This window comes from Ptychodera flava, chromosome 13 (genome assembly GCF_041260155.1).
Source record: "Ptychodera flava strain L36383 chromosome 13, AS_Pfla_20210202, whole genome shotgun sequence".
Lineage (NCBI taxonomy): Eukaryota > Metazoa > Hemichordata > Enteropneusta > Ptychoderidae > Ptychodera > Ptychodera flava.
In genome coordinates this window covers 23,871,540-23,943,628 of record NC_091940.1, presented here as the reverse complement: position 1 = coordinate 23,943,628, position 72,089 = coordinate 23,871,540, and the positions used below count along the sequence as shown (strand labels likewise).

General features: G+C 38.8%; 4 protein-coding genes across 7 annotated transcripts; 3 read left to right on the top strand and 1 right to left on the bottom strand.

Annotated features, from left to right (window-relative positions):
- Positions 1-16,620: 16,620 nt before the first annotated feature.
- LOC139148517 (solute carrier family 28 member 3-like) lies at positions 16,621-29,240 on the top strand. The gene is made up of 8 exons (XM_070720007.1): positions 16,621-16,824; positions 18,010-18,201; positions 19,420-19,581; positions 20,552-20,808; positions 21,261-21,429; positions 22,362-22,538; positions 27,858-28,038; positions 28,507-29,240. The coding sequence occupies exons 1-8, from the start codon at positions 16,621-16,623 to the stop codon at positions 28,662-28,664; spliced, it is 1,500 nt and encodes a 499-aa protein (XP_070576108.1). The 3' UTR covers positions 28,665-29,240.
- A 690-nt stretch (positions 29,241-29,930) lies between these two features.
- On the bottom strand, positions 29,931-36,079 carry LOC139147922 (dermatan-sulfate epimerase-like protein). The gene is made up of 2 exons (XM_070719146.1): positions 31,057-36,079; positions 29,931-30,652 (listed from the first exon to the last, which is right to left on the bottom strand). The coding sequence occupies exons 1-2, from the start codon at positions 34,433-34,435 to the stop codon at positions 30,438-30,440; spliced, it is 3,594 nt and encodes a 1,197-aa protein (XP_070575247.1). The 5' UTR covers positions 34,436-36,079; the 3' UTR covers positions 29,931-30,437.
- Positions 36,080-38,629: 2,550 nt separating this feature from the next.
- On the top strand, positions 38,630-51,374 carry LOC139147929 (allene oxide synthase-lipoxygenase protein-like). 4 transcript variants are annotated; one of them, XM_070719160.1, is made up of 10 exons: positions 38,630-39,184; positions 40,856-40,900; positions 41,532-41,669; positions 42,501-42,598; positions 43,748-43,880; positions 44,000-44,098; positions 45,846-46,060; positions 46,284-46,786; positions 47,481-47,574; positions 49,853-51,374. In XM_070719160.1, the coding sequence occupies exons 1-8, from the start codon at positions 38,711-38,713 to the stop codon at positions 46,387-46,389; spliced, it is 1,308 nt and encodes a 435-aa protein (XP_070575261.1). In that variant the 5' UTR covers positions 38,630-38,710; the 3' UTR covers positions 46,390-46,786; positions 47,481-47,574; positions 49,853-51,374. The 4 variants fall into 4 exon arrangements, with proteins under 4 accessions (XP_070575261.1, XP_070575260.1, XP_070575258.1 ...); XM_070719159.1 differs by having other exon boundaries at positions 47,459-47,574; XM_070719157.1 differs by having other exon boundaries at positions 47,459-48,123.
- Positions 46,905-57,280, top strand: LOC139148516 (allene oxide synthase-lipoxygenase protein-like). Its single transcript, XM_070720006.1, has 8 exons — positions 46,905-47,005; positions 47,560-47,574; positions 49,853-49,954; positions 51,422-51,585; positions 52,492-52,580; positions 53,243-53,416; positions 53,920-54,083; positions 55,856-57,280. Exons 1-8 carry the CDS (start codon positions 46,905-46,907, stop codon positions 55,968-55,970), a joined length of 924 nt encoding a protein of 307 aa, XP_070576107.1. The 3' UTR covers positions 55,971-57,280.
- Positions 57,281-72,089: the final 14,809 nt, after the last annotated feature.

Here is a 72,089-nt window from a genome sequence, read left to right as displayed (position 1 = left end):
CTATTAATTCATAAAGTTCTCTGATTGTTTCGCTCGGTTTCGAGATTACTTTCTCCCACATAATAGTCCGTACTTTTGTCGAAGAGTGATCCCTTATAACGTCAAGAGCATCAATGTCCTTGCGTATGTTTAACAGCCAAAGTCGGGCAAGTGTCTGATGAACGGGGTACCCTGTATGATCTGAGAAATCGTCAGTTCTGCTCGACGAAGTCCGACCTTCTCGGTGACCGAGATGTTTCAGAAGAATGTCTAGAGTACAGTTCTCGATTTTGTTGAACGTCATAACATTAGCGACCCAATTTCTTGGATCGCACACCAAGTAGACGACAATGTTCGATTTTGAAATTGAATTTAACATCGGTAACAGGCTGGCAGGTTCGCTGTCAGAGAGGTGCATAACGCGAATTGCGTTTGGAAATCAGTGCTGTAGAATTTGTAATTATGGTCATTCTGCTTCAACATCGAAATATTCAGCATCCTCTCGATATTTACAACGTATGCATTTTCAGATGCTGAATTGTAGTCTTTGGGTTTCGGCTCACCGCGAGAGTTTACAGTCGAAGCGTTTTCTTTTGGTCTGAGATAAGGCAGGGATGTTCCATCAGTTGAACTTTGACACAAGAGAGACGACTGCATCCACATGGCAAAATTTGGCTTCAATACATGTACTCTCCTCGCGTCCACTGAACTGCCGCGCTGCGAGAGAGATGTCGCGTTTTGAAAAAATTATGAAGTCTGGATTGTGGTAGAACATCTGGCTGACGAGTTCAACGCCCGACCACGGTGCGGCCACGAACCCGAAACAAACTCCGAAAATTGTCAAAATTGAAGAAAATTTCCCATGCAAACGACAACGGGGCCTTGAACTTGTCAGTGAGTAGTGCGCGCTGTAAATATTTTGCAAATCCCGAGATTTTTTTCAAAAAATTGTCCAAACTTGGCCCACAAGTGCTCCATTTTATTTTGTGATTGATTATTGTACAAATTACAATTTACGTTTTGAGCTTAAAAGTTATTATTCATATTCATGGACACATAAATAAACCATTATTGCGTATTTGTTGTCGGTCACATGATTCAGCTCTGCCAATTAATTGCGACGGACAGGGCACGGTAATTGTATAACATAGCTTCGTCAATACCAGTGAATTTTGTGTGGTCCTACCCTCGGGTGATCACCTGATTATCCAGCATTGTGGCCCCAGATATTTTCTACATCTACAAATTCACTGGCATCGCCAGAATTTTAAGATAATAGCGATAATACATCCTCCCAGCACATAATGGATTCAAGCGAAATTTTCACGATATAATGTTCTTGGCTCTTCTTCGTACATATTCGTGCTTGAAAATATTGCTTTAGCCAGCTATGGGCCGGGAAATACGCTATAAATTAAATAACATCACCAAGCAAATTGAATTATAGACATCGAGTACACGATCACGTATGGTGCAGGGGAATGTTCAATAAAAAAATCGTTTTTGCCCCCATGTTACTGTAATTTGATTTTCATAACGTCTGTCATCACGTGTAGAAGGCACAAACTGCCATGAATTGATACTATTCAGTAATAATGCTTCTATGTAGAAAGGTAATATTGGTAAAAGATGTTGTTAAACTATCTTTTAATTGTGAATATCACTAAATGTGACTAAGTTCAGTAGGGAGGGGCAAGTGTGTAAAATTAGAAAATTGAATACATTCATTTGCATTATTTTAGTGCAACATCTGTGTTTATCCGTATAACATTACAGTAAGGCAAAGCTATATCTCGCTTTTACCTGTATGGTCGCGATAATTCTATGAAATCACATTAAAAACCATAGTTATATTCATAGACTTCATACTTAACACTTAATCAATGATATTTATTCAGTACTACAGGCCATTGGCCTTCATGTACAATGTATCTTCACAGTTTATAAAAGAACATGCAGTCACTTGAGATGATATCTCACTTAAACAAAAGTCATTTTTTTATCAAAACCATTAACTATGTTCATCAAGAAGATTCTGGCGCTTTTTGAAAGAATGAAAGACATACTTTCCTAGGTTTTCTAAAGTATTTGGATTTTCTGGCTGTAATAGTAAGAGGAATTTCCATTTACTTGCAGGTAAGTAGAAAAGTTGACAAATAAATCCAGATCTAATATTCTAATATTTTGAACACACAAGAGTAAAGTGATATTCATCCTCGATACAATTGCAACCAAATATTCATGGACTTGTAAATGGTCTAGTTTGATATGATACAAACACATGCGTCACCTCATTTCCTGTACTACAACAAACTACTATGTACTTTAGTAATCTTACGTCAAATATCGACCGTTGGCATTAAAAAAATGTGCTTTAAAAATGTTACCAAGTGGAAGTGCCACTTTAATGAAAGGTTAATATTATTATTCAATCAAAGTTGGTCACTTCAGTTTCTCAGAGCTATTATGTATAGTTTCTTATTATTTATCAGCGGACACATTTATGTCTGGAAAATATTCCCGTTTATTTGTTCATAAAGTTGTAATATTACACAGCATATTAATATATTGGTAGTCGCTTTTATATCTACAGTAAATTTCCTTTGGTTTTATGAATAATGTTGACAGCCACAAAAGTTCCGCATGTAAACAAACTAGTAAAAGATTTGAATCATTGCTGTCATTTTCTGATTATTGTGCGGTCAGGAACTGCAATTTGATGATACTTTCTTTACGTCATGGAATTATTGCTAAATGATTAAAAGAATGTGTTTTTTCGGGTATTTTTCGCTGTATGAAAATTATGGCACAATAAAGATTTATATTTAAATGCTTACCGACGGCTTGCTTATGGTCCTGGGCATACTTAGCATTTTTACAAGTTTACTGAATTCAATAATTATCACCTTCTTCAGTTTCATCTAAAGTTTTGAAGTATTTTGGCTTCAGAGGGACGTGTTTATGGTTTTTAGGCATTTTTTGTCTTATGTTGCTTAGTATTATATCCAAAGTTTAGTTTTATTACAAATTGGGTTAAGTGTTATTACATATTGGGTTGGTATTACATATTCGGTTAAGTGTTATTACACATTAGGTTAGTATTACATATTGGGGTGATACAGCTGTAACTTTTTCACTATTTCATTAAATTTCAACCATAGTTCCTTGTTCTACTCCACAATGTATGTTAACACATTTGCATTTTAGTTTGTCGACACCACGTTTTTGTGTATAAAATACACTGTTATTGCGTTTGAATTTTAAATCGGACCTGAATTCACATGTTCAGACAGGCTAATAAGGTGTATCTCGACGTTTTGCAGTGTATGGATAGTTCATGACAAATTTAGGGCATAGCTTGTTCTACGTTTATTCGAGAGTTCCACTTCAAGCTGTCTCCTGCATAAACGTACCTCAAAAAAATTCATAAAAAATAAAATATTATCTGTTGTATGTCTTTTGTAGGTATTCTCTATGAAGGCGATGCCGTGCAACTTTGGGAAACTTTGCCTTGAATAACGTTACAGAAACATTTAGCCTCACGTAGGACGACCACTGCACTACCGATATAAGTTATTCCTCTTTGTAATTCATGCCTAATCGAACTCATGATGGGCCTTGTAAATACGAGATGCGGTCAACTTGAAAGTCGACGATCATGAATGCGTTAAAAAGCCCGCACTTAATTATCAGATTTATCTAATATAAATATTATTGACTTGATAAAATATTCAATGGAAAACAAAAGAATGACACACTGTTAATGATCAGTTGACACATTCGCTAATGCGAGAACCTGGGATTGAGAAGGGTGCGGCCCCTTTAAGCATATCCGTGGCTGCCGTGAACGTTACTAGAAACACTCGCGTCTTGACAGATAAACAGTGTCTTCAAAAGTACTACTTTGCAGCAAGCATGTCGAAACTTTGTTGCTGCAACTTTTCTATTACAGAAAATGTGCACCACCTTTCCTTGGTATTTTTCTATACCATAATATGTCGATCTCTGTCTATCAGATGTACCTAGAATTGCATACCTGCGCTCGTTCCATGGAACCAAATGTGTTTTAAAGACACTGTTCGCGATCCCTGGGATCACCTTTGTTCTAGTCTGTGAGAGGATTATGGAGGTGTGATACCCTTTTGTTTTCCATTGAAATGGTAATCTGGTGGCTAAATTTTCTGATAGGACAATCCGGTGCTAACACAGGCCTTTAAGAAAGACAAAGATTATGGCAGATAAAGCCTACATGAGGGAAAATGCCAAGAGGATTTGACCGGTTAAGAAGGGCTTGACTACGCAGTTTCTGCGTAGTGAAGCGTCATTACGTATTCATGGTGACCCCTGGCCAGCTGTCAATATCTTTGGGGGCTTTTGTCTTTTTGCCTGCTTTGCATATGCGTCGTTAAACACGACCTGCCAATCACCCAGGTAGTCAATTAAAACTATTAATTGACTGTTTACCTACCCAATTAACACTATCCAGCAGTATCAGTCATATTTTAATCGAGTGGCCCGGGTGGGCACAACGTAGGAAAGCGTGTATTTCTATGTGTACGTTTCACTTGTGGTGTTGTTTTTACAATCGTGCGTTTGAAGTCCTTGTTTCACCTACAGCATTACCTTCAAGGTGACAGGCTTACTATTAATGTTCAGTATCATTGCACCGAGTTCTGCCCACGGTAAAAACCACCTGTTTTGCCTACTAATTACTGCCCGTCGCTACCCGTCCTGAATGTAGCCTATCTATAGCTACAGTAATCACATAAATCATTTATCAGTTTTGATATATACTCCTAAATTATAAGTTTGATCATAATCGAGACCACATTCAAGGGCTATGCAGACTGTCCATGTACGCACACACAGTGACAAGAAGGCGGCAAACACCTACTCACCAAGCACATCGAATCGGCGAAAAGAAACATAAAAAAGCTACGCTCATCGCCAAAACAAACGCGCCAGTCGAAAGTCGGGCGATTTCATGGTTCTTTGGGGCACTTAAGTGTAAGGAATGTGGTTACATTCGCGATGTTTTATTCGAAATTATTTATTTCTTCAAGGGCAAATGCACATAATTTATGCTGTTGGAAATACTGGCCGCTCATAAACAAGACAATAAACTCAATATATGTGCATCTTTACTTTTATTGTCAAAGTACCACCGACACCCACAAAAAACCAAATGGTTCAGTCCAGGTATTTGCAACTCTGCCATCCGACTCACGCGTGCATCCGACTGGTCAACAGGAAATCAACCATAGGTGTCTTTTGGCACGCGTATACGCCAGTCATTTAGGCTACGGTAATCTGCACCACTTATCACCATCGGGAAGGTACTCCTCCCCCTATACCACTGGCGATCCCACCCTCAAGGCACTGCGTCATTCGACCAAGCATTGTTATTGTAATTTCCTGCATAAAATTAACAGCGAGGTCAACCGGTCAAACCGTCTTGGGATTTCCTGGCATGTAGTAGTCCGAATCATGTATACAAAGTTTCTGTAGTTCAAATTTCCATCCATAGACCATGGGACGAGACTCCAGGGTCTATGTTTCATCACATGATTTATCTTCTTAATAGAACCCACAACATTAATTAACTAAATCAGCAAAATATTCGATTGAGTCATCCCACATGTAAGTTATTCATCAACTTTAGGCTGCATTCACAAATACTGAGGGGGGGGGGCCTCGAGGAAATCAGGGGATTCGAAATTTCTGAGAATAATAGCAGGAGGGACTCGAAAGTGTTGCTGTGCATAAGGGGGGGGGGGGGCTGATAATATTTTGATTCACTTTTTTTTCAGTTTCCGATTCCAAGTTTTAAAGGCAGTTCAATGAAAAACGAATAACGATGATTTCATGTTATTCGATGGTTCTAATGTTGGTAATAATTAAACAAAATCTAGAACCATTTTGTCGCATTTCATGACTTTTATCTCGAAAAAAATCTAAATATGTATGAATGCCATTGAATTTTCGTAAAAAGCAAGTAGGCCTCGTAATGGGGCAGAAGCCGCAACTGTTGAAAAATTGTTGCAATATCTCCATGCAATGTATCAAGTACAGATTTTTGCCGTCTCCTTACAGCATGCTGAAACACACAATATTCAGTTTGTCAACGAAGCCTGTATTTATAGATATTGGAGTCCAGACTGAAAGTCATTTGTCAATGATACAAATGCATGGTACTCATACACAGGATATGTTGGCAAGCTGAATACTGGATAGTTCAACATGCTACGGGGAGAAAAACAAGACCGTATCAAAGTTAATACAGCTGCTGCTCTGCTAACTGCCTACGGGCAGTCAATATTTACAGTGGGAGGGGAAGAAATTTAATTTTTTTCAGTGAGCGAGGAAAAAGGGGAGTGGGTATTTTACAAAGTGTGTGGGACAGCTGTGGTGTTGACTTATTGAATCCTCTGATACGGATATAGCCGATTTGCAAGTTGGCAATGTTTGCGGAGCGATTAAAATGGTATTTACACAGGTTGGAGAGGAGATACGGACTCGTAGGTAATAAAAGAAAGCTGTCAGGCGGTTTGAAATTGAAATCTATATTTGAAATCACAGTCAATATTAATAATTTAATAAAATAAACCCTTGCACATGGAACCCATCCCTCCCCACCAAGGGGACTGACTGCTGTCTCCTGTGGTATATTAGTCCCAGTATGGACGTAGGTCCATGGTCCCAGGTGGTGAGAACACGACAGGTAAGTCTCAGCACGAGGGACCACAGGCGGACCAGACGTTATTAATATTATTTAGTTTTTCTCACTGTTTTCTCTATCAGTTCCTCTCTCTTTTCTTCATGCTCTGACTGATCTGACTAAATAAAAAATGATTATATAACCTATCCTAGCCTCTTGACTCTTTATTTATTTTACACCCCATTACAAGGACGTTTATCTCTCATATACACATATTGTAATTAATTAGTCAACACAACTGATTATGCTAACCCGTGTACTTATCAGGGATTTTATGGGTTGGTCAACATTGCGAAAGATAGAGATGTTTAGTTACTTTTCCTATATTTCGCAATGTTGACCAACCCATAAAATCTCTGATAAGTCCACGCATTAGCATAATTGTGTTGACTAACGTGTATATGAGAGATAAACGTCCTTGTAATGGAGTGTAAACTAAATAAAGAGTCTGGAGGCTAGGTAAGGTTATATAATTATTCATTTTATTTACTCCGATCAGTCAGAGCATGAAGAAAAGGAGAGGAACTGATAGAGAAAACAGTGAGAAAAACTCAATAATATTAATTACGTCTGGTCCGCCTGTGGAGGGACCGTCGTTTCAGCGATAACGCCGCTATATCACGCTTTTATCTCCACGGTCGGGATAACTCCATAAAATCACATAAAAAACAATAGTTTTATTCACAGACTTGCAAAAAAGTCCTGTTTGACACACGTAACCCTATTTCCTGACAATAAACCACTTCTATATGTACACTTATGCAAATGTACCCTTTACTGCAGGCACCTTATGACTGTCACATGAGTGTAACATTTATATAAAAAGTACAAATACATTCATGCGAATGCACCCATTCTCAGATAAATCTATATCTTCGGCATTTAGGAGTTACACAGACTAAGAACACCTTGGCAGTGGTTATAAAACTTGACAAAGAAAAAGTCAAACGTGCAACACGGCTCTGACAGCTTGACCTCCAGTAACCTCCCCTGTCTTTCCCTTACCTTAATAGCTATTCAAATAAACTTCGACAATAACTTATTTCGATTAATCATTAAAATGTGTGTTTTACTTCTAGCTTGTTATCAAATGAGGAGATTTACAGGTTTTCTTATTTAGGTGCGCAAAAGCGTCCATATCTTTGACTGCTGACTCTGAGAACAATAATTTTCCGGTGCCACCGTCACCATAGACCCTCCAAATGTCTATGCTGTCACTTGCACCTGGAGTTTGAGAGATCTCATGCACGTGACTCTTGATCAGGTGTGTCTTTTCAGGACTTTGCACACCCATTTTGTGAGTTCAGAAAAGTTTTTGGCTGGGTTACGATCGTCTTTGACTGAGTTTTTTCTCACACGACGCAACATGGATCGCGAGAAACCGCATAATCCAAGGGACTTTGAACTGCATGACGAAAGAAAGATGAACGTCACGGTGAATATTCAGGAGGATGTAAGTAACAAAAACCTTTTTTCGCATCATGTCCGAAGCTATGGTCTGCTCATGGACTAGCCATAGATGTAGTAGAAGATTAGCCTTACGAAATGTCTATATCACCACCTCTATTTTTATAGACAGTATTTGTCGGGGTGGCGAACACCAGTAGAACACCATATCACGGTCCCTCCCCAATAATTTGTGCGGGGGATTCGATGTCCTCGATCTCAACATGGAGGTAATAGACGGGCCTTTTTTCACCTCCATGGTCACGAATAGGAACTTTCCATAGTAATTTTAGGGCAAGAGTGGCATCTTTGGACGTTGGGCGCCAGCACTTCTGTACTCAAGCAACCGGTACTATGCCTTTTTGGCTTGAAAAAGGGTCACCTGAACAGGAAGACGCTGCTCAGTGGTAATGATTCCATGTGTCGGTTGAATAGCATAGGTCGACACATCGACTGAGCCATGTTCAGAACATAAAATATATGGTAGTTTAAATGTTTGATCGTAAGCCCACCGATCTGGGCAGATATGGAGCCCATATATATATATATATATATATATATGTATATATATATATATATATATATATATATATATATATATATATATATATATATATATATATATGTATGTATGTATGTATGTATGTATGTATGTATGTATGTATACATACATACATACATACATACATACATACATACATACATACATACATACATACATACACACATACATATATACATACATACATACATACATACATACATACATACATACATACATACATACATACATACATACATACATACATACATACATACATACATACATACATACATACATACATACATACATACATACATACATACATACATACATACATTACTTCAAATACTGTAACACAGTAATGATGTCTGTTTTTAAGTTTTCATGCATCCTGCAATCTTCAGACAGATAGACAAAACTAAATTATCGCTAGCTCTTCATTCTCATTATTATTGTTTGGACTTACCATTATACTATATATAATATATATATATATATATATATATATTATATATATATATATATATATTATATATACATACATACATACATACATACATACATACATACATACATACACACATACACACACACTCACACACATACATACATACATACATACATACATACATACATACATACATACATACATACATACATACATACATACATTACTTCAAATACTGTAACACAGTAATGATGTCTGTTTTTAAGTTTTCATGCATCCTGCAATCTTAAGACAGATAGACAAAGCTAAATTATCGCTAGCTCTTCATTCTCATTAACATTGTTTGGACTTACCATTATACTAAGTTTTTAGGTGGTGTTGAAATTTGATTAAAATTATGTTTTTTGGTGGTGACATTTTAAAACCAACGCAGAGCGTTTGTTTCATACACAACGTAGATTTATCAGCATTGATTGTGTGTAACTTTTCTGGTATACAAAAATTACATCACCTGCTTATGTTAGAGTAATTCGATGCTCTGTCAATATCGAATAATATATATATATATATATATATATATATATATATATATATATATATATATATAATACATACATATATATGTATATATATACATATATGTATATATACATATATGTACTATATATATATATATATATATATATATATATATATATATATATATATATATATATATATATATATACATGTCGAAATCAAGAATCGAAATCAGGGGTCATTGTACAAATTTAGAGACTGAAAGAAACAAATTACTTAAATTACTTACCGAAATTTAAATGAAAAATGGCGTCTACGCCTATTTGAACTCTATTTCTGAATTAATAAATTTTCGATTTTCAAAAAAAGACGTTGCTTCAAATTAAGTACAAAATGGGACATAACAGCAAAGTGTGGTAAAAATAAGAGAGACCAATTATCTGTCCACGAGACGCATCCTTCTTTTATATAATATGCATTACCGGGAACTTGGGTCGATGACAACAGGTGTTGATAATAATAAGGTTATTCACAAAATACTTGAATTAATGTCCTCGTCCATCGTGTAGCGGAAATATAGTCATGCGTCGTGGACAATAACGAAGCATACGATGTACGAGGACATAAATCCTCGTATTTTGTGAACAACCTCATTATTCTACGTCCTTTTAGACAAATTGTACCAGAAAAAGTAGAAATTAAGGCGTTTTATACTGTGTCCGTCGCGCACTGCACTGAGCGATCGCGAGCAGACTGGCGTTCAGCGCGTCTGCTAAACGCACAGAATTAATGAAATTTCAACCCGCGAAGCGCAGTGCACCTGGTAGAAATTGTAGTACATTAATTTCACTCAAATTGAGGTTTTGGAATGGCCATTATTATTAACTGCGTGAAGTAATGAATGTTTTGAAGTCTATTTTTTGTAAGAAATATAAGATATTCAATTGTTTTCCCCTTGTTGATGTAAAGGTGTTATGGGGTCAAAGATCAAACATTTCGCGTCAAAGTTATTCAAGTTGCACTCCGCAGACGGCAGAAGAGGCAACTGAAAAATGACCTGAGGGCAGCACTGCCCTCAGGGCAGCTTACAGCGGAGTAAATATGTGCACAGCATTCAATGACGTCACAAATTATTTGAAAATAGTCCCAGTCAGCATTAACGCGGGCAAGTACCCTATGTCTGTTTACTATGTCTGCCCTGAGGGCAGCTCTGATACTATGCAATACTGTAAAGATTAGGAATGTACGTCTGTCCTGAGGGCAGCTCATATATATATATATATATATATATATATATATATATATATATATATATATATATATATATATATATATATATATATATATATATATATAGCTGCCCTCGGGGCAGATTTGTAGATAGGATAAGAATGTATGGCTGCTCTAGGGCAGCTCTGATATACACTGTGCAATGCTGTAAGGGTAGGAAATGTATGTCTGCTCTGGCTCTGAGGGCAGCTCATATATATTGCTGCCCTTAGGGCAGATTGATAGATAGGATAGGTAAAGTATGTCTGCCGTAAGTACAGCTCTGATATACACTACACAATGCTTTAAGGATGGGAAATGTATGTCTGCCCAGAGAGCAGCTCTGATTATATTGTTGCTCTCGGGGCAGATTGGTGGATATAAACACTATGCAATGCTGTAAGGATAGGAAACGACTCTGTGTGCCCTGAGGGTAGCTCATATATTATATCGCTGCCCTCAGGGCAGATTGGTATACGGACTGAGACTATAATCAAATAATTTGTGACGTCATTGAATCTTGTGCACATGCATGTTTACTCCGCTATGAGCTGCCCTGAGGGCAGGGCTGCCCTCAGGTCATTTTTCAGTTGCAACTTCTGCCGTCTGCGACTCCGCATCCTCTGATACCTAAACTTACTGTACGACGACACTCTATAGGTTACAGACGCAGGTGTATAATATTTATAATAACTTGGATTGTTGACTTTGTCTTTGACAGAATATCAAAGAGACTGCCCTTATACATGACGATGGTATTGCAGATGGTGTCCATTACAGCGGAATAGTAGAACCGCTTCCAAAGAGGCGACAGAGCTGCGAGAAAATCGAAATTGCTGACGACGATGGCGATGACATTGAAGATGACACTGACAACTGCTTTACAAGGGTATGTGCTATACTGTATGCCGTTTGATCAGAAACACCAAAGTATGTATGTATGTATGTATGTATGTATGTATGTATGTATGTATGTATGTATGTATGTATGTATGTATGTATGTATGTATGTATGTGTGTATGTGTGTATGTGTGTATGTATGTATGTGTGTATGTATGTATGTATGTATGTATGTATGTATGTATGTATGTATGTGTGTATCTACGCGTGTGTCTACGTGTCTATGTATGTATCTCTGAATCTATATATTTATCTATTCTTACTAAGCCTTTCTGCACTGTAATATCATTGTAGGGTGTTGAAAGAGTACAGGCGGCCATCTATGGTTTCTTCAACAAGTACAAGAGACAGTTGAAGATAGGAATAGCAGTGATTGTGTTAATCCTGTACGCTATTTATTTCTGCTATGCACTTTACTACAACTTTGAGGAAGCTGTAGCACTGCTGGTCATCACGGTGTTTGTGGTTTTCTGCTTTGTCTACGCCTACATGAGGGACAACTTCGGGAGCAGAATACACAGCGCCATATGCATGCAACTGACAGCATTCGCCGATAAACACTGGAATGTGATACGATGGTACGTTATCGAAGACCGACATCCCGACGATACTAACTCACCTTTGAAAGGAAAAGTAGCTGTAATTGTTGAAAAATTTTTAATTGTTATTGGTAATTTGTCATAATATTAGCATTATTTTTGGGATACACAGCTTTTACATTTCCGATTCTTTTCCCTAAAGCGTGTCGAAATACAAAATTTTCGCAAATATAGTGCACAATATCTGCTATGGTTTGGATATGACTTGAAGTTTGTCCTGAAATTCAGTACTCAATAATCTGGTGGAGGGACTGTGATTGGACAGCACACACATGCAGGCCATGTTGAAAATTTGAACACTACATGCCGAAAATGCGAGAGAGTTTGACCGGTTAAGAAGGGCTTGACTACGCAGTTTCTGCGTAGTGAAGCTTCATTACGTATTCATGGTGACCCCTGGCCAGCTGTCAATAACTTTGGGGCTTTTGTCTTTTGGCCTGCTTTGCATATGCGTCGTTGGACACGACCTGCCAATCACCCAGGTAGTCAATTAAACTATTAGTTGACTGTTTACCGACCCAATTAACACTATCCAGCAGTATCAGTCATATTTTAATCGCGTGGCCCGGGTGGGCACAACGTAGGAACGCGTGTATTTCTATGTGTACGTTTCACTTGTGGTGTTGTTTGTACCATGGAGGTAGTAAGTACCTCCATGTTTGTACCATGGAGGTAGGAATGTTTGTACCATCGTGCGTTTGAAGTAAGCTTACTTGTTTCACCTACAGCATTACCTTCAAGGTGACAGGCTAACTATTAATGTTCAGTATCATTGCACCGAGTTCTGCCCACGGTGAAAACCACCTGTTTTGCCACGGTCCCTCTGTGGAGGGACCGTGGTTTTGCCTACTAATTACTGCCCGTCGCTGCCCGTCCTGAATGTAGCCTATCTATAGCTACAGTAATCAGTCAATATATAATACCCCGCGCCTTATAATTTTTATATAAACCACAGTCTCTCTATCCACGAGGGACTGTGTATAAACTTATAAAATCATAGTCCGTGCCGTAAATTGTTGACTTTCGATGCGATATACAGGTTGATCGTTGAATCGCACCGGCGCATCCATATTTACTTGCCCCATAAGCTTACTACTCTGTAAAGGGTGGGTAGATGGAATTCCTGGGCCAAAAATTAACACCGGGGCGAAACTTTTTGTGAACCCATGTGAAAACATAAATCATTTATCAGTTTTGATATATACTCCTAAATTGTAAGTTTGATCATGGAGGTACCTCCATGGTTTGATCATGGATGTAAAAAATAGACATCCATGGTTTGATCAAAATCGAGACCACATTCAAGGGCTATGCAGACTGTCCATGTGCGCACACACAGTGACAAGAAGGCGGCAAACACCTACTTACCAAGCACATCGAATCGGCGAAAAGAAGCATAAAAAAGCTATAGGCTCATCGCCAAAACAAACGCGCCAAGCGCTAACAAAAACCCATACCGAGCGGCCCTTTTCAGGGCCACCAAACACTCCAAAAAGAGAACTACCCAAAAAAACCCATAAAATGACATAGAACACACAAACACTTAAAAGAAATAACAAAAATCGTACACATAAAAATAACGTGACAGAAAAAATGGCCGTGGAAATAAATCAGCTATTTCCAAAGAAAAGCCGACAACAACATGAAATTCAACACAACCTATCATCGCTCAAACTATGAAACTCCGAAAAATAGTACTAGGCAAAGCCTTAAAATTAATTCGGACGCCAACAAAACCAAACAGAATAAAACCACCTCAGAATTTCAACAAATAAAGTCGTAAAATGTGACTACGCTACATCGTGAGACACAAACAATCGCAACAACACAAATTCAAAGAAAAGTCAAATTGGGCTCCACAAACAACAAACACCAAAAACTTGAAAGCTATCTGAAGCTGCTAAACTCGCACTTCTAGAGATACCCTTTCAAACAAGGAAACAAACATGTCGCGTGCTAAAAGAATCGCGATAAACCAGCTTGCAAACAATAGACAAATTTCGGGAAAAAAAACCCTCGACAAGGGTCGGGTTTTCGTCATTGTCAACACAAACGATTACGTACTCGAATGCGAAAGGCAATTACGCAACACTCTATTTTTTACATCCATGGTATTATACACAACAAGCCAGAACAAACAGTAAACAAAGTAAACGAACTATGAATCAAAATGTACGAGAACAAGCACATCAACCAGGATACTTGTGAGTATCTTGATCCAATAAACATAAAATCCGTACCCCCAGTGGTACTTATTGCCTAAAAATTCACAAACCTCCGCAAAAATCTAAAAGACACACCAGTCAAAACAAAATTTACCGAAGTAAAGAAACATAGAACAAACAAACCGAACCACCAAACGGACTCACAACGTGACAAAAATTGATATACTTGCCTCGCTAATCGAAAGCAAGACCACTAAAATGCATTAAAATAAATTTTCACAAACACAAACTAAGGAATGAATCTACACTGCGACTGATGAGAAACCACACTCGGGTTTCGAAACGCGAGCGTCAAAGGGCGACTCTATCAACTTTTGTAACAACATAGGTCCGGCTGCGTCTCGCCATAAGCTTTCCCCACACAAACAAAACATTACCGTACACACTAATCCAAACTTCTCTACAAATATCCAAAGCGAAACAAACATTTTTATTAAACACACACAATCGGATAAGAATGTAGGAACACATTTTCGAAACGAATCAAACACAAACTCGACACAAAAACATTTAGGATAGTTAGGTGGGGAGCCTCTTTCACATTTTTTACATCTCGCTATACTGTCTATGATTCTAAAAATAAAGTCATCTGCCACTTTTTCTGTATACGCGGTTTGGCAAAACTCATCTCTTCAATCGAAAGTCGGGCGATTTCATGGTTCTTGGGGTACGTCGAGCTTAAGGAATGTGGTTATATTCGCGATGTTTTATTCGAAATTATTTATTTCTTCTAGGGCAAATGCACGTAATTCATGCTGTTGGAAATACTGGCCGCTCATAAACAAGACAATAAACTCGATATCTGTGCATCTTTACTTTTATTGTCAAAGTACCATCGACACCCAAAAAAAACCAAATGGTTCAGTCCACGCGTGGGTTCAGTCCAGGTATTTGCAACGCAAGTCACCTAGTCGACGGTAATCCGCACCACTTATCACCATCGGGAAGGTACTCCTCCCCCTATACCACTGGCGATCCCACCCTCAAGGCACTGCGTCATTCGACCAAGCATTGTTATTGTAATTTCCTGCATAAAATTAACAGCGAGGTCAACCGGTCAAACTCTCTCGGCATTTTCTCTCATGTAGGCATTTCCACATGATATTTGGAGAGCAACGAAAGCATACATTAGAAACAATTAAAAAAATGATGTAAAATATATAAGTTCGTGTTGGTGATGTAGGTGCAAATGACATGAAGGAACTTTGTTGCAAAACATCGTCTCGGCAAACAGTGTTTCACTTTCTATCACTTTTTATATCCGGGAATGTTGTCGGCCAAACAACCCGTTAATTTTGGGTTGATGTTACGATCCACTACCACGCACTGGTTTCAGATATTTGCATCAAATCTGATTTACTTCGATATTTCCAAGATCAAACACACCATGTCTTAATTGTAGTGACCAGTCAATTGTTCAGTTCGTTGTACTTAATTATATTACCATGCACTGTCCATTGCCATTTTAATTGGTCGAGCTAAACTACGTGACTGCCCACAAATACACAGTAATGGTTTGTTTTCATGCCATGAATATGAATAATATCGTAAACATAGTAACTTAACGACTAAAACGAAAATTGTGATTTGTATAAAGATCATTGATAATCCACCACAAAATAAAATGGAGCATTTGTGGGCCCTGTTAGGCACTTTTTTCAAAAAAATACCGGATTTGCAAAATTTTTGCAACGCGCGCACTACTCACTGACAGGTTCTAGCGCCCCCTTGTTGTTCGCACGGAAATGTCTTGTAAATTTTGACGTTTTTTCGGGGTTCGTTGATAATACAATTGAAATAACAGACTCCGCGCTGACCATTAACGTTTATTTATGGGCGCGGGCGAGAGGAAAACCAAATTATTGGGCTCGGCAAGCCTCGCCCGTTAATTTTTGGCTTTCCTCTGGCTTTTGCCCATAAATAAACGTTAGTGGTCAGCGCGTCGTCAGTTATTTCTATAGTAGCAGGGAGCATGGCAGTACTCTTTCGAACAACTTTACTAGGCCACTATATCTTGGTGGGTTTCATCAACAGGTTGTCAGGATTGGTCGTAGTGATTTTGGCGACTGTCTGGATCATCCTGGAAACCTCAAAGAATCCATCAAACATGATGTCGTTCGTTGGTCTCATAACAATCTTTGTCTTCTGTTTTGTGTTTTCTAAACACCCGTCCAAGGTAAGTTACAGTCACGCGAGATGAAACTACTGTAACAGCATCTTTGACCATGACAGCCGATAACAGCGTGTGATCTTGATATTGTGGCAATGTGTAATTTGTATTATATCATACCAGTATATTGATGGCGCAAATACAGCGATCTGATTGGTTGAGATGCGAAAAGAACCGTCACGGTGGTATATTGGCGATATACCACGGCTGGCATACGCGTGAGCTCTCAGCTTGAGCAAAAATCTGTTGTTATCGTTCCTTGCCAGAATTTCAATATACTGTTATGATATATTATATTACCATGCCCTGCCCGTCGCATTTTGATAGGTCGAGCTGAACCACGTGACTGACCACAAATACACAGTAATGGTTTGTTTACATGGCCATGAATATGAATAATAAGATTAACAACTCAAAATATCGTAACTTTACAGCTCAAACGTAAATCATAATCAATCACAAAATAAAATGGAGCACTTGTAGGTCAAGTTGAGATATTTTTTCTGAAAACATCTCCGGATTTGCCAATTTTTTCAGCGCGCGTGACAGTGCGTCGCGTAATGCTTAGTTTCTGGGCCCAGTTGTCGTTCGCTCCTGAAATTTTCGGAAATTTTGACGGTTTGCTCGGGTTCGCTGATAATATAATGGAAATAACAGACTCTGCTCTGACCATTAACGTTTATTTGTGGGCGCGGGCTCCAGGAAAGCCAAATTAACGGGCTCGGCAAGCCTCGCCCGTTAATATTTGGCTTTCCTCTCGCCCTTGCCCACAAATAAACGTTAATGGTCAGCGCGTCGTCCGTTATTTCTATAATAGCAATAAATCAAACCCAGCGACGGCATACCACTCGCTTTTGACCAATTTGTACTCCATTTATGCACTCGCTGTCGCTCGTGCATTTATGTCATGAACTGGTAAAAATCTCCTGGTATACCGTCGCTGGGTGTGCTTTATTGCTCAAAATACATAACACGTTTCTCTAGGTGGAAAGATCCCGAGTGTACTCGAATGCGAATGTTTATACGACGGCGAAAACAGTTTCAATGCGAAGCCATATGTGTCATCAGACTATCCAATGATTGCAACGACTCCATCACTTGAATGATGGGAAAACTTAATTAATGTAGCATATCTATCTGGAGCAAGAATACAGGGCGCCCTCTACTAACAACTTACATTTCTTCATCAAGGTTCGTTGGAGGCCTGTGATATGGGGCCTTATTCTTCAAATCATTCTTGCGTTGCTGATTCTAAGAACGAACTGGGGCTTCGAAGCATTTCGCTCGCTCGGAAACGAAGTCAACACGTTCATCAATTACGTTGAAGCGGGATCAGAATTTGTGTTCGGAGAGCTCTGGTACAACCACCATTTCGCATTCAAGGTGAGAGAGCTGGAAGATAAATGTATCAGATACACACTTTGATAACACCACATGCATGGTGTACGTGCACACGAACGCATTGACGCACTGACACACTGACTCGAATATACTCATAAGTTTGTGTTATAGGTCATTTATGAAACTTTCCTGTTCTATTAATTTCATTTGAAACAGTGTAGTTTGGCAGTAAACGTGATACAGGACAGCTGTATCGGAAATAATATTACCTGCAACACGATTGGAACCGAATTCGGATAATTAGATAGCGGTGATTATAAGGAAAGTGTGATGAATTCGAAATAATTACAGCTTAAATTTCACAAAACGATAGAATAGCGTGAATATGAAAATATAGATTTCATCGAACAAAATAACAAACACACATCGATTAACTATGACACTTCAATAGGATTCATTTCTATGAAAACATATCGCTTTTGTGTAAACTTTATCATGGAACGATATATAGAAACTTCGAAAAAATCTGACGACTTTTGATTTAGGGCATTTTTGTCCCAACGTTTACGTCACTTTGAGGCATAATAAATCATTCATGTCGTTAGCGCGTATTTGAAATAACCCTGACAGACTACACTGTAAACACGTGAAAAACTCCATTTTGGTTTAGGCAAAACAACAAATTGAGATTAGAACAAGTATTTCAGTGACCAAGGAAAACGAAACAAGTTCACATATTCTTGGAAATGTTTAATGTTTGTCACATGTTTTGAACGATATTGAATCATACACCGTAATTTACGCGTAAATTTAAACAATATCACAAAGTTTGAATATAACATTTAAGATGGAAAGCAAAACATGGGTAAAATCGTTACATTTATATAATTGTTACAAACCTAATTATCCCAAATCATAAAAAACGTTTTTCTCGAGAGTCTATGCCCAAACCATAGACCCTCGAGAGTCTATGCCCAATAGTGTTCTGCTCTGACTCAACGATAAAGCGTCGTCCTTAGATGAAGTTTCGTCTCATCAAACTGATCCATATATTACATTGAAATAAAATCCCACAATGAAAATATATGGCAAACGAGCTATTTCTCAATTCACCAACTTTGACGGAGCCTACATCACAAAGCTATACCAAATTAATAACTTTCCAATATGTTACTATTGCTTTCAATTTGCCGTACAACGGTTCTGGTGTTTCCTTCATACTTTGCTTGCTTTAATCATATATGGCGTTCTCCTTCCCAGGTGCTTCCAACAATGATTTTCCTAAGCTCAGTCATCTCATGTCTGTATTACGTGGGTCTTATTCAACTCATCATCGGCAAGTTGGCCTGGTTTTTACAGTTCACCATGCACACCTCGGCCAGCGAATCCTTGAACGCGGCTGGAAATATCTTCCTTGGTATGGTGAGTGTATCAATTAGTGGTGTTTGGTGTGTTTCATGATATACTGCGTTTTGACTCAGAAAAGGAAGGGCCCGGGGTTTACTCTTGAAATTTTCATATGGGGGTGTGCCGCCCGAGTTGAAAACATCTACCGATGTATATTCTAAAAAAATGACCCATTGTTAAGTAGTCTTTGACAAATTTTGGAATTTTCATCTTTATTCTGTTAGAATTGAAGGCTTTCCTGAAGCATGGTACGTTTGCTTTGTTATCGACCACTGTTTAAGGGTTTTACGGATGAAAAATCGACCCATGAAAAAGTGACCCATTCGAGTAGCACATACCCGTATACCTTTTCTATGGGAGTACTCCCCCGGGTGCGAGGGTCATCATTTGTGATCTTATATGCTCAACTCTCCCTCTCATGTCAGTTTTTTAAAAGTACTTTTAACACAGATGATAGCATAGACGTCACCGCCGTCAAAGTTGAACTGATATCGTTTCCCCAAAACAACTATTGGAAAACATAAAACAAATCACACGTACGAGATAATGGAACTCTTTCTTGATCTTTTTTGAAATACATCACTTAGATTTAATTCTCAAAAGTGCTTACAATTATGAATCAAATACAAATTCTTGGTGTGAAAAAATTATTGAAAAGCTCGTGCCTATCGAAGATATCGTGAACATTCCTTCATCCTCGTTCACAAAAGTTTTAAACTGTCATGTGCCTATCGAAGATATCGTGAACATTCCTTCATCCTCGTTCACAAAAGTTTTAAACTGTCATGGCAGTTCTTACTTTCTTGAATCTACTTCCTCAAACATTGTCGTATTAATCTATATATTTCCACAATTATTTATTTATTTGCTTACTTATATTATATTATATTATATATATATATATAAATATATATAAATATATATATATATATATATATATATATATATTTGTTTTGTTTGTTCGCATTTTTCGCAATCTTATCAGAGCGAGTCGGCCTTGCTTGTGGCTCCCTACATGAAGACGATGACGAAATCTGAACTTCACGCCGTGGCAACGGGTGGTTACGCCACAATTGCCGGTAGTATCATGGGGGCGGCAATTGCCTTCGGTGTGAGTCCTTCTTACCTGATTACTGCTTCGGCGATGTCAGCGCCGGCTGCACTGGCCATAGCCAAGTTATTTTACCCAGAAACTGAAAATTCGCGGGCTGATGATGTGAAAAATGTAAAAAGTAGCATTGCGTAAGTAACTGTCCCGCAGGGGAGTACAAATGAGGGACATGTATATGATAGACAGACAGACAGACAAACAGACAGATAATGACAATTGCTGTTCTCAGTATGCTAATTGATTAAAGAAATTAGTCGGTTTCAAATTTTCAAGAGAATACAGTTACCTGTTGATATAACCTCCGTGCTCTAATATTTTCATTTATCGTATGGAGACACCATTTCAGGAAAGGTAGGCGGCAGCAGCAAATTACCACGCGTCTTGCAGAGGATATGCCGCAGATAAGCTATAGGAATGAACGTTACAATACTGTGCAAGTCATACTGATGACTTTGACAACCTTCGCGGCTTCGATAACCCTCTCGGCTTTCCAACGTTTGATACATATGCACTCCAAAGTTTTGTAAAATTTTGTAATAAACTTACATATGGCCATGGGGGATACCTCCCTCTTCTATTGCAGGAAGTATAGAAACATTATAGATGCTTTGTCCGGTGGGGCAAGGTCGGCTATTCCATTGGCTGTCAACATCGCTGCCAATTTCATTGTGTTTCTCGCTGTCCTGGAATTTCTGAACGCTCTGCTATCTTGGGCAGGTGGTTTGGTTGGCTATCCACAGTTGAGTTTTGAGGTAAGTTCGGGCAATAGTTTCTCAACTTGATCCTTCGAGCGTTGCGTTAGCTGTTCACAGTCGCTATTCGTATTATAATAATATTTTCATGAAAGATGAGCGGCCTCGTTCAACGAACTATAGATGGCCCGTAGGTCAGGCCATGTTACGCTTTCATTTTGGCTTGAGGTATAGAATGTGTCCCGGTGTAGATATTCGGACTATCAAAACATTTACAATATTCTTTTGGCCCACCACTTTTCGGGCTCATTTTTAAGCGTATGTAGTAAATAAAGTTTTCACCGGCTTGCTTCTGTGAAAATCAGCAATTTTGTTTTCCCCCACATAAATATTTTTGGATGGCGGCCAGTTTGAATATAAAATGCCGGTAATATTGGGTAATTTTCTTCAATAGTATCCAAATTTGCAGTGTGACGCCCAATTTTTATCTTCGATTTTGAAGAGAATGGTTTAAAGTTCCCTTTAAGCAAGTTTGCACAACAGTTTATGTCTTTCAATTTCTAGGCGCGAACTGCCTGAATATCCCAAACGTTTTCGAATCATGAATCTCTTGTTATTGGTAGTTGTGCCTTACAAACCCTAAGTGAATGAATTAACGTCCGAATAGACCACGATCTTTAACCATTTAAAAACACATTGTCGCCACATTTTTTACCGTATATGATTTATTCATATCATTACCGTTCCACCCTGACCAAATTTTTTCATATAATCCATATTTCACTGGCTATGTAAATAACCCACATTTATGGCAGCATGTTGCCAATTCAAAAAGCTAACTAATACAAAACAAGAAAGCTTCTGGAACTGCGGCGTATCGTTTGGCTTGGGTCAGATCACACTCTAGTAAGCAGCTTCCCTGTGTAAGAAATTCCGCTGAAAAATTCAAGAATTTGTTTGTTTGTGACGAATATCTACAAATATACTTACAGCTAATCTGCGCATGGGTGTTCATGCCGCTGGCATATTTGATGGGAGTCGATTGGGAAGACTGTTTTGTGGTTGGTGAACTTCTCGGTATGAAGATTGTGACAAGCGTTACTGTCTCGTTCAAGAAACTGGCAATCATCTTGGAAAATCGCGAACTGGGATTGGAGCCAACGATATCTGTGAGTATAATTGGGCTGGTGGGGTTAAATGTGGTCGAATGTGCGCTGTGAGGACGAGGACAAGGAGAGAGGAAAATATACCCCAGCAAATGCAATTCGTAGGCATTCCGCGGGTTAAATATTTTCAATATCGCATTAATAAAAGGAAAGTATTGCAATAAAAATTTGAACTACTGTCGGTGCTAATTTAAGGTATAAGGCAATTATTATATATATATATATATATATATATATATATATATATATATATATATATAATATAATATATATATATATATATATATATATATATATATATATATATATATATATTTATATATAATCTCCCAGTATTCCGAACGAGTGTGACGTCATCGAAGACGAGGGTTCCCCCCACATAGCGGCAGTATCCCTCCGAGCCGGTAGGCGAGGAGGGATACAGCTATGTGGGGGGAACCCGAGTCTTCGATGACGTCACACGAGTGAGGAATACTGGGAGATTATATATTTATCACATTCATAGACCCAATTATTTTCAATTTTGAATAAAATTGGCTTTACGGTACAATATTATGTGGAACTTTATTGTGTCAATGAGGCGGATGAAGTTATGCGGTCCCAGCTGATTCAGGACATTGCACCGGCCCACGCCGGCCAGTTTCTACTGAGTAAAACCACAATGCTCACGAAGTTTGAATGGATATAGCTTTCTTTGAATGGATATAGCAGCTGATCATAGAGAACTGATGAAAGGAAAATGACACAGTGTCGTCATATTCAACATTTTTATTTTAAGGTAAAGTGCGAACGTCAAAAATACTATTTCATAGTGTCAATATTGAAATGACCACGCGGTTCAAAATCGTGCGTTAGCCTAATGTATTGTTATTATGTGCGATCAAACTCAGAAACTGCCGCTTGCCTTACTCATTCAAAATTACAGGAAAATGTGAAACCTTTACTTCGGCATCGAAATAACAATAAAGCCATAATTTAACTGTATATTTCAGAGTTTTTGTCGATTATTATACAACTACGCTGTCAAAATGGAAATTACATGAACAAATGGCCGCTTCTGTCAAAATCGAACGCTCCAATATGTAAACACAGAACGATGCGACAATTCAAGGTTATCTTTAGAAACAGAGAAACATGAAACTGCTTTACAATCATGAATGAAAAAACACGTCTTTCAACAAGCTGGATTGTGAAATGTTTAAACTTGGTCATTCAACGTTCATTCCTGTGAGCTATCGCTAGTGTCATATATGACTGCCCTTCGTCTTCGTTGTGGCTGCGGAAACCCTGACGACCCAGCGACATTTATTGTAACGTTCACGGTACAGCCCGTCATCGTAGCACCTGTAAACATTCCCGCTGCTGCAGCTGCCAGAGCACATTGCCCAGAACTTGAATTCAAACCGGATTGAGCTGGGTAGACGTGACTTGTCGGGAGCGTTGACGTATTTTCTGACACAGGACCATGGGGCAGAGCGTTACGAGGAATCGACGAAGCGTTCGGCTGTGCGGTTGGTATCGCCAACTGCCGGTCGTTATCAAAGCCCACCAAAATGTCGGACATGAGCTCTTGCTGGGGAAGGGAGTTGACGGCATAGGAATTGATTGACTGAACATTTCGATGACCAGAAAGCTGCATTATTTGGGTTGGTGGGATGCCACTATCGTGGAGCTTTTGGATGGCTGTTTTCCGTGCGCTGTGGTTGGTTTTACGCCCCGGTATACCTGCTCTCTCGGCCATAGTCTGCACGATGTTTTCTAATTTGTTCTTCCCCATTGGCTGTCGCTTATACCAAATATTGCCAATTGGCTTGTAATTGATGGCGAGATAAAAACGTGAGTCGTCCGTACACATTTCAACAGGTCGATGGTCACGATACAGCTTGTAGGTTTCGATCGGACATATGGCTTTGTTGTCAACGGCGAACATCTTGGGTGAATACGGACGATTGATGGCATATTGTCCGGAGCGGGTTTTGTTGTCGCGTTCATTAAATTCAACGTACTCTCTGCCCGAAGCTGTAACTTTTAATTTGATATCTCCCCACAGCAATTTCTTGTTTTCATCTGATGCTCGAAATCCCAATAGTTTGGTATTATTCCACCACACTGTAAACAGTAACGATTCTGGTGAATGGTTTCCGAGCACCCCTTTTTCGCGCATCATCAGGATTTCATTGTCCGTCAGGGGTTCGCTGGCACGGGATTTGTTTCCTTTACCTTTTGCCTTCAGATCAGATCGTTTGGCTCGAATCGCCTCCTGAGATTTCGCAAATACTGCATCCCGGCATATGGAAAATTTGTACCCGTTCTCCGATAAATACCTGTCGATGCCCCGTTGATAAGTTGTCAAAGTGTCCGGTTCATATTCTGTCCCATCGCTTTGTCTCTCTCCAATGAAGAATTTCGACAGGTACAAATCCGACGTTTCAGGTGAAAAATTGAAAATTTCGGCATCAAAACCATCCTCCGTTGCTGCTAGAAACTTAATCAGTTGCCTAACTGCATTATTTGTTGTTTTGATGGTGTTCGATTTGCGCTGGTTGGTTATGAATGCATCAATTTCGCCCTGGGACACGGCAACGTAACGCTCGGTTGACGACATTGCTCACTTTGTCTAAAATTTTAGGGGCAGACGATCGTGTCCTCATTTTCGCGCCATTGAAATATGAGAGATTCGAACAAAAATCGGTGCAAATATTTTATCATTTTATTTCCTTCTCGATGCTCTTGACCATTGCATTTCCAAATGCTCCACAACCCCCGTCATTTTCCTGTGAGAATTTTTCTGATAAAACAGGTGTTCATTGACAGGTTTAATTAAAGTAGTTCCGACCGTATACCCCTACTTCTGACGTCAGAAGTAGGGGTATACGGAAATTCTGTAAACCGTATTACCATAGTGTGATGTCATACTATAGGAATAACTGGGTCTATGTATGTGATAAATATATATATATATATATATATATATATATATATATATATATATATATATATATATCTTTATTTTATACAAAAATATATCATTGCTTTTGCACATTTGGAATCGGAGATGATAATATTTGACACAAATATATATATCTCGAAGTATACAGATGTCCTCGTGCGAAAATACAGTGTTCGATGCTAAAGCAAGGCGTCATAAATAATAACATACGTTACTTCAAGTACAAAGTAATAATATCTGTTACTGAATATCATTCATCCTGCCACAGTCAAACATATATGTATGTGTATGTGTATATATATATATATATATATATATATATATATATATATATATATATATATATATATATATATATATATATATATATATATATATATATATATTATATATATGTTCGACTGTGGTTTTTCAGGTTGTCCCCAGTGTTGTCGGTGGCGTGGTCATGATATATTCGTTTATAGGGTATTACACACGTACCAATCTGCTGGTTCAAATAGTTTATTATATCTGCACAACGTTTCGTCCTAAAAGTAGGACTTCCTCAGGAGCTTCAGAACAAAATGTTACAACAGGGAGTGAGTTACAGTGGTATTTTTCGTACGAAAAGTTACATGTCAGAGTAAATACTAAGTGACAGTATGGTGAAAATACAGGGGTTCTTACCTGTTTGAATGTCTCAGATGTTGAATGGCAATTGAGAGAATGGTTATTATGTGTATTTATAGTGTGGCTGGGGGCGCTACAAGTTTTGGAATTTGAATAAAGACAATGGGAGCACAGGTCGAGTAGGCATTATTTCTGATGATTTTTCCTATTATTATCATAAAAAATAATTTTTACAATGCCAGCTATTGATACGTCTTGTATTGTGTGTTGATCTGAATTGAAATGGATCGCTACTGGCATGTTTGAGTTACGACGGATGGTGGACAGATGGTTATTGAATCTTAGTCGAAACTCTGTTTTGGTCTCTCCTACGCACTGTCTTTTGCATCTGTTGCAGGTTATGAAATATATTATGTTTTTAGACTTGCATGTAATGTTTTGTGTAATGATGTAAACTGTATTATTTGAGTGGCTATGAAAACTGGTGGCATTTGTCGAATGTTTACAGATGTTGCAGCCCCTGGTAGAGTCACATTTGTAGAAACCTGCTGGTGCATTGGACTGTTGTAGTTCACTGTGAACCAGTAGATCTCGCAGGTTTCTACTGCGGCGGTGTGCTATGATAGGAGTTTCCGCGATCGCGCTTTTACAACGGGGTGATTTTTGCAATATATTGAAGTGAGCGTTAACGATCCGCTTGATGTTTGGGTGCCGTGGTAACTACAAAAGGTATACGTGTTTGGTGTGGTTTATTTTGTATTGTACGAGGGTGTTTCTGGGAGTTGATTTGGCCCGATTTACTTGGTCTATAATCAAGCCTTCCGGGTATCCCCGCTTGATTAATGATGTTGTCAATTCATTTAAGCGGATGTCTCGCCATCATGACTGGAACATATCCTACATATGCGGACGGCTAAGCCTTAAGGAATGCCTGTTTTGTGTGTCTAGGATGTGATGATGTGAATGCCAAATATTGATTAGTGTCTGTTGGTTTTGTTACAAGTCTGTTTCTATGTTATTCTCTTTATCTAAGTGTTGCGAAATATCCAGAAAGGGGACGGAAGTTTGTGAGAGTGTCATGGTAAATTTTATTGTGGGGTGCATAGTGTTGATGCATTGATGAAAAGCATTGACTATGGATTTATCATGTGCCCAGATGGAGTAATGTCATCTATAAATCTGGCCCAATCAAGTGGTGTTTGTGGCGCTTTTTGTAAAATTTGCATTTCTATTTCCTATAAACGAATATATTATATATATATATATATATATATATATATATATACAAATCAGTTTAAACTAATATATATATATATATATATATATATATATATATATATATATATATTATATATATATATATATATATATATACAAATCATTTAACTACAATCCTGCAATTATTTTGCCTGAAGATTGCAGGATGCATGATATTGATATTTCAGTATATATATATATATATATATATATATATATATATATATATATATATATATATAGATATATATTCTCAGATGGTAATATATATATATATATATATATATATATAGACGAAAAGATCTGTAGAACGGCAGGTTGTTCTAAGATTGACCTTATATATATATATATATATATATATATATATATATATATTCTCAGATGGTAATATTTATTTACATTTGAATGGTGCACAGCTCAGTTTTAACGGGTATGTAAATAAATCACGGTTCATTGAAATCAGATGAACTGAAGCTGAGTTTAATCGTTCTGACGTCTTCCCACAGGCTCGGTCCGAGGTGATTGCGACATATGCACTGTGTGGCTTTTCCCACCTATGTGGTATTGGCATTATGTTGGGGGCGCTGTTGGGCATTGCCCCAGAACGCCGGGACGACATCTCGTCGATTGTAGTCAGAGCGATGATCGCTGGGAACGCAGCCAACTTTCTGACGGCGTGCATAGCAGGTATTAAGATGAGCCAGACAGCTTAAAGAGGCCACGTCGTGTTTCTCAGTCTCATCAACTTTTTGTTCGTCCAATGTTTTACTTATCTAAAGATGTCTGAAAGGCTCAGTATTTGTAACGTTTTTCACTACTTTAATTTCAGCCTCATTTTCTTGTATCACTCCCCAAAGTGTGTAAAACACTTGCTTCCTAGCTTGTCGACACAGCGTCTGTAAGTACGCTGTTATTGTATACGTTTGAATTCTAAATCGTAACTGAATTCACATTTTTCAGACAGACTGAGTTGACAATCTGAATACTGTGTATCTCGACATGGTATCATGGGGGTGTGACGGATCTTTAATGACAAATTTAGGACATAGATTTTTCTAAGTTTATGAACGAGAGTTTCGCTTAAAGCTGTCTCCTGGATACACTCACAAGAATTCATAAAAAAACGAAATATTCTTTCTTGGATGTCTTTTGTAGGTATTCTCTATGAAGGCGATGTCATGCCTACATTGGTGAATGTTACAATGACAAGCATGCACGGCAACTGCACGGCATGCACGGCAACTGGTTTTGAAGACGCAACTTCGGGAAACTTGGCCTTGAATAACGTGACAGAAACAATTAACCTCACGTAGGATTACTACTGCGCTGCCGGCATGAGATATTCGCCTCGCAATCAATGCTTGATCGAATTCCCCTCTGTATAATAGTCATGGCGGATCTTCTTAATACGAAATGCGGTAAAAATCGATGGTTACGGCGCCTTTCTTGTATCCATGGCTGCAGTGAACGTTTGCATTCAAGTCTCTACCGAGTTGGTAATCAGCAACGAAGTAGAAATTTTGGTCTTCTATATTCCCTGTCAATCATTTTCTTGATATTTTTGACATGCATAATATGTCCAATTTGCTGGCTTCTCTATCAGGTCAATCTGAAGCTATACATGCGGACACGTTGTTATATAAGGGAGCTGAAACTTTCTGCAGATGAAACTCTAATCTGAATTACGTGTACAGAGTTTGTATGGAACATTCCTGACAACGGGTCCCGAGGAATTGCTGTTTGATCATATGAATGGGTGAAATTTTGTGGAATAATCAATTTCAACATTCCACATGCAAGTTATTTATCAACGATATCTGCTTACTGTATACTAAAACTTTTTGAATTGTAAAACTGCTCAAATATTACAGTGCTTTCATCAACACCACTTTGAGCAGCGTAGCTTTGTATTTAATCTGTTCCTATCAAAATGTTCGTGTTTTATGGAGAAGTACCCGCTGGTTTGTGTAAACTGTTCAGGCAGTGAAACGAAAGAACGCAGATACAGCGTATCGGTGTAACGCTGTACGTTTGATCTTCTCCTTGTTAGACTAATTGCTCTAGGAAACGAGAAAGGCATTTCACAATGGCAATGAAAACCGTGTCTGAAAAAGTGACTTTGACCTACACTTGAAAACCTTCAGTTACATTGCCTACATTTACTATGCCGTCCTCGGGGTTATTTAGAGTCCGAATAATTTATGCTGCACCTACTTCTATGCTTATCTCTTGAACAACATGAATCATAATCATCTCCGTTGAGGTAGAACGCGCCACGGGGCATACATTCGGACTCTCAAATTTCTACAATTCTTTTCTAATCTACCACTTTGAGGGGGAGGGGAGCTCATTTTAAAGCTCTTAGAAAAGACAAATTTTCGCCTTCTTAGATTTCCAAAGTTTTATTTTCCTCCATAGAGTTAACGCAGGATGGTGGCCATTCTGAATTTAACACGATTGGAACTTTTTTGATTTTTGAATTATGGAGTAAGGTCGTTTTAACCTGCAAATGTAAACTGGTCTGCTTCCCTTTTTAAGTTACACACTTGTTTTTATGAGTAATTTGTAATATTGGACCAATCAGCCATATGGCACCTAACACGTTTTAGAAATTTGAAAAATATGAAAATCCAATTATCCCAAATTAGTTCCAATCGTGTTATTTCAAATATCGCAAATGTTGGGGTAATTTGTTTCATTAGGTCCAAACTTTGCACGATGACCCCAATTTTTATCGTTGATTTCGTATAAAAGAATGACTGAAAGTTTCATCGAGAAAATTTTAAGCAAAAACTTTAAGTCTTTCTCTTTGAAGGCGCATACTTGTTCACTTGTCCCATCCAAGAAATGACGACGATCCCACTGCTTGTGTTGTTTCCATAGTGTTTATACACAGAAAAAGCACAAATACAAGCAATTTTAAAGTGTAGAAAAGGAGTCAACATGCTCAGGCTATTCAAGTCATTTTTCGAAAAACGATAACATTACTGGAAATGTTTTCAGTAAAAAGTTAGCTTTGTTGTACTAAAGTCACACAAGAGCAGGGTTGTCGACCACCGGTTGGTCGCTGACGGTGTGTTCAGTTATTAGGGACTGTAATTCATTGGATAACGAAAGGATTTAAGTTTTCGTATGATCTCGCTGCAAATTTTCATGATCTCGCGGGATTCCATCTCTGTCAACACATCTTCCCAACGATGTTTACTGTTTGGATTGATTACACCAATGTACGGAATTCTGAAGACACCACTGCGCACCGATTGCAAAATCTGATGTTCCATCGCTGGATGAAGAGGAATGCCTGTCAATGATAAAGATGGAGTGAGTCAAATGGTAACCCTATCCCACTGCGACTAAAATATTGCAATTCCTATACTCAGGTATTCTAGCAAGATACAGAGAGATCTACATATACGCACACACATAGACACACACACACAGACACATACATACATACATACATACATACATACATACATACATACATACATACATACATACATACATACATACATACATACACACACACACACACACACATACATACATACATACATACATACATACATACATACATACATACATACATACATACATACATGCATACATACATACATACATACATACATACATACATACACGCATGCATGCATGCATGCACACATGCACACATAAATACATAAGACAGGCTTTGAATTACGTTACCTATTAATTCATAAAGTTCTCTGATTGTTTCGCTCGGTTTCGAGATTACTTTCTCCCACATAATAGTCCGTACTTTTGTCGAAGAGTGATCCCTTATAACGTCAAGAGCATCAATGTCCTTGCGTATCTTTAAAAGCCAAAGTCGGGCAAGTGCCTGATGAACGGGGTACCTTGTATGATTTGAGAAATCGTCAGTTCTGCTCGACGAAGTCCGACCTTCTCGGTGACCGAGATGTTTCAGAAGAATGTCTAGAGTACAGTTCTCGATTTTATTGAACGTTATTACATTAGCGACCCAATTTCTTGGATCGCACACCACGTAGACGACAATGTTCGAATTTGAAATTGAATTTAACGTCGGTAACAGACTAGCAGGTTCGCTATCAGAGAGGTGCATCACGCGAATTGCGTTTGAATATCTCCGTATGTGACTCACCAACATCTCAGTGCTGTAGAGTTTGTAATTATGGTCATTCTGCTTCAACATCGAAATATTCAGCTTCCTCTCGATATTTACAACGTTTGCATTTTCAGATGCGGAATTGTATTCTTTGGATTTCGGCTTATCACCAAAGTTTACAGCCGAAGCGTTTTCTTTTGGTCTGAGATAAGGCAGGGGGTTTTCCATCAACTTTGGCACAAGAGAGACAACTGAATCCTCAGAGATATGGCAAAATTTACCTCCAATACATGTACTCTCAGCATGTCCACTGAACTGCCGCACTGCAAGAGAGATGTCGCGTTTTGAAAAATATATGAAGTCCGGATTGTGGTAGAACATCTGGCTGACGAGTTCATCGCCCGACCACGGTGCGGCCATGATGAACATTGTTGGAAGTTGATTATGATTGCGTGCAGAAGGCCCTGAGAGATTCCGCGCAGAAGGGCCTGTAGACCGAGAGCTGTCGAACGCCATCTCGAGCTTCACGAATTGGATGTCAAAGTCGGCGAATATGACAAGCATTGTCACGATGCAGATTGAGAATAACGGAAGGAACGACCACTTCACTAGTTTTTGTAAATTGGCGTTACCCATATACTTTGAAATGGAAAATTTTAGAATTAGCAGTGCTAAGCAGAAGAGAGAGACCGTAAGCGCGATCACGTGAATAGATTCTATGCTGACATCATCACCAGGTGTTTCACCGATGCTGGTGTTGTATGACCTGTCTTTCATCGCGATTTGGTCGGCGGGAAATCGTTTTCTTCGAGTCGGTGCAATTCTAATCGAATGCTCGAGTTTTCCCTCGACGACTTTCACAAATCCAAGAGACCCTATCTCGCGCTGTCGAACCGACGGATCGTGGTGAGTTGTCAAAAATGTAACCGTATATAAACGGCTGTCCGTAGATAGCACAACCCGAACAGAGTCTCTCCGGGCCTTCACGAATCGTAGGTCAGTGACGGACATCCTCGGAGAGGAAAAGACGTACGCCATCCGGGTCTTTCTCTCCAGCTCAAAAGTGATGTTCACAAAATGAGTTGTCCGGTTTGCGTAGGCTGACCAATATTCAGCGGATCCACAAAGGTGGCTCACTCCACCGGGACCTTCTTTTCGCCAGATTATATTATAGTTTTCTTCATCAATCGTCACCCTGGCGCCCGTGTTGCCATCGTTTGATTGAAACGGCCGGTCGATGTTGTGGAAAAACGCACCGGCAGCGGTCACTGTGCTCCGTGGTTTCAATTCAATGTGGTCCAATACGAGGAGCAGATCCTTGTTCAAGAGTAAAATGTTGCGGTAGACACTTTTCAATCCCAGGTACGGGGCATAAGCATCAACTGCCTCTCCTGCGATATGTACACGCCCAGACCTTAGTGTCGCCGTGACGATGTCGCCGCCGTATTCTTTGGCTTCAGGTTCTTTCCACTTAAGCCATTTTGAACATTCTCCGAGCTGTCCGACCCACGGACCGTAGAACCTTTCGTTTAGAATTTCGAACGGTGCGTTGAACACAAGGACATTATTCAGAAACGAATATTTCGGGCCGTACATTGCATCTGTGATGAAAAGTTTCCCATTCGGCGCAAAAATGAACAAATTCTGATCAGGATGTTCGTGTCCGGGATTGAAACTCTTCCATCCGCGGATCCAAGATTTGTACATTCCGTCGTTAACGACGTCGAACATCGCTTTACCGTGCATTTTACCCGATTTGAACGCTAAGAAAGTGGAATGCTCGTCATTTGGGCCAGAATCGGTGTACGTCACTAATCCCCAGTCGCTGAAAATGTGTAGGTCTGGTTCCCCGTGCCGAGACGGTGGTTTTGCCGCTAGTTGGGCATCCTGCCATATGAATTCAGTGTGTAGTGTGCTCCATTTTTCTGAAAACAGAGGTTCTAGCTCTCTATTGTTGTCACCATGGTGCTGGCTTCGACGTTTCCGTATCTCATTTGCCAGCCAGTTTCCGTGACCACTCTTCATGACGAAGGCGTCCAGAAACTTTAACTGACTCTCCGGTCCGTACCCCCACGTGTAATGTGTGTCGGCGATGCCCACGGCTCGGCTCAACCCGGGTAGAGTTGTGTAGTAGTAGTACCAGAAGTGGTTTCTGATCCAAATGTCAGCGGTGTGGTCGACATTGAAATGTCTAAGAACAAGGTGAACGTACTGCGTTAGGGAGCGAGATGTGTACGTGGTGTAGTGAACCCCTTCCGTGAGGGAGCCGTCGACGATGTGGTTCAAGAGCAACATGTTGCGCTCAAGAGCAGCCAATGACCTGTGAAGCCACGGCAAGGCCGTCGGGTCATGTCGACTCACGACCAGAGCCCCGTGGAAGAGTGACGTGTGTATGGTCATGACGTGGTTCTGTAGGTATGAATGGCCCCACCACTGTTCGAACGAACTGTTGTAAAATTGTTCCGTTTCTCTGGTGATGCGTGTGAGATAAAGTCCCCTCCTGTCCTCGTCTAGGTACTCGTACAGAAAATCATAAGCCGTGGCGAAACCCGTTAGCGTGTGCGACACGGGGAGTAGACTTGTTGGTGTGTCTGTAGAACGCCAACTGGATAAACGACTGAGATTGTCCATGTATCGAATGACGAACGTCAAAGCTTCTTCGTCACTCGGATGAACCAGACAGTAAAGGGCCAAAGGCGCCAAATTGTTCCCGTACATTTCAATCATATATGACGGACCAGCAAAGTCCTCATATTTTGCCGGCGGCATGTAAAAGTCTTCGTTTTCCAACATCGTCCCAACTGCCGCCTTTATATGTTTGTCTACCTCTTTGTGTGTCGTTCTTGCCCTTTGGCGAAGGTCAGCTACATCTCTGGCATTAAAATATAACATTGGATGTTTGCTTTCAAGAGTATTCACTTCAAGGGCCACCAGCGCCATCTTAACCACAAAAGCGCAGACGACAATAGCTCTTAACATTCTGTAGTTTTCAATAGTACGCGCACTATTACTGTTGTATATGATTTCCAATGTAACTGCTTGTCTGACTCCCGGGGTCTGACTGCACTGCACTGCACTTTCAGAATCTAGCAGGAAGAGCCTCGTGGCTGAGCGTAAAACTGTAGTAAAATAAACCAAGAGCACCTGCAAATTACTGCGAAGTACGGTATTTCGTTGTCCTGTGTGTGCACCAACTCTAACGCGATAAAACGAAGATATTGACCTCGCTGAACAAAAGCCTGGACCGGCCTGTTCTTCTCTCTGAGCGTCGACACTGCTTCCCCTGCGTCACATCATGTGACACATCCCATCAATTCAATCTCACAAGAGAAAGAACTTGAAATGAAGGGCGTCAATCGAAGAATGGGATGCTGTTGGAGTAGATCTTCAACGTCCTTTAATACCAGCAAAATATGTATATAGTGCCCGAAACATGTTTTATACGCATATTGATTTCCCTGCATCTATTGCCAAGCAAGTACAAACAACGATATACTGGTAGCAATGTTGACATTGTATGGACGAAACATAAGGTTCTTTGACCTATACTCTCCATGCATTCTTTTAATTTCACGGCTTTGAATCACGTTGAATAAGGCATCTATTACAAATACGTTTGACTGAAGCATAGGCACTCGAAAAAAAACGTGTCTACGGTGGAAAGTTATTTACTTTATAGGCTTTAAAATAATGCTGCTTGTCCAAAAAACGACAACTCCCAGACAGATGGTTCTTCAAAACACACACAGTAAGGCCTGATCGTTAGTCAATGGGCTTGTATGAAAGTCTGCCATAGTATCGCTGAATGATCAGGTTGTGGAAACCGTGCTTCCATTGTAGCAAGTTGCACATTTTTGCCGACTGTAACTTGGTGCATTGTCATTAAATGAATCTTGCACAAACTGAATAAAACGTGCCTGGCGAGTACATCTATCGAATTCATTGCCGCACGTTTGTGTGTCTGTTTTCCCCTGGAATCTTCAAATCTTAAAACCATATATACACGATAAAGATCCTTCTCCCACCGACCCATTTGTGCATGACCCATGCGTTCATTTGCGCGCTGGCCGGTGGGGGCAGTGACGATGGGACGTGTTCGGGCCGGCCTCGGAAAAGAGGCCACGTGGCGAGCTTGTCTTTGGAAAAGTGACATAGAAAAGAGAATAACCTAGTTAGTTGTACTTCTTTAACGTCATTTTAATATTCCATTGATTTCTACATTATATTTATCCAATTATGTGTAATGATGATGTAAAACGGAGGGACTATGCCACAGGACTCATTTATTTTGCCACGGGAAACTTTTCTGTAGAAGCAAACTTTCAACCCTTCTCTTTCAAACTCAAGAATAGAATCGGGGGTCACTGTGAACATTTTTTTCCAGAGAAACATATGACCCAATATTTACCGATATTTGAAATTCAAAATGGCCACCATCCCTGTCTCAGTACTAAGGGGGAAATAAATGACCGCTTTTCACAAAGCTATACGCCGGTGAAAACATTAATTATTTACAGTAACTCCATAATCTTCAAAATGAATTCCTACAAAACGTTGTAGGCCGAAAGAATATTGTAAACGTTTGAGAGTCGAAATATCCGTCCGTGAGGCGAATTCAACCTTGATACTTGATTCTTCTACTTTACATATGTATGCAGATGACCAAACAATGTTAGCAAAGGGTAAATGCATTAGTGATGTTAACGATGCAATACGAAAAGATATCACTCCTATTTCAAATTGGATTACTACGAATCATATGCGAATTAATGCCAGGAAATCGAAATGCCTTCTGATTACAACCCATTCTAAGCGCAGTCGTCTGAATGAAACTCACAGTTCATTATCTGTACAGGTTGCTGACACTTTTATTCCTCAAGTACAATGTGGTGGAATTTTAGGGGTAACACTTGATGAAACGTTATCATGGAACGTTCATATAGGTAATTTATGCAAAAAACTTAGTCAACGAATTGGTTTACTGCGCAGATTACGTCGATATATCCCTTTTGATAGTCGTATTATCTTATATCATGGTCTCATACAGAGTACTTTAGATTATTGTTGTGTTGTTTGGGGTAATGCAACGGCAACTAATGTTGACAAAGTTTATACTCTTCAAAAACGGGCGTTACGCACACTTTTTGAGTTGTCAATTGATTTTCCCTCAGATGCTTTATTTTCTACATTCAATGTTATGTCGATTAGACAGAGAATTTTGTATTTCATGGCACTTTTAAGTTTCAAATGTATGAATGGTTATGCTCCACAATATTTATCTAATTTATTTACTCCACAAAGTAATGTTCATGGTTATTTTACACGCTCTACTGCACGTGAGAATTGTCATGTACCAAGATGTGTTTTAGGCACTGGACAACGTAGTTTTCATTTCCGTGCCACGAAATTTTGGAATTCATTACCGAGTGAAGTGAAAAATTGACTAGTCTGTACACATTCAAATGTAAACTGAAAGAATATGTTAAAAGAAATGTTCCCCTTTAGTATACTTTTGCTTTCTTGTATTGACAGATGTATTTTTTCCTTTTTTCGAAAATTGTATGAGCCCCGATGAAAATTACTATTTCAGTAACTCGGCCGCTCAGTAAAAGTGTAAATAAATAAAAATAAAAATTGATACTCACTTGCCAGTCAAATTGTAAACACTATGACGTTGTTGCTGCTGTTTCAATCATATACAGTCGCTAATACACGTGAAGGCAAGCTATAATAATTGTACTTCCATAGCTTGAAGTACCGAACAGATCTCGGGTAGAGGACAGAATGTCCCTTCATGTGTAGGTACAAGACGTAAAACCTTGCCAACCTTTGAACCAACACATCAGAATATTCAAGGCAAAAATTCACGACCTGTTGACAACCTATCAGTTAAAAAGTTGTTTGAAGAGAACGGGTAGTAAAAGAATAACCGGTCTATTTACCTTTGTTGGTGGTTAGGCTCACACAAAGGCGTATCTTGGGATATGGCATCAAGCTTGTCTACTGAGAAATAAAGTCTATGGGGTACCAGTGAACTCTGAACGTCTCTTGTAATCAATACTTTGAAGATTCCAAGTATGGATACCTTTCAGCAAGCCACGGCGAGATCACGTATAAAGTCAGTCAACAAACACCGTAAAAACGAATTGTAATACCTTACCCACTTTACTGCAAACTGGTAGGAAACTTGCGATTTGTCACATCGTATACCAGACATTTTGGGCCCCTGCTAACCTGGATCCGTCTGTGCAATTGACTGCCGCGTCACCGGACTTTCAAGTGAACCAATCACCCTGTCTGTGAGGCGAGGTCATGTTTAACATCATTGTTCTAATTAAACGGTCACTATTGAAGAGTACAACATGATATACTTTCAAGAAGAATAACTGAATGCTGCATAAACTCCAGATATTAGACAAGAAAAAACAGTTGGAATTGACATATCGGATTAACGGGGGAAGTTTGTGGGGATTAATAAAAGATATGTTTGTTAGGTTGAGATGGTTTTAAATCGTTATACCTATTGTGTTGTCAATGCCCCGTTTTCTAAATAATATTATGGCTTTGTCAATACCAGTGAATTTTGTGACGTCATACCCTCAGATGATCATGTATCCGATTATCCAGCATTGTGGTCCCAGATATTTTCTACATCTACAAATTCACTGGCATCGCCAAAACTTTGAGATAATAGCAATAATGCATCCTTCCCAGCACATAATGGACTCAAGCGAACTTTGCACGATATAATGTACTCGGCTTTGCTTCGTACATTCGTGCTTGCAAAATTTACTTTCGACCATTATGGGCCGGGGTATACGTTATAACATGAATTATATCACCACGCAAATTGAACTATTGACATCGATTAACTACATTTTCCACCTATGTTGCCTTATGATAGAAGCCTTATTACTGAATATTATCAATTCATGGCAGTTTGTGCCTTCTACACATGACAGTCGTTATCCAAATTAAATTGCGGTAACATAAAAGTAAAAAGGAAATATTTTTATTGAATATTGCCCTGCATCATACATGACCGTGTACCAACTTTGAATGGTGAATATCACTAAATGTGTTTTAGTAGGAAGAGGCATGTGTGTAAAATTAGAAAATTGAATACATTCATTTGCATTATTTAATGCGACAGCTGCGTTTATCCACTTAACATGTACAGTCATGTAATTAACAGAAGGCAGCAGGTCATTACAGACGCATATTCGAGCTTCAGACAAGTATATTGTATGCAATATGGGAAACTTCATAAGTTTGCCCGACTATAATATTTACGTTCGCACGGGCGACTTGAGAGGCTCTGGCACCGACGCGAACGTCTACGTAGTTCTCCACAGCGAGTCTGGCGAAAAGTCAGAAGTTATCCGCCTCGCCAACCTCTGGCGCAATAACTTCGAGCGCGGGCGTACCGACATATTCGCAGTCAGAAACCTGCCGAACTTTGGACCCATCGCGAAGCTGGAAATTTGGAGGGATGCCCTGTTCGGGGACGAGTGGTACGTTGACTACGTGGAGGTGGAGGACGGAACGCAGGAAAACCGGTACCCGTTCCCTATACAACGCTGGGTGACCGTCCAACATCTGATCATCTACAAGTATGACTCGGTCCTGCCTCAGTTTGCGCCGAATCCCGAAGAAAGAAAAACCGAACTTGATGAAAAGAGAAGCGTCTACAAGTCTGTCACACAAGTCGAAGGACTGCCACCATTTGTAAGTACTAATGCTTATTTAACCTTATTCGGCACAACTTGACTTTTTTGTAGGTTTCGCATTTTCTAATGAGTAACTAATTTAACCTGTTCTCGCCGTTGGACTTCGTTCGCTTTCCAGGGAGTATCCGTAATTGAAAGTAGAAAAGTTTCGATGCTCAACCAATCAAGATGAATCGGACAAAATAGGCCTCTTCGTGCAGCTCGCTTACACAAATTCTTACTTGTCCGCTATTCTCAAACAGAGCAGGACTCATAATGGGTTATCCGGGGTCTAAAATCCTATATAAAGACATGACAACTAGCAGTTCCAAAAATACCCGTACGGAGTTGGAGTGATCGGTGTTGTCTTTGTTGTTGTTATCACTAATAGCGTCAAAGATTGAAATAATATAATATGAAAATGGCGAATGCTATAGCCATCAGTGGCTTTTTTTGAAAGTACCCGGAAACAAATTCCAAATAATGTTAATTCTATTTCATGTTTTCAAACTGATGAAGTACAACAGGTCATTACTCTGGCTTATACCCGTTTACCAAGATGCAACAATACATTTTGTATTATATATATATATATATATATATATATATATATATATATATATATATATATAATATACTTGAATTTATTTCATGAAATTTAATGTTACTCCTAATTAAATGGCGCAAGTGGTGCACACTGCACAATAAAGCTTAATTAACCTGAAAAGTATTAACATTTTGCATAACAATACCTCTTTCACAGATTAAAGCAACAGAGATGTGTTTTGTTTATGGCAGCATGATCTAGGTCTCATTTAGCACTGTGGTCTCGTGTTATGAACAAGGGGTGTGAACTTGGACATCGTACGCAAATGTAACATACGGTGTGTCGACATTCACTATAGGGAAAAAGTGCGTGACTAGAGCGAGAAACTGACGCTTTCTCGCAATCGGTGAGAATCTGTTCTTATTCTCAAAGCTGTTGGTGAGAAAATTTTAATCTCCACTGGAGATTGGTGAGAAATGCACTCCTTGGCGAGAATCAAGTGTGAGAACAAACTCTCACCGATGAGAATGGAAATTGTTATTAAGTACAGCGAGAATTGAAATTCACTGGCGAGAACCATCAAGACTCGCCGTTCGGAGTCTTTATGATTCTCGCCAATGAACGGCGAGTCTTGATGATTCTCGCCAGTGAATTTCAATTCTCGCTGTACTTAGTGAGAATTTCCATTCTCACCGTTGAGAATTTGTTCTCACACTTGATTCTCGCCAAGGAGTGCATTTCTCACCAATCTCCAGTGGAGATTAAAATTTTCTCACCAACAGCGGTGAGAATAAGAACAGATTCTCACCGACTGCAAGAAAGCGTCAGTTTCTCGCTCTAGTCACGCACTTTTTCCCTATAGTGATTGGCGTGACAGCTGCGAGTTTGCGTCAAGAAATAGTTTAACAGCGGATCATGTTTTTTGAACAATATTGGGTGTTAACTATGATTTCTCAAAATAGATCTGGCATCAATGTCATATCTAATACACCTTGTGGTGGTGGTAGTTGTGTGTGTGTGTGTGTGAGAGTGTGTGTGTGTGTGAGAGAGAGAGAGAGAGAGAGAGAGAGAGAGAGAGAGAGAGAGAGAGAGAGAGAGAGAGAGAAACTTGTTGTCATAACTCTGCCCTTTATCCTTTTAAAGGTAACAACAGTTCCAAGAAACGAAGCCTTTACCGTCACATACCGTGTAAGTCATTTTCATTGATACAACATCTCTTATTCTCTACCATCTGAGTACATGATTTTACATTTAGCAAAAATATGTTGTTGTAATGATCGATTACGATTCGCGTTTTTAGATTCTTTAAAGTCAAAGTATCAGTTATAGCCAGAACCGACCAAATAAAGAATGGCGAACTTAAAGACTGAGAAACTCTATATTGCCGTCCACTGTGATCGACTTTGTCACTTTTTTCGCGAAAATGAACGGGAAAGTATCGTTTATTAACCATTCAGATGTTATCATAGTACACAGAGCCATGTAATCTTGGATTTCAGGAGATGCAAAAAATGATCAAACAAATTCCCTTGTGACGAAGTGTGGAGAAAAATTTATTACTGAAAAAATCCTATGTCGTAAAACTGTCACTAAAACGTAATGATTATTGCAAATAAATGTTGAAGGCAAAAACATGGCGAACCTTTGAAACAGTAATAGCGGCACACGCAGACTAATTAGAAATATCTGACAGAAATCTCGTAAGGCGATTAGGTTAATATTGGGAAGACATTTGCCCTTTGCAATTTTGGCATGATCAGATCAATGAACATTGATTATTTTTTGACCCGCCATATTTGCCTTCTTCGTGTATATGTAGTATGAAATCGACAAAACCAAGTTCCAACTTAGTATTACGGCTTTGGTGAAGATGTTCAAAGGATTGGTGTCGTCGAAAGAATGGAAATCCTTTGATGACGTCAATAGCTTGTATGGAGGTTTCTTGGAGGAACCAATGGTAAATACTACTGGTTGACGTTATCAATCACAACAACTCTTCTATACGGCTTCTCTATAAAATAATGTCGTTGTTGCTCTTGAAAATCCCCACATTCTATTATCCTATTATGACACTACCAAATACACACACACATCTATCTATCTATCTATCTATCTATCTATCTATCTATCTATCTATCTATCTATCTATCTATCTATCTATCTATCTATCTATCTATCTATCTATCTATCTATCTATCTATCTATCTATCTATCTATCTATCTATCTATCTATCTATCTATCTATCTATCAAAAATATTAGGTTCCCTAATGTTGTGTGTAGCGTGGAAATATGATACATTTAAACTAATGAGAAAAGCACACAGCTACATCTGATTATCTCTACATTCAAAATATTTTTTGGGCTTTGAAAAAAATGAGCCATGTAGGATTTGAACCCATGTCGCCCGAATTCAGCTCTATCAACTTAGCTAACGGATCAGTTCAAGCTGGTTTTGACGTAAGCTATTCTATCCTTGTTGGTATTTTTTCTTCCCCGAAAGAGACCTCAGATTCAATACTGCTTATTCAGGTATAAAACTTCAGTGTTAATCGTTAATGGCAACTGTGTTTCATCACATTGTTTTAAGAATCGAGGTATACATGGCACTGCCATGCCAAGTTTTAATTAGGTGCGAATCACGAATTTCCACTGCCTTGCGTCATTAATACTCTTTTTCTGAAGTTTATATGACCCATGTGTGTGTCTGTGTATCTGTACGCATCTTTCTATCCGTGGCTGTTTCTCGTTCTTTGCCTCAAAACGATATTTCTCCAATATTCATGTAGCATGTTGATAGTTGGAAGGAGGAATGGTACTTTGCGGAACAGAGGTTGAGAGGTTCTAACCCGGTCCAGATACGTTTGTGTACAGAAATACCCGACAAGTAAGTTGAAACCGTACACTGTACCCTCCAATCGAGGAGTCTGAAAAAAGGTAGCATCTTTCCAAAAGCAATCCACGCTATACAATCCAACACCATCGTCATGCAGTGAGGTATCGCCCTCTACGTTGCCTTGTAAAAGGGACATGCGCGCGAAGACCATTCGACATCCACATAAAATACTCCTGCGATAAGTAGAATTTCATCTATTTCAAGAATTGTAGATGTGGAGCAAATCACATTCTTTATCAATATAATCTTACACAAACAGCAAGGCAACGTTCAGAAAGTGTATAGAGGTACATCCAACAACGGAAATGAGAGTGCAGGCGACAGGAAAGCTTGTCTGAAAATTACTAGATGCGTGGAATTAAGGAACAGATATTATTCTTTTTTATCTTTTATTGTAAAATATCATCCCGACTGACGGGGGAAACCCCCATATACAACAAATCTGCTCTTTACATTAATCTATTAATTCTCTCAAAAGCATGCAGTATGTCAACTTTTAAGTGCATCTCTTTAAGAAGATTGTATCTTACATTGAATTCGTTTTTGAAAACCGTCTCGATAGGTACATTTACATTTGCAATCCAAAATTTATGGATACTCCATTTTCCAACTAAAATTAAAAATTGTACAGATTTTCTATGTGTGTCAGTAATGGTACTTACATTACACTCTGTGAAAATAACATTTGATGGTGATATTTCAATTTCTTTCCCTATAAATCTTTTAATAACGTTTTTTGCTTTGGTCCAGCATCTTACAGCAATTGAACAATTTAAAAATCTATGTTCTAGGAATCTATTTCATGGCAAACTGAACACAGCATTGTATCTTTTATCTTCCAAAAAATGTAAATATTTGTTACATGGGAGTAGACAGTGCGGGAACAGATATTATTACCTGGTAGTTGAAGTAAATCGTGTTATTATTTATAACGCTCTGCGAACACTATAATATTTTATTTACTTCAGGAACTTCAGAATCAAACGACAATCGAAGAGAAACCACTGTAATAAGGGCAGGATGGGGACAGATATTTGGACCCTCATCTACGCAAGCGCAGTATCTTAAAATTATGCGCTTTTTATGTCAGCGAACAGTCGCCAATTGAAAGCGCACTTTTTTCTGCTCCTTAATTCGCAGTCTTGGTGTAACGGATGACATGATGCAGCCACTGCTGGAGGGTTTGACAATAAGTGACGCCATAGCTGAGAAACGTTTATTTATTGTAAACTACACGATTCTGAAAGATGTACCGACAACCAGTAAAAACGTGGTAAGTATAAAACTGCCACCATATTTTCATTTCGTACGGTGCTTGGTAATAAAAACATGTCTAACGAAAGGACAAGTGCAGTGGATGACATGTTAATCCGACTTCGTTATTCTCCTCAGACTCTGTGTGCACCAATTGCTCTGTTCTTCCTAAACAAGGATAAAGACCTTACGACTGTAGCTATACAGCTATTCCAGGACAAAGCCGAAGACAATCCGGTACTGTGCAAACACCTATAGTAGAATAAAATTATCTGCCTGTCTGCCTGTCTGTCTGTCTGTTTGTGTGTGAGTATGTATGTATGTATGTATGTATGTATGTATGTATGTATGTATGTATGTATGTATGTATGTATGTATGTATGTATGTATGTATGTATGTATGTATGTATGTATGTATGGATGTATGGATGGATGGATGGATGGATGGATGGATGGATGTATGTATGTATGTTGTATGTATGTATGTATGTATGTATGTATGTATGTATGTATGTATGTATGTATGTATGTATGTATGTATGTATGTATGTATGTATGTATGTATGTATGCATGTATGTATGCATGCATGCATGCATGCATGCATGTATGTATGTATGCATGTATGCATGCATGCATGCTTGTATGTATGTATGTATGTATGTATGTATGTATGTATGTATGCATGCATGTATGCATGAATGCATGCATGCATGTATGTATGTATGTATGTATGTATGTATGTATGTATGTATGTATGTATGTATGTATGTATGTGAGTATCTATTTATGTATCTATGCATCTATCTATGCATGTATGTATCTATGCATGCATGCATGCATGCATGTTTCTTTCTTTTTTAAATATACACATGTATGGTAAATTGACATAATATATCCGCTTTGCATGATTTTAAGAGGTGACCCTGTTAAGGGGGTAATTTGTTTCTCAGAAAACCTGTGTCCAAACTGATACAAAGTTCAATTATATTTTACGTCAGCCGACTTTATGAATTCGGACAGTTAAGCTTATATGTTAATTTGAGTCAGTGACAAACAGCACCAAGTGTAACTTGAACTGGAAGCTTAAGAATAGACATTTCTATTAACATCTGTTGATTTCGCTAGTTGTTCATTAATTTTTGAGAGATTTTCAGAAGCGTAACCTAATGAATACTATGTATTATTTATAAAGATACGTAAATCGTAATTCGTCTGTTTGTGCACTGTGTGTGCAGTTTGTATGCAAACCACCCTATTATTGAAATCATGCAGTTTTAATCAATAATTTTACTGGTGCCGATGACCGCTGTGTGAATTAACCTTTGTATGAATTAAAATACCTTCGTAACAACTTTCCACAGTCGGGTTTTTAGATATATAACTGTCGACGACTACGAAAAGCTTTTTGGAAATGGCCACGTTTTAGAAATTAACAGTTCCTTATCAAGGTTTGGAGTACAGTGAGCCCTAAACGGAGATACCGCGTTCACAAGGTGACTGCACTGAGTATGCCCTCCAGTTCATAAATGAAGTCCATAAACATATTGCATACATGGTTATGGCGGGAAAAGAACTTTACCGTACTATTATGTCGCCCTTTTCAAATTGTTTGTTTGGATAAATGACAAAAATCTTATTACCCACAAATACACGTGCGCTGTGCATTGGCGTTTAAGTCGAACTCTTTCTTTCCATTTGAAGGCATCAGTGACGTTTATGTTTGTGGGATCTGGTGGACAGATGTTTGTGAATTAATTTGCTGAAATACAAAGCTGCTTGGTTCAAACTGAGAGCAAAAAATGCTATAGGTGTATAACGTGTATGTTACATTGTGACGCACAAGGTAGTAATTGGAGTATCAAGCCAACACGGAGTTGCGTTCTCTACTGTCAGTGATATGTATCTTTGCTCTAAAACGTAATACTTTGATTTCAAACTACGGTTTCCCCCTTTCTCAATGTTATACTTTGAATCCAAATGCAGGTTTTCCTCCCAACTGACCCTCCAAATACGTGGCTTTTGGCGAAGATGTATTTCAACGTTGCCGATGCTTCAGTCCACGAGGCCAACACTCATCTTCTTTGCACGCATCTGGCCATGGAATGTTTCGCCATGAGTACACACAGGCATCTATCGCCGTCTCATCCAATGTATAGACTTATGATACCTCATTTCCAGTACATGCTGCCGATGAATCAGTGAGTAGTGTTTATCTTATCAAAGAGAAGAGCATTTGGTTCGTTAAATATATATCTACTAAACATTCGATATTACACAGTCTGACACACACGAGGTTTGAGTGTGTGCCCATCTAGTCCCATCGCGGTATATAGTCCATACAATTTTGTAGTGGAAGTATTTCTAACTCCTCGCTGTATGACAGTAATGACGATAATTTGGGAATGCACTTCGTTATTTCAGTAAAGGATATCCCACTTTGATGGATCCAGGTGGCTGGTTCGACAAAGTAATGACCATGGGAAGAGTGGGAGCTGAGGAGCTGATGCGACGCCAGTGGAAGGAATGAATAATTATATGCGTTTCGAAGATTAGCATATAATTACTATCTATTCGTTGCATAAGAGAATTCCTTTGATTGACGCTTGTGTCACCAGGTGTTGAATGCGTATATATTGGTGTAAAGGTCTTTTGTCTTCAGTCTCGGTCGAAACTCCACGATGTCCACACAACAGCCAACACTGCAGAGATACTAAGGAGCTGACTTCAACGCCACCTGGCTTAGCATCATTACTTGCAATTATTGCCCCATCTCGACAGTTGAAGCTTCCTCGCACAATTCAAGAGGGCGACCGGTTAGAACAATTCAGAAACCATTATTACGCTGCCAAGAAGGGTGTACTGACAGTTACGAAGTTCCTTAAACCATGCAACAGACAGCAGTTTGAGCACGAAGGGAGAGTAAGGTATTTGTCTCGTTACTTATCGCATGAAATTATCTAAATTAGCAGACGAGAGAATTCGGCTGGGGACCGTCTACGAATAGATTTCTGGCGAATTAGCGTATGAAACCGATGTCGAGAAATGAATGCAACGCTCCGGAGGAGAGGAGAACAGAAAATTAAGAAGATGAAACAAAGTCCCATTCCAATAGGTTTTTCTCATGAGCAGCTTGTTTCAAAAACGTCAGTTTCTGTGACTGTCAAAAAGTTTCTTGCAACCTGCGACCATATTTCGTCCAGTACTTCAGCTTCCACCTTCGGATCGACTCACGGTTTCGTTGCGGACGGTGGTTTTGCAGAACAGATAGACTTTTCCAATCTCTTCTAAGCAGGCAACGACCAGTGCATCAAACTTTCTGCCCTATCAACTCGCTACTCATCCATCTAATCCTGTGTAGTATCTAAACTTAATTTTGTCTTTGACTCTCGTCATTGTCCTAGTAGACCTGAGTGAAGCAGTTTTTAGGCATGTCTGTAGTGGGCACTTTGCGTTGGTCATTGAAATTTTAAAAGTCAAAATTGTCTGCCATATGTTAAAGGTATTTGTCATTTAGCTTCAGCTTGCCTTTCATTCATTCTCCCATGCCATCTCCATTCTCCTCCACCTATTTCTTGAAGTAATTGCTTTTCATGCAGGAAGCATGTGTTTTGTGAACAGGGGTATTCTGCAATATTGCTTGAAAACCGTTGCATATCCCAGCATTCGTCTCCTCCTTTCTGTATGGGCTCTATTGCAGAGGGGAAGAAAAAAGGTAAGATTGGTTCAAGCCGACCTCGGGGCATGTCAATAAATATTCAGAAAAGAAAGATTTCCGTTGTGAAGATCATAAGACTAACTCAAATGTTGAGCGATAACTCTTCTTTGTTACATGTGATTGGGAGTTCCATTATTACCACGTTGACGTTTTTACAAGCACTGTAACTTTATGAGATTTTTACTGTAAATATTTGAGGGAATTTCTTGGGATTTGCATTGTAAAATTGTGGGATTTGCTTGGGATTTGTTGTGTATGAATTTGTAGGATTTGCTTGGGTTTTTGATGAATAAGCTTAGTACAAATTACTTTATATGTAATTTATTCAGTTTGCTTTACTGTCAGCACAGCTTGTTATTGTTTCTCCGAAGTTGTAAGCATTTGTCAAACATTACGTTTGCGTCCACTGTCATGTTGTATGCTTAAATCGGATCTGTTGAGACAGTCTCCACAATCTGTGGCTTAGATGATGGTTTTTCTGACCATGAATCCTTGGTTTCCGCTAACGTCGGCGTCTGATTCAACGGAATGATTTACTCCAAGCAGGTTGGTTGGTGAATGTTTATTAAGTTTCATTATGTTATGCCAAGCATGGTATTTTCTATTCCTCAAAGGAAAATCGGCATCATCAATTTCGTTTTCGCAGATCTTTTAACACTTGGTAGATGTTCGGTACGTAAACTTGCGAACAAATGTTGATTTTCTTTTTTATTGCCAGTTGCTCTGGGAAGAGTTACCAGTTTTGTTTTGTTTTGCTTTGCTTTTTCTCTGTATTTTTTTTGCGTGTTCTCAGTTTTATGGGGTGTCAAGCAAAGTTCGACTTTTCGTAAATTATAAGCGCTGCCTTTTTTTTAGGCTCCCTGCTCTCATTTCTGCATCACATTCTAGTACGTTGGTTTTTCGATAATCAGTTAAAATTGCTTCTCTGGAGCGTCGCTGTTAATATTTTCGTTATTTACTGTCGTACTTTATTTTTCGCTTGGTTTCGGCGTGTGGGATTCCTGGCGCAGAAGCCGTAGATGCTTAATGTCAAAATTGCACGAACGAAAACAACTTGTCATGTCCTCCGTTCAAGCCTGTATTGTCAGCTATCCATCATCTTAATTTTCTCCGATAAGTCCATGTTGTTTGTTCTGGAATGTCCGTTTGCAATTTTAAGCGGTTTGCAGATTTTGTGAAAGGTCTCTTTGCTGCCCTAAAGTGTCTTGTACATCACACAAAGAAGCACACAGCCAGTGCCCGGCGATTTTTACGAACCATCACCTTCCATTTTAGATTGTCTTACTTTCAATATGCTGGTGACAGTGTCATCCTTTCGGTCGCTCCATGGTTAGAGGCTAGTTTTCTACAATGGTAATTTGGCTTTATAGTTGTTGTAGAGTTGTAATTATCTTCCAGGCGACATCCTTCTAGTCTGTTTTTGGATTGCTGACTTTCATGTTTTGATGTTTGCCATTTGTGCAGTGCTGTTGGAATATAATTTGATATTGCATTTACATTAACGTTATCTAGACTCTTTCGAGAGTGAATGACTTTTATGTCATGTCCATTTTCATGGCCTGTTGTTTATGGTTTTCGCCAATTCAAATTGTTCTTTCATTGCGGCTATCTGAGTGATGCTATTCTGGAGTGAATGACTTTTCGTCGGTCATAACCGTTTCAGGGCCTGTTAATAATTGCTTTCGCCGATTATGTCATCCATTGAGGCTATTCGAGAGTGAATGACTTTTCTGTCATGCCCATTTTCAGGGCTTGTTTATGGCTTTCGCCAATTATGTCTTTCATTGAGACTATTATGGAGTGAATGACTTTTCGTCGGTCATACCCATTTCCTGGGCCTGTGAATAATTGCTTTCGCCGATTATTTCAGATTTCAGATTTAAATTTATTTCAATACAAGGCCTCGGCCCATCGTACATTTCAATTGAAAGTAATATGAGAAAGAGACTGTCAATATTACTTTCGCCGATTATGTCATCCATTGAGGCTATTCGTGAGTGAATGACTTTTCGGTCATGTTCTTTATTCAGGGCTTGTCAATATATGTTATGGCTTTCGCCAGCGATCTCCTCCATTGAGGCAATTCATGACTTAATGATGCGAGTCAGCATACCTTGGTGACTGAGATTCGGGATATTAGCTTGCAAACCTGGTGTGGTTTATTTGCAAAAATAGTTTTGTTCTTGCATGTAGCCTATTAGCATCACATTCGTGACTTCTGTTGATGGATCTTCTAGTTTGCCGTTTTTTGCGTTATTATTTTTTTTTTTTCCAGATGGAGCAATGAAGAACAGAGTTCGATGGCCCAGCCTTATGTAATCTACATAAACCCTTCCAGATGTGATGTCAGTATGGAAAGCAGGTTCACAGTATCAAAGTACAGAAATGGAGGGCTCCACTGGATAAATTGGTATTCAACGAGCATGACTATGGATGCTGTATTCCCTGCCGAACCGATCTTCCACACTGCAGTCCATCGCCAAGACTGGCAGTATCATTGAAAATGGTGGTCTATAACGGCATCAGAGGGTTCCATACTTTATCCGGAACAGTCTATTGTACGGTACATCGTTTGGTTCATCCTCTTCAATCTACATTTGAGGGCTGCAGACGCATCTTGGCCAAGCCGACGTTTCTAAAAGACGCTTTCCAGGGCATGGAGCAGCTGATAACAGTGTGAGAGACCGGTGCTTAGCCATATACGGCGGATGGATATCCACTAGCTCTAAGGATATCGTCGACTTGCTCAACATGGAATTAATGAGAGTAAATGTCAGAATACAATAATTAATTTTTCTGCAGTTTATAGAAATGTAGAAAATTGTCTAGGTATGAGTCGTTGTCAGCCAATAGCTGCAAGATTAACAGATTTTAGGCGGTTCACATTTGTTTATAAATATTAATTTGTAGTTTTGCCATAAGTCCGACAGTGCCACTAACTCTGTGCAATTCTGTTTATTTGAACCAGTTGTTTTTCACTTCGTTTCTGTATTTATTTTCAATCACTTTTTGTTTGTTTCGATAATAAGAAATCCCGACCATTGGCACATCTAGCATGCAATCGGGTTCAGGTTTCCAGAGGTTTTTTCCTATTTTCCATGTAGGTTTTTTAGCTCTGGTTTTTCCTGAGCGGCTATGTGCATTTAGGCTTTTTCATACTTCCTGTTTTGAGTATGTTGCTTTGTATTTTACTCTCAGTATTTTTTTCAACCTGTTTACAAGTCTTTCGCTGTTACAGTCTCCTCGTCTTCGGCCTCTATTTATTGCGTCATATTTTTTATTCATTGAGTCCAGATAGACGATTAGTTGTTCATCGATGGAGATATTTCGTACCCGTGCAATGCAGCATAACTACTAGCCTAGCTTTTTCACTCTCGTGGGGTGTGACGACCACCGCATACCGCATATTATCGCTTTTGTGTATCATTTAATTATCAATTCTCGAAGTTCAGTATAGATTGAATAATTATATGCGTTTCGAAGATTAGCATATAATTACTATCTATTCGTTGCATAAGAGAATTCCTTTGATTGACGCTTGTGTCACCAGGTGTTGAATGCGTATATATTGGTGTAAAGGTCTTTTGTCTTCAGTCTCGGTCGAAACTCCACGATGTCCACACAAGGATTTTTTATGTGTATATTCTCTAAATCTTGTAAATGCAGTTTTACAGATCCTGTTTAGTCTATTGCCTTTAGACAATGCGTTGTAAGGGGGGAATTGTGTAAATAAAAGTGGTGAGTCTTTAGAGGGTACACAGTACGCTCGTGGGGTGTGACGACCACCGCATACCGCATATTATCGCTTTTGTGTATCATTTAATTATCAATTCTCGAAGTTCAGTATAGATTGGCGGATTGATCTGAAGGGCGATATTGTGAACGATCTGCAGTCTCGCGGGGTCGATGACCCGGAAGTATTACCCAACTATCCGTACCGAGATGACGCCCTCCTGACGTACAAAGCAATCGAGACATACGTCGGTAAAGTCGTGAACGGCAACTACGGTAAAATGAACGTTGTGTTTCTTTCATTCGTATCTTTCATGAACGTTTGTGGACGCAATCTTTCTACTTTATGCTAATTGTGTTGAGAATGGGAAAATGCCACAACTCTTTGGCTTTATCTGTGGATATATCTTTGGGTAAAAATTGAAAACCAGTATGTCCAGATTTCCTAAGAAGGTAAAACATTCTTCGAAACAGAAGGTGTTCAACTTTTACGAAAAAGTTTCTCCAGGGGAAGTTACTTCGTTCTTTTTCGTAAGAAAGAGCAAAAAACCAGGAATCCGTGCAAATAACCTAAAATTTACCAATATTTGAAAATCAAAGTTGCCGTTGTAACCTTCAGTGACTCCATAGGGAGGATTGATTTTTCGAATTTCACAAAAAAGAGAAAGACTTCATTCACTGCGCATTTTTCAAAATGAACCCAGCCAAGCAACAGAGTAGGATAGTATTATAAAAAGCTTAATGACCCGAAATGTTCGCCCAGGTTCATTCTACTGTAACAATTTACCATTGCATTTTTCTCGCAATCGTATTTTCAAGCCTATCGTGCGCTGAGACTACCGCTTGTATGTGACCATTTAAGTCCCTTACGAGACAGACATAGGCCACATCAGGCCATCAAAGGATATTACTCCGTTGGTGATATCATAATAGACATCTTGTGATCAAAAGCAGCGTGTATAGGTCATTACTTCTTTTAATAAAACGAGGCCCCATTTACATCATTTAAATCTAAATCTTCAATAGAGGTCTTTATTGAAAATATTCCCTTCATGTTGCGGCCCTGCTTTCCTTTCTCCAAGTGCAAAGTAAATTGTATTTAGTCCATTACCTAATTTGTTACGTTCGGGTGGAGCATTATAAAATACAAACAATGATCCATTTGAATCGATTCCTTTGCAGACACTGAAGACAAACTGCGGGATGATTTTGAATTGAGCGAATGGGCCAAAGCGTTGAATGCTGCCCCTCCTAATGGTTTTGGCGTAAAGGTATATCCTTGAATTTTCCAAAAGTTTAATGAAATCATTTGCCAGCCGAGACATGTTCAATGACGGAAAGGCAATGCATGGAACATATGTCTATACTCAGTGTATATTCTTGTCAATGGAGAGCTGAAATACTTCATCCTTTTGTGGATGTATTTATGTACAGCATTATCGTGTTGACATTCGCAAGAGACCACGAGATATTTTCGCTGTATTGGCGATCCATTTCGACACGAGGTACTCCCCACTAATGAATATGAGTTTGATAAATGGATCAAACATAGGACTTCATACAATTTCATAGGATAAACACTGTCAATGTTTCGATCCTAAACAGAGAATTTTCTTCAGGCCACATAAAATATTGTCGATGTCTACTAACTGACAGTACTTGTCGACAGTACACTTTTTGTCAGTCAGTACACTTCAGTACACTTCGACATATTTTTAATCCGCCCTGATGAAGATCTTTCCTGTAGAATCCAAATGTCAATTGTAGTATTCACCCAACAAAACTGCATGAAGTACGTTGCTTGCTCAATCTTTCGAACTCATCATTGTAGTTCAGAATCGACCCAATTACATTTCCGGAAACGCACGGGCACCGTAGTTAGGCTGACCTTATTCAACAAGACGAATTAACAAATACATTTTTAACTTTTCAGGGAATGCCAAATGAAGGCAAATTCAACGACAACGCTGAACTGATCAGAGTGATAACAAGCGTCATCGCAAACTGCAGCATTGGACATGCAGCCGCTAATTTTACCCAGTATGACGAATATGCCAACCCTCTGAAGCATTCTGCAAATTTGATAGGTACTCCGCCTAAAACTAAGGTGTGTACACGGCATTATGCTCAGTGTCTCTATTGCAATATCAAAACGGGCTCACCAGAAAAGATTTTACGTAAGAAACTAAATTCCGAAGAAACTATGAAATTATATGCCTTTGTCCCGTTACAGCGGGTGGTGGCAATGCTTTAGTTAATATTTCAATGAAGCCTAACAGAGTGTTGGTAACTTGTGGATATGTAGAATTTGCATATCATGAAAATACGGTCGTGGCATTCTTTTCATCTCCGGCTCACGATCCGAAGATTGACTCCTCGAAGTAAGTCAACATTGCTGGCACGAAACCTGTGAGGGTCAGAGCAAAATATCCTCTGAAATCACATTCAAAACTTCTTGAGTGTCCACAAACCTAAAGAGGGGGAGAAGGCTAAGAATTAAAACGATGTGCTCTTACAACGACAAAGTGTTTGAATCCATCATACTTTGATCAAATGACTGTTGGTCTGGTCCGTTGTTCTGTGACTTATCTATCCTTCTAATTCAACCAGGTAGCGTTGACAGAGCAAGACGTTCTCAAACACCTGCCCGACAAGCGTAAAGTCACTGAAGGTATGATGATGATGAAGATACTAAGTGCCAATGCGACGCTTTCTCTCGGATATTTTGATCAGCTGTACCAGAGTGATGCGATCGGCAAACAAGCTGTTGAAGAGTGAGTAAACATTATTGAGACAGCATTTGTCTGACACTGATCAACAAGTGGACTCAGATCTTCTCAACCACAAACAAATGTATGCGAAACGCAAAGAACGAACACAGACACGGACACAGACACATGTACACACATAGATACATATAATTACTTATCTAGAAACTTGACGGACTTCAATTTTCGCAAGTAACCGGAAAATACGACGAATAAATTGACTTCATAGAAATGGCACACCGATAGGAAATCTCGTAAACACAATTGAAAGATTAACATTTGACGAGACGTAAATGCGTCAGTCACGATTCTATGATGTTACTTACAGTTTGAATGTGAAAATGACATGTCTCTGAAGTTTAACATATCCAAGGATGCGGAAAAATGATAACGTTTAACGACAAATACATTTCATGTCATCGTTACATCCAAGGTGCATGTTACTTGAGTTGAATGCAATTTTTGATTTTGCTTAGTTTTTGTTGAGTCATCGCGGATTAAATAAAGGGACAACATTTTTTTAAAAATCGGCTTAACTTTACATTAACCGCTAACTTCAAAACATTATCCTTGAAAGGCAATTTTTTTGTTAATCAAATGTTATCGATGAATAACTAAACATTACGTTAAATGTGCAAAACCCAAAATAGATGAGCGGGTATTTGTCGATCAAAAACCACCCTTTCTTGAAACTACTTTACACGGCTGAATGTTGAAACAAAGAGATTACCGAACAAAAGCTTGCATGATATCTATCGGTAATGCGCATATAAGGATTACATATGACATTTAGAGGTTATTACCCAATATCGCCTGTTCCTGTGTCGTATCAGCATGAGTGTCATTTGTGCTGCGTCAGACACGAGACGAAGTCGAGTGTCTGACACAGCACAAATGACACGAATGCTGATACGACACAAGGAACAGGCAATATTGTGTAATAACCGATTTATCATATACCCATGCCCATACTTTTACTAATAGAACGAAAAATCTTAAATTTTTAGGGTTTACTTTATTACGCCTTGCGCATAAATATCAGAATGTTTATGTGAACAGGCTTCATTCATAAAGTATACGACAAAGCTGTCAACATCACGCGCGACATCGCTGCAAGTGCAATTCGCCCATATCGCAATGAAACCCAAGAAGAAAGACTCCGGGATAGAAAAATCGTCATGCAGATTAACTTTTTGAGGTGCAATATACTATTACAATTATAACGGATCAAAAACTGTGCTCAGCTTTAAATCTATCCTGATTTCGGTCGTCGTACGGCGGCATGGAGCTCGCGCTGAGAGGGGAAGCCATTTTGTTAGTTTACCCTGAGAGTTGCCATGTCAACAGTCGTCGCGCGATGTGCCACGCGCTCACCACCTGTTCGGGGGAGACCGTGCACAGTGCCGGCGCCGTGCGAACGGCAGAATGTTTGCTAAAACTTGACCCAAAAAATACCGTGGGAAAACATTTCAAGACTCAACACGTTATTTCCGTATTTTGCAACCAGAAATACCCGTGTTCATCGAAGCCCTTCAAGTTTTTACGTCGGCGACATCGCTTCGCAGGCGGAGAGCGGCAGCCATTTTGTTGTTTACGTTGTTTACCAACAAACTGCTAATGTAGTTCGGGAAAGCTCTAAAACTGATGACGTTCATCGTGCATATCTCGACGTTTACCGTGAAATATCACGGCTGATATTTTACGGTGAACGTCACTAGGATTTAGCAATATGGGCATGGTTATATGATAAGTGTGCTTTTCATCTTTTGTTTTCGCAGATTTAGAAGAGATCTGCTGGACATCGGCAAGACCATAGATGAGAGAAACGTACAGAGAAAAGCTTCATATCCGTACCTACATCCACGCCAGCTGCCAAATGCCATATCCATTTAATATTGAGTTGGTCGTCAAATTCGTTTTGATGAGAATAAGAGGTGCTTTCCTCTGTCCACTTCACCAGTGGTCAACTCAGTATCTGTGTCACGAATTTTAAGTATAGGGAGAAAATAATTCGAAGATAGACCCCCAACTTTTTTCTAATGGGCCAGCGGAAATTTAAGATTATTAAAGAATGTAAGAATAGATTCACTAGATAGATAGACTATGTCGGTAACAAATAAATATCACTTCAAAGGTTGTAACATATGTGCTGTAATTTAGCGTACACTTTGTGTTATGGTAGAAAAATTTTAGGTTAAATATAAAGTAATGTGTTGTTGTTTAGGAGTGGAATAGAAAACAGCATGACACAATCAGTAGCAAATGTGATAGCTACTGAGTCAGGGTACATTTGTCACCATTAATGAAATTACCTACGGCCTTAGAGGTTTGCTATTGACGTTGTATGTTGTACTATGGAAGAATTTATTGAAGGTAGAACATCTCCCGGGAGACATTTTTGAGAGACTCAAAGTTGTATAGTACTGTAAGTACAGATATGCTCTGCTGCTTGTTCGGACTCAGAAGTATAGTCGCGAGAATCGAAAATTAATTCATTCCCGATAAAGTTTACACGGTGTTTCATTAATTTAAATACTGGTAAATGTATGCTTTGTTGCTCTTATCTCAAAGTTTGCAAGTGAACCTGATTTTTGAGACAAAAGACAATGTTTTCAAGTTTCCGTGAGGAATTTTTTGGGCAGAAATTTAAAACTTTTTGCGTCAAGGCACGATTACTTCTATTAAAACCTCTTGAGTAATGTCAGTTGTTGCGACAGTAGTAGTGAGAAAGTTTTACTGTACGTTTAATGACTATCCAATTTCGATATATTTGAATTCTTTTCATACTGACGTGGCAAGCTCAAAAGAAACCTCGACGTCGTACATTGTACAAGTAAAGATTGCTTTCTTTAATTAGTGAAGTTAATTGGGTAAGGGTAAACGATGTGAAATATGACATCGAGTTTGTGTGTTAGTGAGGTTGATTAATTATCTACCAACTGTAAATTCAAATACTTCAACTCATGTGTATTACACAAGGAATATAAATTTACAACACTCATTTAACCTAGAGGGAGTTCTTGTGTCAGATATTACGAAAAGCGTGAGCACCTCCATGATAAAACTTGAATCTTTTCGAATTCCATTCATGTTATTTATAGCATGTTCACGCACTAATTTTATAATTTTTGCGTGTATAGAAAGTATGGTTTACTTCTGAAGACTACTATATATCATGAATAAACTGGAATATAGCTTGGTGATTGTGTGTGTTTAATTAAATTATGTACACTACTAGTTGAATTTCAAACAGATTTTAAATATTAGCACTAGCTGATATAATGATATTCCAACGAAACTTGAAAGTATCAACATTCCCGCAAATTAGGCTATTAGCCGAGATTCAAGACATCCCATCTCCTACCAAACATTATGAACAGTATACAGGATCATCAGTAAGTCTTTCACATGTCAAAGAGTTGAAATCGTCGCCAATGTGTCACGAAGTTCTATTTTACTGGATATTTCTCATATTATACTTCCCCGATATGTTTTCAAAGAGTTTATATACAATAGGCAAATGTACAACTTTGCCTTGTGACGTAATCACGCTGCCATTTCATTTTACTCCATTGATTTCAAGAGTTTTGAAGATTTGCGGCAAAATAATTCCTCGGTAATAATCTGAGGATATGATCAGTCAATACACATTCTGCAGTTCTTTCGTTGAGACTTACTCAATTACTCGGTCGATTCGTCTCCTTGCAACTATCACATATGGGCGGCATTTTGTGGACCCGTCTCTACAGTCAGGTTCAAAGCTCGGTTTACCCTGCTTTGGTGCCGTCGATAACGTAAAGTGCTGTAACAGACCAACACACGCACACATGAGCAAATGCATCGCCACCGGCTCTCCAAGGCACTTACGACGTCCAGCGAGAACGGAAGAAAGGTGTTCGGCGTTGGCAAAGCATGGCAATCCTCGTCAAGGAATCGTTCTGTATGGGAGATTGAAGTGAAATTAGTTTTAAAGTAAAGGAAAATGTGTTAATAGTCACATCAATGTCCTACTGTTTTTCAGTTCTGAAGTGAATAATAACGTCATTGACTAAATATCATGGAGAAAGTTTCTGTGCCAGTATTGTACCTCCTAAAGTTTATTCTATAGTGTAGAGTTCGAACATATATGGATGGGAAACATAAGTTTTACTGTCATTTCCACTTTGTTCGAAATGTCGACCATCATTTGTTATCCATACCTGGATGAAATTTGTCCGGTTCTTGCCAGTATTTGGAATTCATATGTATATTCCAAAAGTTCGTCCATATTTCGGTTCCTTTTGGTATGCTGTAGCCACCTATGAATGATGTTCACAGATTTATCGATTCCCATCCCCCGTGCTTTTTGTGCAATTAAAAATCTTTGAGAGTAAATGCTCAATTCACAAAACATCTAACAATTCATTTATTTTTCCTTTCAATAATAGTGACATAGAGGCCAATGTCTTCAAAGTGCCTTCGTGTCATGAGTGGTGACGTTTTACGAGGGTGAGTGCACACAGTGCAGAAATAGTCGAGATCAAGCTCGCATTTATGTTTGAGGTAGCCATAATAAAGTTGCATGATCTTATTGCTTTTGCAGTTCCCCATTTTCGGACTTGCTCAATTGCGAGCTTAAAATAACATCGTAGGGTCGGACTATTTTAACAAGGGTACGTCGGTTACAAGAACTTTTTGAGGGGGTGTTGATGCAATAATTACTCTTTGAATGAAAATACTTGATGTGTACATCTACAAACTATCAACCATTACTCCCTGTTGACATTTATGATTACGTCCAGACTCAATTTCAATCTCGCGTTCTGTTTTTGTTTACTTGAACTTCATGATCGAAGTTTACATATATATATACATATATATATATATATATATATATATATATATATATATATATATATATATATATATATATATATATATACATATATATATTTTATATATATAATTCATTCCAATAGTTAGTACAGGTGACCAAATTTTCAGTTCAAGTAATCTGTATTTGTCGATAGTTTTAGCGATCTTAATTTTTCAATTGTTTATCAAATATCTTAACATCTGATTTGGTGAAACTGTCGCCATGCAACATGACACCACACCTACCTACACAGGTATCTTCGAGAGTTTCATGGGGTAAACCTCTCAGTGCATTCGTTCTTATTCTCAAAACCTCCAGAATAACAGCTCGGCAGTAAGGTAATTTACCAGCGTCAGACGACCATAGCACGCTCTCTCGTCCAATCACATCGTCTATTTCCTGCTGCATTCTCGTCTGCACATCCGGGTAATTGACCAAATAGGATATGAGCCAAGTCAGTGTGGTTACGGTTGTGTCCATTGCGGCTGTGTGCGAGCAGAGAGAACCGTGAAAATATCTGCCGAATGTAAAATATTACAATGCTCGCATGCATACCAACTTCTGCTTAAGCTTACAATTCTTCGAAATTGTTCGATCGATTAGTTGTTGTTAATTGTACAACAAGTCATTTGACTCAAATGCACCTACTTTCGTTGAAGCAGTCGTCTACTTATTTACAACTCTTGATATGGTATTAGTTGTTAGCATACAATTTTACCAAACTCTACCGGATTTTACGATAAAAACTTTTAGCGAGGACATTTTTTTCGGTGCCATTTCATTTTCTTACCACTGCCGTTTCAGTTATTGTATTAGTTCAATCATAATGGTAGAACCAAACATTATCACCAATATGAACTCTCATGAATAACATGAATCCCAAATAAATGAGTCGTCAATATTTTCGTCCCGGGGGGGGGGGCTAGGAAGAATTTACGGGGGTCACTCAAAAATTGAAAACTACAAGGTGGGTTGCTCAAAATGTGGAGAGAAAGAAGGTGCTACTAAATTTTGTGTGCAAAATGAAATAAAACACCTCTCTCAGAATGCACCATTTCTCACATCAATTTCTCAAAATTTTCGATGCGACAGGGGGAACACCCCTCTCGTGCTCCTCCCTTGGGGTGTTCTGACCGTTTTACTCATTAAAAATACAAATTTATTTCACACCTCAATTTCTCAAAATTTTCCATGTATATGAGATGGGGCAATTCCCTCTTCAGCCTCCCACGTGTCCTCCCACGTACCTTCAGATTCTGTCCTGTCAGATACCTTAGTGAAATTTATGTGGTGACACCCATCCAAATTAAACAAAGCTATATGGTTAGATACTGGTCATAGCGTGAGCTTTTATATCTACATTTAGTTGCGACTGTGTGTTTCATTTTCTTGTTTTAATTTTTTCAAATTACTCAAATTCATTATGGTTGGCTGAGAGGGGGGTTTACTCGAAAATGAAAGACTTAAACTATCGCTCAAACTTTCCTTAAGGAATCTTTCAACTACTCTCTTTCAAAACCAAGAATTAAAATCGTGGGTCATCATGCAAATTTTGGTAGTAGAAAAACCATTAACCCCAGATTTACCGATATTTGAAATTCTAAATGGCCGCCATCCCTGTATTAACTCTATGGAGAAAATTAAAAATTTCGAATTTCGAAAAACTAAGCCGGTGGAAAGTTTTATTACGCCAAGAGCTTTAAAATGAACCACGACAAATGTTAGATCAGAAAAAAATTGTAAAAGTTTGAGAGTCTGATTAATTGTCTCCGAGGCGCATTCTAAGTTTATTAGCTTTGACCTCTGAACTTCATTCATTCTATAAGATGCATTAATATCAAACAACATTAAAATATCAGTGCATATTTGTCTTGGAAACATCATATTGTACAATTTCGTCAATTGAAAGGAATTCACATTAAATGACTTGTGATGGTTGATGTTTTTCCACTATTTTTTTTCAAAGTTGTAAATCACTATCTCGTTTTACTCTAAAAATCATGCAAAAAGATGTTAAGTCAAACTTGTAAGACAACCTAACACAGCCTGCATGTTCCGGACGAGAATTCATACATTAAATATTATAAAAGAATGATATTTCAATATAACTTATTGCATTTGTTAGATCGACACTTCACATTCAAACGCACTGAAAAAAATCTGTCCCTGGCTCTTGCTCTTTCTTGATAGTCTCAACATTCGCGCCCTATGCTTTGTTGGCTGATGCTACAAAAACTAAATCAGCGTTGGATATAGGATTACCTGTATCACTTTCATAAGCTACAGGATTGAACTCATCGCTAATGTTTCACAAAGTGCTATTTTAAGGAACATAACGGGATTATATATAATAATAATAATAATAATAACAAGGCAGTATTGCTAACGGCAATGAGTACTTGGGCCGTGATAGAGTAATTTTGAGGACAATATATACTACTATTCAAATATGGTCTTGAATTTCCTCCTGTCAATGAGGCATTTGATTAACTGGTTATTAAACGAAGCAATGGCATGACAACGGCAAAATATGTCTAGCAACTTTTGTGGAGTTTGAGGCAGGGGTTCTTTATTTATAGCGGGAATTGCTTAAACTCCTTAAATATTCAAATTACAGCAAATTTCTTTTGTTCTCGATGGTAGATGTCTAATATTTAGATGGGCATATTTAGATTTCTACCCTATAGTTATCCCTATATACCAAAAATCGGACATCCAGCTCTATTGGCTTGCTCAGAATTAGATATGCGCATAATTAATGAGGTACAATATGTGGTGTCATAAGGTGTCCCATCATACCATTTATGAAGGGTGTAGCACTTGTGGTTACTGAGTTGTGGACAAATATATATATTTGAGGTCAAAGGTCATCGAGGTCACGTGACATTTTGTCAAAATAATTGTATTGCTAAGTTATTCCTATATACCAAAATCAGACCTCTAGCTCTATTGGCGCGCTCAAATTATATATGCGCATAATCAATGAGGTACAATATGTGGTGTCATAAGGTGTCTTATCATACCAAATATGAAGGATGTAGCACTTGTGGTTACTGAGTTGTGGACAAATATATATATTTGAGGTCAAAGGTCATTGAGGTCACGTCACATTTTGTCATAATAATTGTATTGCTAAGTTATTCCTATATACCAAAAATCAGACCTCTAGCTCTATTGGCATGCTCAAAATAAGATATGCACATAATTAATGAGGTACAATATATGGTGTCATAAGGTGTCCTTTCATACCAATATGAAGGGTGTAGCACTTGTGGTTACTGAGTTGTGGACAAATATGTATATTTGAGGTCAAAGGTCATTGAGGTCACGTGAAGTTTTGTCAAACAAATTATATTGTTAACTTATCCCTATATACCAGAAATCAGACCTCTTGCTCTATTGGCTCGCTCATAATTAGATATGCACATAATTAATGGGGTACAATATGTGGCGTCATAAGGTGTCCCATCATACCAAATATGAAAGGTTTAGCACTTGTGGTTACTGAGTTATGGACAATAATGTATATTTGAGGTCAAGGTCACCAAGGTCACATGATATTTTGTCAAAATGTCTGAGATATCTGCGTGAACCGATGGACTCACTGATGGACTCACGGACGGATATGAGCCAATCTATAAGCCCCCTGGACTTTATCCGTGGGGACAAAAAAACTGTGTCACTGCATCCTTTAGGCAATATGAATACGATGAGAAACTAAATTTTTATTTTTCTTGGCATCATACATGCGAATCTATGGAGAACTGCCTTATACATGGGAGTCTATGGAGGTGTAAACTAAAAAGTCCTCTAACACGCCAAATTTGAAAGCATTGTGAAACAAATCGACGTGCATCTGTATGGGGTTGGGTACTAGGCGTGAACGGACGCACGGACATGACCAAACCTATAAGTCCCCTCGGACTTCGTCCGTGGTGATTAAAAACAACGCAACAGTTATTACAGCTACACCGGCGGTAGGTTCATATCCAGAGCCCCGTACGGTCTGCCGCCGTCGCTTGAAAACAATCTCATGCACCCGGCCATATGGGCAGCTGGCCGGATGCATGACTTCCCGGAGAAGGCGAGCTGTCACGTTCAAGCTCAGGATTATTTGTCGATCAAATTTCAGTAAATTTACCTTACCTAGATGAAATTTTGTCTATAGGCTGAAATTTCGCCGAAGTTTGACAAATTACATCGATTTTTCAGGTTCATATGCGACATTTTTGAGTTTTGAGTGCAGACAGAAATAAGTTTTGAGGCAACATGGCTGCGACCCCATGTTGACCCCTAGCCCTGCGTACGATGCTATGTGCTACAGCTAACACAGCATCGTACGCAGGGCCAGCGAGAGAGTTGCCGACATCGACGGTTATTTACGAGAAGTGAATAAAAGACTGTCATTTTTGGAAGCGATCGAGTAGCTGAGGTAGGCTGGGATACGACTTGGGCCCAAGAACGCTGAATTTCGGCAGTAATTTGGCTTTTTACGTCAAGTCCCAAAATGGATTTGAAGTCACCGACCCAACGTACGGGTCTTTGCAGGGCTGTGGTGAGCGGGGCGGTTAGCTGTAGCGGAACACACAGCATCGTACGCAGGGCTAGTTGACCCCCAAGTGAAAATGTGTTCGCGATCAAATCTTCCTATATTTTTTTCAGAATTTTCAACAAAATCATTGCTTCTTACATCTTTTGTAAAATATAAAATACTAAAATAAAACTATGATGTGCCATGTCTCCAGATTTCTAAAATATCGTTCGTTGACCGTTCGACGCAAACTTGTGACGCAGTTGAAATTCAATACTGACCGCCAAATAATCTTAATGAGACGAGATCAGTCTAGACATCCTCCAAATTATCCAACCATTCGCATTGGAGTTCAGCTCGCTTAGAGTATCATAACATTTTTCGGCCTTCTTTTAGATCGACCCTAATATCTCCCATTTAGGAAATAAATACACAAGCTACCTCGACAAAACTTCGTGCACCATCCAAGACCAAACGCACTACAAATCTGTCTTGACGTCATCATCTCCTTACATGGTAATCGGCATACCGTATTTTTTAGCAAAGGGGACACAGAATACGTCGGAGTATTCAGTTTCAAACGTATTACATTGTGTGATGTTGTCAAAAAAAGTCATGTTACTGCAGTGGTATAAATTACAAAACACAAAAGTTCAAATCAGTTTATTTTGGACTGGCTTTACCCAACATTTCATATTGTTTCTCATGCCAGATTTGACCACGTGCTTACTGGCGACCCCTTTTCATGCAAATTTTGTGTCAAATGATGTGTTCCCCTGGAAAAACAAACGTACGATTTCTAAATGAAGGAGGCGAAATTTGCCCTCAAGACGCGAAACCACCCCTTACGGGGTGTACCTAGCTATTTTTAACGAGCTTCTCGAATCTGCAGCTCTATTTCGAAATGATGGTCTGGTTTTCTCAGCTCAAGGATAAGTGTTCTCCATCGCTGTGGGCATTACTATTCTCAACCGGGGGTACAGTTTCCAGTCGTAATGTTTTTCATTGTGTCCGGGATATAAAACCTTTCCTTTTCAAACTTTCTCTTGATTAACACTAATCCACATCTTGTCAGTGATTAAACATGTTTCAAGTTTAAATGTTAAATTCTGGTCTCGAGCCCTCCTGTTCGACCAAACCGAAATTACCCCTCCCACTTTGGCTCGTCCAGTGGGTGTAGCAAGGGTCGTGCTATCGCCTAGGAAACGGAGGGTGCATTAATTGTTGCATTTCGATGCACATTTTGATTATATTCAGAAGATTTTGTGGCCAGAACTCAGATAGAGAAGCATTTATATTCACATCTCACTTATTCAAGACTGGCTGAGAGCAGCACTTCCATTCAGTTAACATCATTACGCCATTTATTATGCCAAGAAAGATGAAGCCAAGACATTTTGCCCTCCCTGGTCTCAGCCAGGAATGGTTATACCTTACAGAGTTTTTTCCCACGGAATGAAAACAAATGTACTTGGGCTGAGGCCCAAGTACAATAATAATTTATTCTTCTAAAGCGTATAACATAGAAATACACCATCTCTATACGCTGTACAGTTAAACTCAGAAAAAATAGTTACACAACACAATAAAATACATAAAATGCATCTGTTCACTAGTCTAAAAATATACACATATATTCTGTCATATATTTCATATACAACATATTAAATTAATAATTTGAGTCTTGTGACATGTTCACGTTGTCATTTCATTTCACTCCATGGACTTGAAGAGTTGTAGAAGATTGCTCAAGAAATAAATGTATCTTTCGAACCTTAGGGCTCAATACGCGCTCTGACCTGATCATTTCTTTTATAAAGACGTAATCAGTCATTTCTCTGCTAAAACGTCGCCTAGGTACCACCTCGTATGCAAAGCGTTTAGTGATCCCCTCACTGCAGTCAGGTTTAAGCTCGGTGTGCCCTGACTTGGTGCCGGCGAGAGCGTGAAGTGCTGGAATGACTGACACACGTGAGCGTGATCAAATTCATCACCGCAGACTCTCCAACGCTCTTACGGCGACCAGTGGAGAACGGAAAGAAGGCGTCGGCAGAGCATTGCCGTCCTCGACCAGGAATCGCTCTCTATGGGGGATGAAAATGAAACTTGTTGCTACAGTAAATAATTACATTATGGTCACGCAGATGCTTTACGTGCCCCTATTGCAGTGCAGTTCTTCAGTGAACAAAATGTACAATACTTTATCGCATAACGAATGTTGGCTAGTTCAGTATTGTGTTTCTAACAAGGCCATTCTTCATTGAAGATGTCCTGCATACATGGATAGGAGATTCAGCTGTCCAGTTTTGTTCAAACCGTTTTGGGTCATTTGAATGTAACATATAGCTGGACGAAATTCCTCTGGTTCATGCCAGTATTTGCAATTCATGTGTACATTCCAAAAGTGAAACCATATTTCCGTTCCTTTTGGTATGCTGTAGCCACCTTAGTAAAGTTAAGATAATAAATTGTCGGCGTCGCTAATGATTCCTGTTAGTACGCTGCCAGTGACCATGAATTGTCTTTAATGTATAGTCCTGGTAGGGGGGTGGTCACTGTTTCTCTTCGTTTATGTCTTTGTATAATTGCTGTGAGGTGAGTGCATGTTACATTGAATATCCCAACAACATCCTGTGTGTGAGTAATGGAAATAACCAAGAGGTTATGCAGGTCGCTCGAAATGTTGAGCTCCCCTCCTAATTTCGCGGGTTTGCTTTTAAGCGAGGACAAAAAACGCCTGGTGTCGGGCCAACTGAACTTGGGTTGGTCGGGTAACGGGAATGTTTGGCCATTTCAGAGATGTTTTTGATACTAAGTACGCTAAATGTTTACAATACAAAGTTCACTCTTAACTTGTGTTACTTCGTACTGATGATATATAACCAGGAGATAATACGACGCCCCTTTAAATTATCATATTTTTTGTTCCTCTTCCTTAATGAAAGTCGATAGTATTCGGTCTGTACAGTATTGCTTGTTGCTTTCTCCAAACATTGATAAATGCTGATTAAAGACTGGTCTCTTTATTGCCGTAAGTTTGACATCTAAATTTACACCAATCAAGGAGCAATTCTCACAAAAAATTAAACTTCGTAAACTTTACTATTGGTAACATTGAAAGCCGTATTTTTAAGAAAATGACGCCTCCTAAAGAAACTCTACACTTACCTAAACACGTATCGTCGAGAGTTTCGTATGGTAACCTCTGGGTCCAATTGTTCTTATTCTCAAGACCTCGAGAATTACAGCTCGGCAGTGCGCTGGTTTACCAGCGTCAGACGACGGTAGCCGACCCTCTCGTCCGATCATATTGTCAATTTCCTCCTGCATACTCGTCTACACATCCGGGTAATTGATCAAATAGACTATGAGCCAAGCCAGGGCGATTACGGTTGTGTCGATCGCGTCTGTGTGAGAGAAGAGAGAACCATGAAACTATTGGCTAAATGCGAAATTTTCAACCCGGAAGGGCCACCTTCTTTACTTGTGTTCATATATACCGAATGAGTTTTTGAGTTCAAAATTTGTCTGGAGGGTTGAAGTTAATGGTTCAGCGAATCAGTTTACCAAAACGCTGTCATCCAATTTTAAGTTGTTCTATTTATTTGCATATCCTGATATCATACGTCTCACCAGTATGTCATTTTGTCTCACCTTTTCATATTTTATGACTGAATTTGGTCGTTGAGTGCGATTAACAGTTCAGTGACTTCGTAGAAGCAAACAATTCAATTACATTTATTTATAAGAGTCATGAAATCGGTACCAACATGTAAGTTTGGAACAAAACCGGATTTTATTAAAACTGAAGCAAGGACAGGCTTTCTCTATTATTTTCTTCCATTACCACTACATTTGCTTTACCGTAATATTGTATTAAAGTTGTAGAAAAAAAATGACTAGTTCCCAATGTACTAAAGGGGATAGTCATGAAATAACAAATTACTCATTTTAGACAAAGAGGAGTTCTGTCTTTAATGTTGAAAGCACTTGTTGAAATAAATCTCTTATGTACTATGGTTGAGTTATTATAACTTATGAAACTAAGTTTTAAAATCGTTGTGACATTTTTGCAGCGCGAATTATATAGTCTTTTCATATAAATTTTGAACAAGCACTTTCATTACAGTATCTTGCAATAAATTACATAGTATTTGCCGCATGTGAACGTCTCTGAGACGACTGCTCAGCAGCTTCGCTGGCGTCTTTCTGGAATTTTAACAGGTCGTCAACAATACCGTAGACTTCCTCTGTGAAAAAGGATAGACACAGGCATAGGTTGTGAAAGTGTGCTGTGGCGTTACACTGTCATGACGAATATTGTTGATGACGATGAAGATACTGCTGCTGCTCTATGCACAATTTTTTCCATTATTAAACTAACAATATGTTTGCATTTATGTACATTTGATAATTGATACACATTTTTCCACCTTTGCATATGTTTTTGTCTCTTGTCTTTTATCATTTTAACGGTTCAAGGTGTTTAATGTAGGATACCACTGCATCTTCTTTGCTAATGAAACCTGTGGATGATGTGTACGTATTTAAAAGAATCGGCGTATTTCGTTGGTGATTTCCTATTCAGGAAATATCACAAAGACAATCAAAGGCTTGGCCATATAATCAGCTTCTGTCAAAAGTGACCCTCTCCCAAGGTAGGTTTGTAAAAAGTGATCCTCCCCCTTGAACAGTTTTCTAAAAAGTGACCCACCCCCAATTCCCCCCGGCCCACCCCCTGTAATTACTGAAGATCCCTTACCCCCATTTCGCGTTGCCCCTTCCACGTAGCAATAATTAAAGATAGGTAAGAAATTGTACATGTCAAGAAACAATGGAAGAACACCGAGGAATGTCAACAAGAGATCGGCGTGCAATGCTATACCGGAGAGAGCTGTACATTTCTCGTATACTAGATCATTCTATCGTGTTTGACATATCTATGAGCTATAATGTGTATCTCGATACAGACAGGGTCAGGCAAAGGTCAATGTTTATCTCGATCCAGACAGGGGTCAGGCAAAGGTTAATATATACGAAGAAAGCCAGCCAATTGTTGCTTGCATTGGTGAGTGGTACGGCTTGTTACATCGTTGTACCTGTAAGTTTGTTGAGAATTTTGTGGAAATCATTGCGACCGATGCTTTTCAACACTTGCTTATGATCGGCGGTGTGATTTTGGGAGCGAAGTCCTCACAAGATTTCTCAGGATGCCTCGCCTGTAACATTTACATATGCTAAAACATCACGTGACTCAGACGCATGTATAGACCGGCAGTTATGACCGTCATAAATAAACGTTATTATCGTCATGAATAGGTTACACTTACGTCTTCTACTTTAAGCGCAATGATCAAATGGAAGAATTTGAGAGAATTTGGCATTAGCATTGAAGGTTTTCCAAAGCTTGGAGGAGATATGGTCGAGGTCAATGTTGCAGTTTGTTACATTTGGTGTATATAGCGTTGTTTGTCGATGTTCAAGTTAATAAATTTTAAGGACACAACTATCTATAGTAAGGATATATTTGTTACCATTTACATTATTACCTACTAACCAAACGGCTAAATGCAACACTTTTCTATTTTTAAAATAAAGATAGGGCACAAAAGCGTTATATTACATCCTTTAGATACGTGAAGAGATTAATTTCAGTCTAAGACTGAGTATATAGTCTTGTAAGATGATGGGACAGTAGTGAGCAAGTTGATCTGCATATAAAATTTTTGTCAACTTGAAGAATCCTTTTCATGTTTTGGATGGCATAATCACAAGCAGCCTCCACGTTCTCCAGGTAGAAACGTAGGTAGTCTAATTAATTTTAATGAAGATGTAGTTATGAACCTACAAGCACAACCTTTCTGTATCTTTCCATATGTAAATACCTGTGCGGCATGGATATTGCTTTCCGTCCGATGTGAAAGAGTTGTTTAAGTGTATGCCTTTAAATGTCACTGTGTTCTGACTTGGTCTTCTGAACTTACATTGCACGTCCAGGGGTAGACAGCATCGACAAAATTACACTCCGATCTCGAAACAAACAGATATGTAAGTGCGTTTATTAATGGCAATGTTAATGTCTTTAATTTGGAAATCCAAATTAAATTAAATTTCCAAATTAAAGACATTAACACCAGACGGCCTAAATATTCACAGCTAGCTGCTCCCATGCTCGATTTCATGGTCACCCATAATGCAATGCGAGTTGGCGTAGTTCCGGTTTCGTCACTCTGTCAGCAGACGATTGAATAAACAATAACAAAAGTAATGGAGAACGAATCGCCGCACACGCCAAAAATTTTTAGAAAAAGGGGCAGGGGCGGTGATTTTTGCTGTATACCTGGCTGTTTTAACACGAGAAAATCTGACAAGGTCAAGAGATCGTACTTCAGATTTCCTCCCGAGAAAACTGGACAGTTTTCGCTGTGGACGAAGTCCATAAGGTTAAGACGTGCCGGCTGGTATCCGCGACATTGGGATCGCGTTTGTTCCGATCACTTTATAAATGGTGAGATTTACTTTAATTGGTTCAAGATTTCATACGAATTTTGATAAGTCTTGGTTGATATTTTCTAAGTTCATGAAAAATTCAGTCTCGGGAAGAATGTTTACCTTCCCTAGCAGTGCTGTGATCCGAGTGAAACTGAAAGTATAGGTTGCACTCACAGTCGCTTGAGGGCTGTTACACAGCCGGTGACATAGGCTCAGTCACCGGCCGTGTAATAGCCCTCAACCGACTATGAGTGCACTGATACTATGATGTATTCGGTCGAGAGGGATACTAAAGTCCCCCTTACCCCATGACTTTGTACATTTCATCAACCCATGGGAAAATTTTAGCACAAACTGAGCGCTGGAAAGTATTGAAGACCGAGTCTTCTATTTGTTCATGATATGTTTGTGTGGGCACATAAAAATATTGGCGATTGTTAAAAAATCAGAGATAATGTTAAGGCACAGTACTGTGGTTAAGGGCTTCTTATGAAAACAAAAGCACAGAAAAAATGCTGAGTCAGCACTTTTTCTCCAATGGCTATTTATGGTAGGAAAACTTGAAGATTTCTGCAAAAAACAAGCATGGTGACCAAGTGTTTATCGTACATATTTTGAATTAGTTCCCCATTCTGAATAATTTCTGAAAATTTCAATAAATTGACAATATTCTATAAATGGTTTCTAGCTTTATGACATACAATACTGTGGTAAATGACAATAGTGTATTGATAATGGGTAGTCCCCTACCTTAAGTGACTTTAATTTTATCAGTTAGTGTAATTTTTGATTATTTTATGTAGGAGTCAAAAGCAGAAACCCAGACCATCCAGGGTATGTTCCAAGGATATTTAAAAGAAATGAGGTGACAGCAAGGAAAACGTTGACATCAAGTAAATTATTAAAATCACCATTAAAGGAAAAACACGCTATAGGTCAACATCAAGCTTCTAGAAGAGTAAGGAGGTCATTGTTTAGGACTAAAGATGCAACAAAAGGAAGACCAATCAATAACATAGCGCAAGTAGTAACAACAGCACAACCATTAAACCATGACTACCTCCAGACAGAAGTTGATTTGAGATGTGAGGAAGAGTTAGGAAAGTATATGCCAGAAATTAAAACTAAAATTGAAGAGTTAGAAGAACAGGTGAAACTTAATAGTACCAGGGAATTACAGCTTTTAAGTCTTGAGAATATTAAGGACAATCCAAAAGAAATGCAGTTCTATACTGGTTTTCCAAATTTTCACACATTCCATGCAGTATTCACTTTTTCTTGAACCAGAGCTAAAATATGCAATATTGGAGAGGTCAAGCAACTATTGACACTCCACATTTCCTAGATACAGGTAGATACATAAATAAGCCAGGGCCAGAAAGTAAACTTTCCCTCTTAGAGGAATTTTTTTTAACAATAGTTAGATTAAAAGTTGGATTACTAACAGAAGATATTGCCCATAGATTTAACATTTCAGTTGGTACTGTGTCTTCTGTTGTCACATCTTGGATAAACCTTATGTATTCTGATTTGAAGATGTTATGTGAGCTACCATCTAAATCAGTGATTGATCAAAATCAGTCTTCTGTCATGAGCACATTTTCTGATGTTAGAGTCATTCTAGATTGCACAGAGCTTTTCGTTCAAAATCCCAGCAAATTAGATGCAAAGAAGCAGCTCTTTTCAAACTATAAACATCATAATACCTACAAGTTCCTGGTTGGAATCAGCCCACAAATGGGGGTGACATATGTAAGTAGAATGTATGGTGGACGGGCCTCAGATCAATCTATCACAGAATCATCATCAAATTTACTTGAAAATCTAGACAATATTAAAGGTTCTGTTATGACGGATAGGGGGTTTCTCATCCAGGGTATAATGAATGACATGGGAGTACATATCTATATGCCAGCATTCAAAGGTTCTGAAAGATGTCAGTTCAGTGCAGATGAAGCTGCCTATTCAGAAAAAATTTCAAAAGTGAGGATACATATTGAGCGGGCAATACAGCGAATAAAAACATATCACATTCTTGATGGAGATCAGAAATTATCCATGAAAGATATTGAAGAGCAAGTTTTCACTGTTTGCGCATATCTTGTAAATTTCCAAAATCCAATAGTAAGGTGAG

Bases quoted from the DNA above. Each gene is read 5' to 3' on its own strand.
- LOC139148517 (XM_070720007.1), top strand. From the start codon at position 16,621: ATGGCAGTACTCTTTCGAACAACTTTACTAGGCCACTATATCTTGGTG. The intron at 16,825-18,009 runs GTAAGTTACAGT...TTCTTCATCAAG, and splicing joins TTTCTAAACACCCGTCCAAG to GTTCGTTGGAGGCCTGTGAT. The intron at 20,809-21,260 runs GTAAGTAACTGT...CTTCTATTGCAG, and splicing joins AATGTAAAAAGTAGCATTGC to GAAGTATAGAAACATTATAG.
- LOC139147929 (XM_070719158.1), top strand. From the start codon at position 38,711: ATGGGAAACTTCATAAGTTTGCCCGACTATAATATTTACGTTCGCACG. The intron at 43,881-43,999 runs GTAAGTATAAAA...TATTCTCCTCAG, and splicing joins CGACAACCAGTAAAAACGTG to ACTCTGTGTGCACCAATTGC. The intron at 46,061-46,283 runs GTGAGTAGTGTT...TCGTTATTTCAG, and splicing joins TACATGCTGCCGATGAATCA to TAAAGGATATCCCACTTTGA.
- LOC139147922 (XM_070719146.1), bottom strand. From the start codon at position 34,435: ATGTTAAGAGCTATTGTCGTCTGCGCTTTTGTGGTTAAGATGGCGCTG. The intron at 30,653-31,056 runs GTAACGTAATTC...TATCATTGACAG, and splicing joins AGAACTTTATGAATTAATAG to GCATTCCTCTTCATCCAGCG.
- LOC139148516 (XM_070720006.1), top strand. From the start codon at position 46,905: ATGAATGCAACGCTCCGGAGGAGAGGAGAACAGAAAATTAAGAAGATG. The intron at 52,581-53,242 runs GTATATCCTTGA...TTAACTTTTCAG, and splicing joins CTAATGGTTTTGGCGTAAAG to GGAATGCCAAATGAAGGCAA. The intron at 53,417-53,919 runs GTGTGTACACGG...TAATTCAACCAG, and splicing joins GTACTCCGCCTAAAACTAAG to GTAGCGTTGACAGAGCAAGA.